Source organism: Procambarus clarkii, chromosome 67, assembly GCF_040958095.1.
Source record: "Procambarus clarkii isolate CNS0578487 chromosome 67, FALCON_Pclarkii_2.0, whole genome shotgun sequence".
Classification (NCBI taxonomy): Eukaryota; Metazoa; Arthropoda; class Malacostraca; order Decapoda; family Cambaridae; genus Procambarus; species Procambarus clarkii.
Genome location: NC_091216.1, coordinates 1,082,512 through 1,135,638, shown reverse-complemented (window position 1 = coordinate 1,135,638; position 53,127 = coordinate 1,082,512). Strand labels below are relative to the sequence as shown.

The window sequence follows — 53,127 nt, the reverse complement described above, 5'->3', positions numbered from 1 at the left end:
CAAGTTTTCTTGCATTTTGTTTCGTACAAAAAATCATCGAATTTAGCAATATTTTGACGTTTATCATCTCCTTTTCCTTCATGTGATTTAAACAAAATATCATCGAATTAGGCAATATTTTGCCGTTTTCCACGTTTTTGTGAATTTTCCGTCCATGGGTATTAATTCATATATATATACGATAAAAATGATGCAAACACATAATTGATTAGATAATAACCTTGAATACTTCATTTTCAATCATCTATTTGTTTCTCGTTAAAATACTGAGTAAGATATTGAAAAGGGGAGAAGTTCGGTTTTTATTGCATATATCGACGTTTCAGCCGGATTAGAGCGGTTTTACGTGTACATCTTCCATCGTTAATATAAACGGAAAATCAAGAACATTATAGTTAATTCTAATGAAAACACATTGTTTTTTATCATTTGTATTGGAAACAACATTGTCATATGTCTTTTCTTGGATCTAAATAATACGAAACCTCGCTCTATGATTTGAAGATAAAATCCTTAAATATAGTTATATAGTGACTTTTTTCACGTTTTTCATGTAGTTTGATATTACGTAAATATATTCATTTTTACCAATATTTCGATACTATTTCATGTAGTATCACGATATGTGATTTGGCCTTCAAATCTCAGAATTTCGCATAATATTGCATTTTAAGCAAGTTTTCTTGCATTTTGTTTCGTACAAAAAATCATCGAATATAGCAATATTTTGACGTTTATCATCTTCTTTTCCTTCATGTGATTTAAACAAAATATCATCGAATTAGACAATATTTTGCCGTTTTCCACGTTTTTGTGAATTTTCGGTCCATGGGTTTTAATTCATATATATACGATAAAAATGATGCAAACACATAATTGATTAGATAATAACCTTAAATACTTCATTTTCAATCATCTATTTGTTTCTCGTTAAAATACTGAGTAAGATATTGAAAAGGGGAGAAGTTCGGTTTTTATTGCATATAACGACGTTTCAGCCGGATTAGAGCGGTTTTACGTGTGCATCTTCCCTCGTTAATATAAACGGAAAATCAAGAACATTATAGTTAATTCTAATGAAAACACATTGTTTTTTATCATTTGTATTGGAAACAACATTGTCATATGTCTTTTCTTGGAACTAAATAATACGAAACCTTGCTCTATGATTTGAAGTTAAAATCCTCAAATATGGTTATATAGTGACTTTTTTCACGTTTTTCATGTAGTTTGATATTACGTAAATAAATTCATTTTTACCAATATTTCGATACTATTTCATGTAGTATCACGATACGTGATTTGGCTTTCAAATCTCAGAATTTCGCATAATATTGCATTTTAAGTAAGTTTTCTTGCATTTTGCTTCGTACAAAAAATCATCGAATTTAGCAATATTTTAACGTTTATCATCTCCTTTTCCTTCATGTGATTTAAACAAAATATCATCGAATTAGGCAATATTTTTCCGTTTTCCACGTTTTTGTGAATTTTCCGTCCATGGGTATTAATTCATATATATATACGATAAAAATGATGCAAACACATAATTGATTAGATAATAACCTTAAATACTTCATTTTCAATCATCTATTTGTTTCTCGTTAAAATACTGAGTAAGATATTGAAAAGGGGAGAAGTTCGGTTTTTATTGCATATATCGACGTTTCAGCTGGATTAGAGCGGTTTTACGTGTACATCTTCCCTCGTTAATATAAACGGAAAATCAAGAACATTATAGTTAATTCTAATGAAAACACATTGTTTTTTATCATTTGTATTGGAAACAACATTGTCATATGTCTTTTCTTGGAACTAAATAATACGAAACCTCGCTCTATGATTTGAAGTTAAAATCCTGAAATATGGTTATATAGTGACTTTTTTCACGTTTTTCATGTAGTTTGATATTACGTAAATATATTCATTTTTACCAATATTTCGATACTATTTCATGTAGTATCACGATATGTGATTTGGCCTTCAAATCTCAGAATTTCGCATAATATTGCATTTTAAGCAAGTTTTCTTGCATTTTGTTTCGTACAAAAAATCATCGAATTTAGCAATATTTTGACGTTTATCATCTCCTTTTCCTTCATGTGATTTAAACAAAATATCATCGAATTAGGCAATATTTTGCCGTTTTCCACGTTTTTGTGAATTTTCCGTCCATGGGTATTAATTCATATATATATACGATAAAAATGATGCAAACACATAATTGATTAGATAATAACCTTGAATACTTCATTTTCAATCATCTATTTGTTTCTCGTTAAAATACTGAGTAAGATATTGAAAAGGGGAGAAGTTCGGTTTTTATTGCATATATCGACGTTTCAGCCGGATTAGAGCGGTTTTACGTGTACATCTTCCATCGTTAATATAAACGGAAAATCAAGAACATTATAGTTAATTCTAATGAAAACACATTGTTTTTTATCATTTGTATTGGAAACAACATTGTCATATGTCTTTTCTTGGATCTAAATAATACGAAACCTCGCTCTATGATTTGAAGATAAAATCCTTAAATATAGTTATATAGTGACTTTTTTCACGTTTTTCATGTAGTTTGATATTACGTAAATATATTCATTTTTACCAATATTTCGATACTATTTCATGTAGTATCACGATATGTGATTTGGCCTTCAAATCTCAGAATTTCGCATAATATTGCATTTTAAGCAAGTTTTCTTGCATTTTGTTTCGTACAAAAAATCATCGAATTTAGCAATATTTTGACGTTTATCATCTCCTTTTCCTTCATGTGATTTAAACAAAATATCATCGAATTAGGCAATATTTTGCCGTTTTCCACGTTTTTGTGAATTTTCCGTCCATGGGTATTAAATCATATATATATACGATAAAAATGATGCAAACACATAATTGATTAGATAATAACCTTGAATACTTCATTTTCAATCATCTATTTGTTTCTCGTTAAAATACTGAGTAAGATATTGAAAAGGGGAGAAGTTCGGTTTTTATTGCATATATCGACGTTTCAGCCGGATTAGAGCGGTTTTACGTGTACATCTTCCATCGTTAATATAAACGGAAAATCAAGAACATTATAGTTAATTCTAATGAAAACACATTGTTTTTTATCCTTTGTATTGGAAACAAAATTGTCATATGTCTTTTCTTGGATCTAAATAATACGAAACCTCGCTCTATGATTTGAAGATAAAATCCTTAAATATAGTTATATAGTGACTTTTTTCACGTTTTTCATGTAGTTTGATATTACGTAAATATATTCATTTTTACCAATATTTCGATACTATTTCATGTAGTATCACGATATGTGATTTGGCCTTCAAATCTCAGAATTTCGCATAATATTGCATTTTAAGCAAGTTTTCTTGCATTTTGTTTCGTACAAAAAATCATCGAATATAGCAATATTTTGACGTTTATCATCTTCTTTTCCTTCATGTGATTTAAACAAAATATCATCGAATTAGACAATATTTTGCCGTTTTCCACGTTTTTGTGAATTTTCGGTCCATGGGTTTTAATTCATATATATACGATAAAAATGATGCAAACACATAATTGATTAGATAATAACCTTAAATACTTCATTTTCAATCATCTATTTGTTTCTCGTTAAAATACTGAGTAAGATATTGAAAAGGGGAGAAGTTCGGTTTTTATTGCATATAACGACGTTTCAGCCGGATTAGAGCGGTTTTACGTGTGCATCTTCCCTCGTTAATATAAACGGAAAATCAAGAACATTATAGTTAATTCTAATGAAAACACATTGTTTTTTATCATTTGTATTGGAAACAACATTGTCATATGTCTTTTCTTGGAACTAAATAATACGAAACCTTGCTCTATGATTTGAAGTTAAAATCCTCAAATATGGTTATATAGTGACTTTTTTCACGTTTTTCATGTAGTTTGATATTACGTAAATAAATTCATTTTACCAATATTTCGATACTATTTCATGTAGTATCACGATACGTGATTTGGCCTTTCAAATCTCAGAATTTCGCATAATATTGCATTTTAAGTAAGTTTTCTTGCATTTTGCTTCGTACAAAAAATCATCGAATTTAGCAATATTTTAACGTTTATCATCTCCTTTTCCTTCATGTGATTTAAACAAAATATCATCGAATTAGGCAATATTTTGCCGTTTTCCACGTTTTTGTGAATTTTCCGTCCATGGGTATTAATTCATATATATATACGATAAAAATGATGCAAACACATAATTGATTAGATAATAACCTTAAATACTTCATTTTCAATCATCTATTTGTTTCTCGTTAAAATACTGAGTAAGATATTGAAAAGGGGAGAAGTTCGGTTTTTATTGCATATATCGACGTTTCAGCCGGATTAGAGCGGTTTTACATGTACATCTTCCCTCGTTAATATAAACGGAAAATCAAGAACATTATAGTTAATTCTAATGAAAACACATTGTTTTTTATCATTTGTATTGGAAACAACATTGTCATATGTCTTTTCTTGGAACTAAATAATACGAAACCTCGCTCTATGATTTGAAGTTAAAATCCTGAAATATGGTTATATAGTGACTTTTTTCACGTTTTTCATGTAGTTTGATATTACGTAAATATATTCATTTTTACCAATATTTCGATACTATTTCATGTAGTATCACGATATGTGATTTGGCCTTCAAATCTCAGAATTTCGCATAATATTGCATTTTAAGCAAGTTTTCTTGCATTTTGTTTCGTACAAAAAATCATCGAATTTAGCAATATTTTGACGTTTATCATCTCCTTTTCCTTCATGTGATTTAAACAAAATATCATCGAATTAGGCAATATTTTGCCGTTTTCCACGTTTTTGTGAATTTTCCGTCCATGGGTATTAATTCATATATATATACGATAAAAATGATGCAAACACATAATTGATTAGATAATAACCTTGAATACTTCATTTTCAATCATCTATTTGTTTCTCGTTAAAATACTGAGTAAGATATTGAAAAGGGGAGAAGTTCGGTTTTTATTGCATATATCGACGTTTCAGCCGGATTAGAGCGGTTTTACGTGTACATCTTCCATCGTTAATATAAACGGAAAATCAAGAACATTATAGTTAATTCTAATGAAAACACATTGTTTTTTATCATTTGTATTGGAAACAACATTGTCATATGTCTTTTCTTGGATCTAAATAATACGAAACCTCGCTCTATGATTTGAAGTTAAAATCCTTAAATATAGGTTATATAGTGACTTTTTTCACGTTTTTCATGTAGTTTGATATTACGTAAATATATTCATTTTTACCAATATTTCGATACTATTTCATGTAGTATCACGATATGTGATTTGGCCTTCAAATCTCAGAATTTCGCATAATATTGCATTTTAAGCAAGTTTTCTTGCATTTTGTTTCGTACAAAAAATCATCGAATTTAGCAATATTTTGACGTTTATCATCTCCTTTTCCTTCATGTGATTTAAACAAAATATCATCGAATTAGGCAATATTTTGCCGTTTTCCACGTTTTTGTGAATTTTCCGTCCATGGGTATTAATTCATATATATATACGATAAAAATGATGCAAACACATAATTGATTAGATAATAACCTTGAATACTTCATTTTCAATCATCTATTTGTTTCTCGTTAAAATACTGAGTAAGATATTGAAAAGGGGAGAAGTTCGGTTTTTATTGCATATATCGACGTTTCAGCCGGATTAGAGCGGTTTTACGTGTACATCTTCCATCGTTAATATAAACGGAAAATCAAGAACATTATAGTTAATTCTAATGAAAACACATTGTTTTTTATCATTTGTATTGGAAACAACATTGTCATATGTCTTTTCTTGGATCTAAATAATACGAAACCTCGCTCTATGATTTGAAGATAAAATCCTTAAATATAGTTATATAGTGACTTTTTTCACGTTTTTCATGTAGTTTGATATTACGTAAATATATTCATTTTTACCAATATTTCGATACTATTTCATGTAGTATCACGATATGTGATTTGGCCTTCAAATCTCAGAATTTCGCATAATATTGCATTTTAAGCAAGTTTTCTTGCATTTTGTTTCGTACAAAAAATCATCGAATATAGCAATATTTTGACGTTTATCATCTTCTTTTCCTTCATGTGATTTAAACAAAATATCATCGAATTAGACAATATTTTGCCGTTTTCCACGTTTTTGTGAATTTTCGGTCCATGGGTTTTAATTCATATATATACGATAAAAATGATGCAAACACATAATTGATTAGATAATAACCTTAAATACTTCATTTTCAATCATCTATTTGTTTCTCGTTAAAATACTGAGTAAGATATTGAAAAGGGGAGAAGTTCGGTTTTTATTGCATATAATCGACGTTTCAGCCGGATTAGAGCGGTTTTACGTGTAGCATCTTCCCTCGTTAATATAAACGGAAAATCAAGAACATTATAGTTAATTCTAATGAAAACACATTGTTTTTTATCATTTGTATTGGAAACAACATTGTCATATGTCTTTTCTTGGAACTAAATAATACGAAACCTTGCTCTATGATTTGAAGTTAAAATCCTCAAATATGGTTATATAGTGACTTTTTTCACGTTTTTCATGTAGTTTGATATTACGTAAATAAATTCATTTTACCAATATTTCGATACTATTTCATGTAGTATCACGATACGTGATTTGGCTTTCAAATCTCAGAATTTCGCATAATATTGCATTTTAAGTAAGTTTTCTTGCATTTTGCTTCGTACAAAAAATCATCGAATTTAGCAATATTTTAACGTTTATCATCTCCTTTTCCTTCATGTGATTTAAACAAAATATCATCGAATTAGGCAATATTTTGCCGTTTTCCACGTTTTTGTGAATTTTCCGTCCATGGGTATTAATTCATATATATATACGATAAAAATGATGCAAACACATAATTGATTAGATAATAACCTTAAATACTTCATTTTCAATCATCTATTTGTTTCTCGTTAAAATACTGAGTAAGATATTGAAAAGGGGAGAAGTTCGGTTTTTATTGCATATATCGACGTTTCAGCCGGATTAGAGCGGTTTTACATGTACATCTTCCCTCGTTAATATAAACGGAAAATCAAGAACATTATAGTTAATTCTAATGAAAACACATTGTTTTTTATCATTTGTATTGGAAACAACATTGTCATATGTCTTTTCTTGGAACTAAATAATACGAAACCTCGCTCTATGATTTGAAGTTAAAATCCTGAAATATGGTTATATAGTGACTTTTTTCACGTTTTTCATGTAGTTTGATATTACGTAAATATATTCATTTTTACCAATATTTCGATACTATTTCATGTAGTATCACGATATGTGATTTGGCCTTCAAATCTCAGAATTTCGCATAATATTGCATTTTAAGCAAGTTTTCTTGCATTTTGTTTCGTACAAAAAATCATCGAATTTAGCAATATTTTGACGTTTATCATCTCCTTTTCCTTCATGTGATTTAAACAAAATATCATCGAATTAGGCAATATTTTGCCGTTTTCCACGTTTTTGTGAATTTTCCGTCCATGGGTATTAATTCATATATATATACGATAAAAATGATGCAAACACATAATTGATTAGATAATAACCTTAAATGCTTCATTTTTAATCATCTATTTGTTTCTCGTTAAAATACTGAGTAAGATATTGAAAAGGGGAGAAGTTCGGTTTTTATTGCATATATCGACGTTTCAGCCGGATTAGAGCGGTTTACGTGTACATCTTCCCTCGTTAATATAAACGGAAAATCAAGAACATTATAGTTAATTCTAATGAAAACACATTGTTTTTTATCATTTGTATTGGAAACAACATTGTCATATGTCTTTTCTTGGAACTAAATAATACGAAACCTCGCTCTATGATTTGAAGTTAAAATCCTCAAATATGGTTCTATAGTGACTTTTTTCACGTTTTTCATGTAGTTTGATATTACGTAAATTAATTCATTTTTACCAATATTTCGATACTATTTCATGTAGTATCACGATACGTGATTTGGCCTTCGAATCTCAGAATTTCGCATAATATTGCATTTTAAGCAAGTTTTCTTGCATTTTGCTTCGTACAAAAAATCATCGAATTTAGCAAAATTTTAACGTTTATCATCTCCTTTTCCTTCATGTGATTTAAACAAAATATCATCGAATTAGGCAATATTTTGCCGTTTTCCACGTTTTTGTGAATTTTCCGTCCATGGGTATTAATTCATATATATATACGATACAAATGATGCAAACACATAATTGATTAGATAATAACCTTGAATAATTCATTTTCAATCATATATTTGTTTCTCGTTAAAATACTGAGTAAGATATTGAAATGGGGAGAAGTTCGGTTTTTATTGCATATATCGACGTTTCAGCCGGATTAGAGCGGTTTTACGTGTACATCTTCCATCGTTAATATAAACGGAAAATCAATAACATTATAGTTAATTCTAATGAAAACACATTGTTTTTTATCATTTGTATTGGAAACAACATTGTCATATGTCTTTTCTTGGATCTAAATAATACGAAACCTCGCTCTATGATTTGAAGATAAAATCCTTAAATATAGTTATATAGTGACTTTTTTCACGTTTTTCATGTAGTTTGATATTACGTAAATATATTCATTTTTACCAATATTTCGATACTATTTCATGTAGTATCACGATATGTGATTTGGCCTTCAAATCTCAGAATTTCGCATAATATTGCATTTTAAGCAAGTTTTCTTGCATTTTGTTTCGTACAAAAAATCATCGAATATAGCAATATTTTGACGTTTATCATCTTCTTTTCCTTCATGTGATTTAAACAAAATATCATCGAATTAGACAATATTTTGCCGTTTTCCACGTTTTTGTGAATTTTCGGTCCATGGGTTTTAATTCATATATATACGATAAAAATGATGCAAACACATAATTGATTAGATAATAACCTTAAATACTTCATTTTCAATCATCTATTTGTTTCTCGTTAAAATACTGAGTAAGATATTGAAAAGGGGAGAAGTTCGGTTTTTATTGCATATAACGACGTTTCAGCCGGATTAGAGCGGTTTTACGTGTGCATCTTCCCTCGTTAATATAAACGGAAAATCAAGAACATTATAGTTAATTCTAATGAAAACACATTGTTTTTTATCATTTGTATTGGAAACAACATTGTCATATGTCTTTTCTTGGAACTAAATAATACGAAACCTTGCTCTATGATTTGAAGTTAAAATCCTCAAATATGGTTATATAGTGACTTTTTTCACGTTTTTCATGTAGTTTGATATTACGTAAATAAATTTATTTTTACCAATATTTCGATACTATTTCATGTAGTATCACGATACGTGATTTGGCTTTCAAATCTCAGAATTTCGCATAATATTGCATTTTAAGTAAGTTTTCTTGCATTTTGCTTCGGACAAAAAATCATCGAATTTAGCAATATTTTAACGTTTATCATCTCCTTTTCCTTCATGTGATTTAAACAAAATATCATCGAATTAGGCAATATTTTGCCGTTTTCCACGTTTTTGTGAATTTTCCGTCCATGGGTATTAATTCATATATATATACGATAAAAATGATGCAAACACATAATTGATTAGATAATAACCTTAAATACTTCATTTTCAATCATCTATTTGTTTCTCGTTAAAATACTGAGTAAGATATTGAAAAGGGGAGAAGTTCGGTTTTTATTGCATATATCGACGTTTCAGCCGGATTAGAGCGGTTTTACGTGTACATCTTCCCTCGTTAATATAAACGGAAAATCAAGAACATTATAGTTAATTCTAATGAAAACACATTGTTTTTTATCATTTGTATTGGAAACAACATTGTCATATGTCTTTTCTTGGAACTAAATAATACGAAACCTCGCTCTATGATTTGAAGTTAAAATCCTCAAATATGGTTATATAGTGACTTTTTTCACGTTTTTCATGTAGTTTGATATTACGTAAATAAATTCATTTTTACCAATATTTCGATACTATTTCATGTAGTATCACGATACGTGATTTGGCCTTCGAATCTCAGAATTTCGCATAATATTGCATTTTAAGCAAGTTTTCTTGCATTTTGCTTCGTACAAAAAATCATCGAATTTAGCAAAATTTTAACGTTTATCATCTCCTTTTCCTTCATGTGATTTAAACAAAATATCATCGAATTAGGCAATATTTTGCCGTTTTCCACGTTTTTGTGAATTTTCCGTCCATGGGTATTAATTCATATATATATACGATAAAAATGATGCAAACACATAATTGATTAGATAATAACCTTAAATGCTTCATTTTTAATCATCTATTTGTTTCTCGTTAAAATACTGAGTAAGATATTGAAAAGGGGAGAAGTTCGGTTTTTATTGCATATATCGACGTTTCAGCCGGATTAGAGCGGTTTTACGTGTACATCTTCCCTCGTTAATATAAACGGAAAATCAAGAACATTATAGTTAATTCTAATGAAAACACATTGTTTTTTATCATTTGTATTGGAAACAACATTGTCATATGTCTTTTCTTGGAACTAAATAATACGAAACCTCGCTCTATGATTTGAAGTTAAAATCCTCAAATATGGTTATATAGTGACTTTTTTCACGTTTTTCATGTAGTTTGATATTACGTAAATTAATTCATTTTTACCAATATTTCGATACTATTTCATGTAGTATCACGATACGTGATTTGGCCTTCGAATCTCAGAATTTCGCATAATATTGCATTTTAAGCAAGTTTTCTTGCATTTTGCTTCGTACAAAAAATCATCGAATTTAGCAAATATTTTAACGTTTATCATCTCCTTTTCCTTCATGTGATTTAAACAAAATATCATCGAATTAGGCAATATTTTGCCGTTTTCCACGTTTTTGTGAATTTTCCGTCCATGGGTATTAATTCATATATATATACGATACAAATGATGCAAACACATAATTGATTAGATAATAACCTTGAATAATTCATTTTCAATCATCTATTTGTTTCTCGTTAAAATACTGAGTAAGATATTGAAAAGGGGAGAAGTTCGGTTTTTATTGCATATATCGACGTTTCAGCCGGATTAGAGCGGTTTTACGTGTACATCTTCCATCGTTAATATAAACGGAAAATCAAGAACATTATAGTTAATTCTAATGAAAACACATTGTTTTTTATCATTTGTATTGGAAACAACATTGTCATATGTCTTTTCTTGGATCTAAATAATACGAAACCTCGCTCTATGATTTGAAGTTAAAATCCTCAAATATGGTTATATAGTGACTTTTTTCACGTTTTTCACGTAGTTTGATATTACGTAAATATATTCATTTTTACAAATATTTCGATACTATTTCATGTAGTATCACGATATGTGATTTGGCCTTCAAATCTCAGAATTTCGCATAATATTGCATTTTAAGCAATTTTCTTGCATTTTGTTTCGTACAAAAAATCATCGAATATAGCAATAATTTGACGTTTATCATCTTCTTTTCCTTCATGTGATTTAAACAAAATATCATCGAATTAGACAATATTTTGCCGTTTTCCACGTTTTTGTGAATTTTCGGTCCATGGGTTTTAATTCATATATATACGATAAAAATGATGCAAACACATAATTGATTAGATAATAACCTTAAATACTTCATTTTCAATCATCTATTTGTTTCTCGTTAAAATACTGAGTAAGATATTGAAAAGGGGAGAAGTTCGGTTTTTATTGCATATAACGACGTTTCAGCCGGATTAGAGCGGTTTTACGTGTGCATCTTCCCTCGTTAATATAAACGGAAAATCAAGAACATTATAGTTAATTCTAATGAAAACACATTGTTTTTTATCATTTGTATTGGAAACAACATTGTCATATGTCTTTTCTTGGAACTAAATAATACGAAACCTTGCTCTATGATTTGAAGTTAAAATCCTCAAATATGGTTATATAGTGACTTTTTTCACGTTTTTCATGTAGTTTGATATTACGTAAATAAATTCATTTTTACCAATATTTCGATACTATTTCATGTAGTATCACGATACGTGATTTGGCTTTCAAATCTCAGAATTTCGCATAATATTGCATTTTAAGTAAGTTTTCTTGCATTTTGCTTCGTACAAAAAATCATCGAATTTAGCAATATTTTAACGTTTATCATCTCCTTTTCCTTCATGTGATTTAAACAAAATATCATCGAATTAGGCAATATTTTGCCGTTTTCCACGTTTTTGTGAATTTTCCGTCCATGGGTATTAATTCATATATATATACGATAAAAATGATGCAAACACATAATTGATTAGATAATAACCTTAAATACTTCATTTTCAATCATCTATTTGTTTCTCGTTAAAATACTGAGTAAGATATTGAAAAGGGGAGAAGTTCGGTTTTTATTGCATATATCGACGTTTCAGCCGGATTAGAGCGGTTTTACGTGTACATCTTCCCTCGTTAATATAAACGGAAAATCAAGAACATTATAGTTAATTCTAATGAAAACACATTGTTTTTTATCATTTGTATTGGAAACAACATTGTCATATGTCTTTTCTTGGAACTAAATAATACGAAACCTCGCTCTATGATTTGAAGTTAAAATCCTCAAATATGGTTATATAGTGACTTTTTTCACGTTTTTCATGTAGTTTGATATTACGTAAATAAATTCATTTTTACCAATATTTCGATACTATTTCATGTAGTATCACGATACGTGATTTGGCCTTCGAATCTCAGAATTTCGCATAATATTGCATTTTAAGCAAGTTTTCTTGCATTTTGCTTCGTACAAAAAATCATCGAATTTACAAATATTTTAACGTTTATCATCTCCTTTTCCTTCATGTGATTTAAACAAAATATCATCGAATTAGGCAATATTTTGCCGTTTTCCACGTTTTTGTGAATTTTCCGTCCATGGGTATTAATTCATATATATATACGATAAAAATGATGCAAACACATAATTGATTAGATAATAACCTTAAATGCTTCATTTTTAATCATCTATTTGTTTCTCGTTAAAATACTGAGTAAGATATTGAAAAGGGGAGAAGTTCGGTTTTTATTGCATATATCGACGTTTCAGCCGGATTAGAGCGGTTTTACGTGTACATCTTCCCTCGTTAATATAAACGGAAAATCAAGAACATTATAGTTAATTCTAATGAAAACACATTGTTTTTTATCATTTGTATTGGAAACAACATTGTCATATGTCTTTTCTTGGAACTAAATAATACGAAACCTCGCTCTATGATTTGAAGTTAAAATCCTCAAATATGGTTATATAGTGACTTTTTTCACGTTTTTCATGTAGTTTGATATTACGCAAATTAATTCATTTTTACCAATATTTCGATACTATTTCATGTAGTATCACGATACGTGATTTGGCCTTCGAATCTCAGAATTTCGCATAATATTGCATTTTAAGCAAGTTTTCTTGCATTTTGCTTCGTACAAAAAATCATCGAATTTAGCAAAATTTTAACGTTTATCATCTCCTTTTCCTTCATGTGATTTAAACAAAATATCATCGAATTAGGCAATATTTTGCCGTTTTCCACGTTTTTGTGAATTTTCCGTCCATGGGTATTAATTCATATATATATACGATAAAAATGATGCAAACACATAATTGATTAGATAATAACCTTAAATACTTCATTTTCAATCATCTATTTGTTTCTCGTTAAAATACTGAGTAAGATATTGAAAAGGGGAGAAGTTCGGTTTTTATTGCATATATCGACGTTTCAGCCGGATTAGAGCGGTTTTACGTGTACATCTTCCCTCGTTAATATAAACGGAAAATCAAGAACATTATAGTTAATTCTAATGAAAACACATTGTTTTTTATCATTTGTATTGGAAACAACATTGTCATATGTCTTTTCTTGGAACTAAATAATACGAAACCTCGCTCTATGATTTGAAGTTAAAATCCTCAAATATGGTTATATAGTGACTTTTTTCACGTTTTTCATGTAGTTTGATATTACGTAAATATATTCATTTTTACCAATATTTCGATACTATTTCATGTAGTATCACGATATGTGATTTGGCCTTCAAATCTCAGAATTTCGCATAATATTGCATTTTAAGCAAGTTTTCTTGCATTTTGTTTCGTACAAAAAATCATCAAATATAGCAATATTTTGACGTTTATCATCTCCTTTTCCTTCATGTGATTTAAACAAAATATCATCGAATTAGACAATATTTTGCCGTTTTCCACGTTTTTGTGAATTTTCAGTCCATGGGTTTTAATTCATATATATATACGATAAAAATGATGCAAACACATAATTGATTAGATAATAACCTTAAATACTTCATTTTCAATCATCTATTTGTTTCTCGTTAAAATACTGAGTAAGATATTGAAAAGGGGAGAAGTTCGGTTTTTATTGCATATATCGACGTTTCAGCCGGATTAGAGCGGTTTTACGTGTACATCTTCCCTCGTTAATATAAACGGAAAATCGAGAACATTATAGTTAATTCTAATGAAAACACATTGTTTTTTATCATTTGTATTGGAAACAACATTGTCATATGTCTTTTCTTGGAACTAAATAATACGAAACCTCGCTCTATGATTTGAAGTTAAAATCCTCAAATATGGTTATACAACCCGTTCTCACACAAGACAGTACATATATGACTAGTGCTTAAAGTCAATATGTGGAATGTGATTTAGTACATATGTGATATATTCCCAGTTAACTTTTTTACCAAGGCTCAAACTCTTCCTCACGTACCAATTTACGTCTCACAGTACTCGTCCATCAACGTAGATAGCTGAATAGTCGTGATTGGTTCAATTATAACGAAAATTGTAGTTTTCAGGTCCCACATGGGTTGTGAAATTCACCTACTATTGTCCATGCTCTTATAATATTACAGATCAGCTACATCCTATTGAAGGCTCGTAGTTTTGTTTTGAGAAATATTAGTTGTTCTTAGTAAATTATAATAAGCACAATAAATTATTACATAGAATAAGTGCTTCACCAATCAATATTATATACTATAGTTTGTGCTTTAGAAATCTTTAAAGAATGTTTTGTAGGAACGCTAACAGAAAACGATGTTATGTTGGAATGTATATAGGGTAAACTACTGCAAACAGGATGGTATGGTGTGGATTATTGGAAACTATAGGATTAGTATAGGGTCCACTACCACCTGTTAGGTGGGTAAGGGGTCCAATAACACCCGCAGGATGAGTATGGGGGTCACATCCACCCACAGGAATGGTATGGGGATCACTTCCACCCACAGGAAGGGTATGGGATCCAATACCATCCACTGGATGTGTATTGCGTCCACTACCACCGACAGGATGGGTATGGGCTCACAACCACCCACAGGATAGGTATGGGGTCCAATACCACCCACAGGATGAGTATGGGGTCCACTATAACCCACAGGATGGGTATGGGGCTCCAACCACCCACAGAATAAGTATGGGGTACAATAACACCCACTGGATATGTATGGCATCCATTGCCCCCACAGGATGACTATAGGGTACAGTATCGCCCACAGGATTAGTATATAGGGTTCACTGCCGCCCACAGAGTCGGTATGGAGTCCACCGCCACCCACAGGGTCGGTATGGGGTCCACTACCGCCCACTGGGTCGCTATGAAGTCAACTACCGTCCACAGGGTCGGTAGGGGTCCACTACCGCCCACAGGGTCGGCAGGGGGTCCACTGCCACCCACTGGGTCGGTAGGGGGTCCACTGCCGCCCACAGGATCGATAGGGGGTCCACTGCCGCCCACAGGGTCGATATGGGGGGGGTCCACTACCGCCCACAGGATCGATAGGGGGTCCACTGCCGCCCACAGGGTCGGTAGGGGGTCCACTGCCGCCCACACGTTCGGTAGGGGTCCACTGCCGCCCACAGGGTCGGTAGGGGGTCCACTGCCGCCCACAGGATCGATAGGGGGTCCACTGCCGCCCACAGGGTCGATAGGGGGTCCCTTACCGCCCACAGGGTCTCTATGAAGTCAACTACCGCCCATAGTGTTTGTATAGTGTCCACTATCGCCCATAGTGTTATTATGGGGTCCACTACCCCTCATAGGGTCGGTATGGGGGTCCATTACTACCCACAGGGTGTGTCTGGGGTCTATTTTGGCAATACTGCTTTTCCAATCTCATTTGTTGTTCAATGTAAAATATTTGTTGCTCGACTTGCAACAATTTATATATATATATATATATAGTATAGTGCCTTTGCAATAATGTACCAATGTGTGTATTTTCATAACTCGTTTTAAATTGTTGAAAAATAAATAACTACATTGTGAATGCAAGTCAATGTTTACATGCTAAATCAGAGTTGCCAGATTCCGCTTAAAATAGCAAATTGTGCTTATTTTCAAAGCTTGAGAATTTAGCTTTAAAGTAGTTAAAAAACTACGAATTTCGCAATTTGCTATGTACTTTAGTGTACTATTTTAAAATAAGGTTGGTTTTTAAGCTGCAAGTCATATGAATCTCAAAAAAAGTATATTATTAACAATCTTATCTCCATAGTTCACTAGTTTCTGTAAATCAGATCTGGTAACTGTAGGCCAAGTACTGGTAGACTCAAGACACAATGTGTGTTGAAGCTATTCTCTTTGAAGAAGTCATCTCGACACGATCTTCCAGCTCCAGCTATAAAACTTCACCAAACATGGATCTACCTAGTACATCAAATGGTAAGAAATTACTAAACTGTAGTAAACTGAATCTGACACTGTCATATATATATATATATATATATGTATGTGTGTATGTATGTATGTATGTATGTATGTATGTATGTATGTATGTATGTATGTATGTATGTATGTATATATATATATATATATATGTTGTACCTAGTAGCCAGAACGTCGTACTCGGCTTACTATGCAAGGCCCGATTTGCATAATAAGCCAAGTTTTCCTGACAGTATATTTTCTCTAATTTGTTTTCTGATGAAATGATAAAGCTACCCATTTCATTATGTATGAGGTCAATTTTTTTTATTGGAGTTAAAATTAACGTAGATATATGGCCGAACCTAACCAACCCTACCTAACCTAACCTAACCTATATTTATAGGTTAGGTTAGGTTAGGTAGCCGAAAAAGTTAGGTTAGGTTAGCTTAGGTAGGTTAGGTAGTCGAAAAACAATTAATTCATAAAAACTTGGCTTATTAGGCAAATCGGGCCTTGCATAGTAGGCTGAGAAGTGCGTTCGGGCTACTAGGTACGACATATATATATATATATATATATATATATATATATATATATATATGAGGGGTACCACCTCTGGTGCAAGTGTAGGGACCCATAGCCTCGGAGAAGAAAATAAAGAGTACTCAGAGAAGACCTTGTGGATCCTCACTGAACACTTTCATATTTTCTTCTCCTACCACCCTTATTCTTTTGGTATGTGTGTATATTTATCTAACTTTATTTGAAAACGTCATTACACAAAAAAAGTTACAATATTGATTATATATATATATATATATATATATATATATATATATATATATATATATATATATATATATATATATATATATATATATATATAATCAATATTGTAACTTTTTTTGTGTAATGACGTTTTCAAATAAAGTTAGATAAATATACACACATACCAAAAGAATAAGGGTGGTAGGAGAAGAAAATATGAAAGTGTTCAGTGAGGATCCACAAGGTCTTCTCTGAGTACTCTTTATTTTCTTCTCCGAGGCTATGGGTCCCTACACTTGCACCAGAGGTGGTACCCCTCATATATATATATATATATATATATATATATATATATATATATATATATATATATATATATATATATATATATATATATATATATATATGTCGTACCTAGTAGCCCGAACGCACTTCTCAGCCTACTATGCAAGGCCCGATTTGCCTAATGAGCCAAGTTTTCCTGAATTAATATATTTTCTCTAATTTTTTTCTTATGAAATGATAAAGCTACCCACTTCATTATGTATGAGGTCATTTTTTTTTTATTGGAGTTAAAATTAACGTAGATATATGACAGAACCTAACCAACCCTACCTAACCTAACCTAGCCTATCTTTATAGGTTAGGTTAGGTTAGGTAGCCGAAAAAGTTAGGTTAGGTTAGGTTAGGTAGGTTAGGTCGTCGAAAAACAATTAGTTCATGAAAACTTGGCGTATTAGGCAAATCGGGCCTTGCATAGTAGGCTGAGAAGTGCGTTCTGGCTATTAGGTACGACATATATATATATATATATATATATATATATATATATATATATATATATATATATATATATATATATATATATATATATATATATATATATATATATATATATATATATATAATTTTTTTTTCTTCCAATAATATAGTATTCGCTTGAAATTAACAGCCTGGTCAATCAGGCTGTTGGATTCAACTCCTCTCAGTTTTGTTATACGAGTTACAGCATGGTTAATCACATCCAAAATTAAAGTTATTTCCAGATGCAGTCCTAAAATTTTTAACATTGCTCTCACTAGTGTTAATGTAGATTATTTCATAATTTAAATAATATATTTAATTACTGTAGTACATTTTAACAACAATTTAACTTATAATTTTTGCAGCATAGGTCATTTGAATATAAGTATTTTATTAGAAACTATTTCCTTCAGGTCTTCAGGGAAAATTCTTGAGGAGATGCACAAACTGCAAACAATGTGTGCATGTCCGAAGCAATGTTTGCAAGTTCTGCCAGTGTGACTTCCGAAACAGTAGAGAATTAATGAAGAAAGAAGAGGAAGCCCGTTTTCTACTTAAAGGCAAGAAGGCTTTAGAACGAAATACAGCAAGCCGGGTTCTACGAAGGATTGAAAATCAGGTATTGAAGTTTGTCTACATCTGTTGTATTCATTTGTATTCTTCTTATGCTGAACTTGCTTGATAAGGTATAGAATCAACATGAATAATGCTGTACAGTACTTACATACTATTTGTTTATTTATTTATATACAAGATAGCACACTGGGATTATGAGAGTACATAGAATTGATGTTTTTACATTCTTGTAAAGCCACTAGCACACATAGTGTTTTGGGCAGGTCCTTAATCTAACAGATAATTTTAAATAGGCAATTTAAAGCTTAAATGGAAAAAATTGGCTGGTACATTGTAAGAAAGTATCACAAAGATTACTATGTACATTAAAGTAAAATTTGAGGGTTATCAACATATAAATTGTAGCATAATTTGAGGAATATTTCAAGGTATAATATAGTAAGATATGCATTCAATATAACAATCATGATATAAGGTGATAGCAATGATTACAATGGAAAAGTTGTATGGTTTAGGCACATATATTCTGGCATTGGATTTCATAAGATACAGTGCGAGTTTAATACACTAGTTAGGAAACTATCAAGAAAAAATTTAGGTACTTTTTGGTTTTATTTTTTAAAATGGCAGAAGTTGGACAGTTTTTAAATTTGTTAGCAAGTTAGTTCCATAGACAAGGTCCCTTTATTTGCATAGAGTATTTACACAGAATAACTTTGACTCTGGGGATATCAAAGATATTTATTTCTGGTATTGTGATTCTATTATGGGTTCTATTGCACATGCCCAGCTATGCTTCAAACATTTATTTTGTTGCATTTTCCCAGATAGTGTTATTGTTTAAATATTATTTGCTTTTCAGCTAACATATCTGCGTGGCTGTGGGTATGAATCAATCGTTATCTATTACAAGAAAGGACCAGCACGGGTGACACATGGTATCCTACCAAACAACGTAATACAAGAAGAGGACAAGAAGATCTTCACCACTAACTTCTTTTTGTGTAAGTAGTTCACATAATATATAAATATATCACCACCTATTATTTTCTCTCATATATATATATATATATACATATGTATATATATATATATATACATATGTATATATATATATATATGTCGTACCTAATAGCCAGAACGCACTTCTCAGCCTACTATTCAAGGCCCGATTTGCCTAATAAGCCAAGTTTTCCTGAATTAATATATTTTTTCTAATTTTTTTCCTATGAAATGATAAAGCTACCCAATTCATTACGTATGAGGTCAATTTTTTTTATTGGAGTTAAAATTAACGTAGATATATGACCGAACCTAACCAACCCTACCTAACCTAACCTAACCTATCTCTATCGGTTAGGTTAGGTTAGGTAGCAGAAAAAGTTAGGTTAGGTTAGGTTAGGTAGGTTAGGTAGTCGAAAAAACATTAATTCATGAAAACTTGGCTTATTATGCAAATTGGGCCATGCATAGTTGGCTGAGAAGTGCGTTCTGGCTATTAGGTACGACATATATATATATATATATATATATATATATATGTATATATATATATATATATATATATATATATATATATATATATATATATATATATATATATATATATATATAAATATATAATTTCAATTCAATCATCTCTGTCGTTGATGTATATGGCAAAAAGTGTGTGGCCCAATACAGCACTATGTCTTAACGTAATGGGTCCAAGGGCCCATAAGGTCTCGACAGCATTAAGGGCCCTTTAGCAAACCAGTGTGCTGGTGCCCCTATGACACCCATGACGTTTTTGTATCATTTCAAGTTTGTACATGTACTTCTTAAGATATGGGCACCATACAACTGCTGCATATTCTAGCTTTTGTCTAAAAAAATCATGAACAATTTATTTATTATTTATCCATGAATGCCAGAACTAAACCCTGTGGTACTCCACTCGTGACATTTCTCCAGTCCAATACATTGCCTCTGATTACTGCCCTCATTTTTCTATCAGTTTGAAATTTTTTAATCCATGTTAGAAGCTTACCTGTCACCCCTCCAATATGTTCCAGTTTCCAGAACAAACTCTTATGTGGAATTCTATTGAATGCCTCTTTTAGGTCCAGATAGATGCAGTCAACCCAACCATATCTTTCCTGTAAAATTTCTGCGGCTCGATCATAGTAACTGATTAAATTTGTTACACAGGATCTTCCATTTCAAAATTTTTTATTTTTTATTTTTATTTTTTATTCCAGCACGCACAAGGAAGCTTGATGCAGATAAACTTACATTAGGATCAGAAGGTGATAGCGATAATGCCCTGGAAAAAAATCCTGACGAGCTACAAGTGCAGCAGGTGCATAAAGTCCAAAAAGTACCGCAGGTGCAAGAAATTCAACAATTACAAAAAGTTCCGCAGGTGGAACATTTACAAAAAGTTCCGCCGGTGCAACAAGGGCTACCATTAGCAATCCTTCAGAAACAGCAAGAAGTACAAGTAGTAAAATTTGAACCACAGGGAACTACACCAGGAAAACAGTGTAGTAACAACGGAATGGGAATTTTAAAATACCTGAGGAAACAGGTAAAAAAGGACAAACAATAGAAATGGTTCCTTACACATTATTTGGTAGTTTATAGGTATTTTACTTATAATACTTTATATTATGTCTACAGTTTATAATTTAGTTTACAGTTAATTTACTTTTCAACTTCCATATCTTACATGAAGGATTTTTACTGTTTTTCATTTTTAAAACCTTATTAGTATCATTTATAGTTTAGTGTCAATTCACTTATAATACAATATATGGAATAATTTACTAAATTCATTTAACTATAATAAATTTAAATAAACATTTTTACCCCAGGATGAGTTTCAGTCACCCTACCCAAAAAATTAATGTTTCTTTATTACTAATCTTGTGAGAGGTAGCTTATTGTGCAGCCCATACTCATTCTGTGAGTGTTAGTTTATTGTGCACCCCATAGTCATCATGTCACCCAAGCCTGCTGCAGCTGCACCTGAGGGGTGGTGTAGGGAACCATTAGTGTACTATTATGATTTGAGAGAGAGAATGCTCTGTGGACAGAGCATCAATATGGCTTAAGGCATTGAGCTTTGCCTCAAGATGAAGCTTGGGCTGATCTCTGATTTGCTTCTTGGGAGTCTTCATTTATGTGCACCCCATACTCAACCACTTTGTAGTAATTAATTGTGCAACCCATACTCATCCTGTTACCAGTAGTTTGTGCAACCCATACTTATCCTGTGATCCCTATCCCTCTACTTCAAGTCCCTCAAGGGGCGCACGAATTCAGTTTGGCATACTGCATCCTGCCTTCCCATCCCTAGCTACTGACCCATCACAATATTTTATTTTATTTTATTTATATATATACAAGTAGGTACATTGGGGTTGTGAGAATACATTGAATAGTACAGTATTTACAATCTTGTAAAGCCACTAGTATGCGCAGCGTTTCAGGCAGGTCCTTAATCTAACAGATAATTTTAAGTAGGTAATTTCTATCAGAATTGATAAATGATAATAAATACATTGTTTACATACATACATTACAAATACATACATATAAGCTCAAAAGCTTCATTGAAGGTTGTAACAGAACCCATGAGCACCACACCAGAAAAAAATACAGTTTTGATATTCCAAGAATACGACTTAATCAAACTAGAAATGCTCTACAAATCAAGGGACCCAGAATGTGGAATGATCTTCCCAACCATGTTAAAGACTGTACCTCTCTCAACCAGTTTAAGATAAAAACTAAACACTACCTAATAAATTCACTAACCTACCTTACCCCTCTATTGTCAACCCATGTCTGTTATTTTTTTTTTTTTTTAATCAACACTGTTTGTCAACCTATTGTATTTGTGCTGCTTTTTCAGTCATGTTCCCTCTTTTTTTTATCTTTATTTGTATTTGTTCTCAACACATTTTATTCTTTATGCTCAATTAGTATTAAGTTCTAGATATTAATGTTTTTCCTGCCCGAAACGCGTTGCGTAATAGTGGCTTTAGGCATTGTATGTACTAGCTCTATCTATATATCGATCCATTAATGTAACATTACTTGTATGTATGTACCTTACCTGAATAAACATATTTATTTATTTATTTATTTATTTATACAAGTTTAACTCTGGGGATATCAAAGAGATATTTATTTCTGGTGTGGTGATAATGGGTCCTATTACATCTGTCCAGGAAGAGTTTCAGAGCAGGATTTGCATTTAAGAACAGGGTTTTGTAAATGTAGTTGACACAAGAGAATTTATGGAGTGAGATTATGTTTAGCATGTTTAGGGAGTTAAACAAGGGGGCTGTGTGTTGTCTGAAAGCAGAATTTGATATTATTCTGATAGCAGATTTTTGCTGGGTGATGATGGACTTGAGGTGGTTTGCAGTGGTTTGCAGTGGTTGAACCCCATGCACAGATACCATAGTTGAGATAGGGATAGATTAGTGTATAATATAGAGAGATGAGAGCAGGGTTAGGTACATAGTATCTGATTTTGGAGAGTATACCAACTGTTTTAGAGACTTTCTTAGTTATGTATTGTATGTGGGTACTGAAGTTGAGTCTCTTGTCTAAGAATAGACCAAGAAACTTTCCATCATTGTTATTGCTAATGTTTACATTGTCATCTGAAGCTGAATTGCATTTGTAGATTTGCTTCCAAATAAGATGTAGTAGGTCTTTTCTATGTTAAGTGTTAGTTTGTTGGTTGACATCCATAAGTGGACTTTTTTTAGTTCATTATTAACAACATTACAGTATTTAGTGTATGTGGGTTGGGGTTGGAGTAGATGAGTGTAGTATCATCAGCAAACAATATAGGTTTCAGAATGTTAAGAACATATACATCCTGCCTTCCCATCCCTAGCTACTGACCCATCACAATATACATCCTGCCTTCCCATCCCTAGCTACTGACCCATCACAATATACATGTAGTAGAGTGTTTTCTGTAGGCAATTTTCTAATTATACAATTATATGTTGCCCTCAGCTCTCCTATTTCATACATACTTTTTTTCTTTTGCAAGGGAGTAATTACTACATCTACATTACAATCCTCCCATGGTGGTGTAAATTTTCTCTTGGGCACAGCAATACACTCTGAAATAACATCATACTTAATAACATTAGAACATAAGGTATTCATATATGCTCTTTTCTTCATCATACATTGTTCAGTACTTCCCACCTTTTGAACTGAGAGGACCAATTCATTAGCTCCCCCACCTCTCATTAATCTAATGGCAGAAGCTACATTTATCTCTGCAATTCTATCCCCAATACTCTGCAGATTCAACTCCATCCTGATTTTCTCAATCATAGCATTTCTTGGGCATCCTAAGATAATTCTCATGGCTTCATTTTGTACCTGTGGGAGGTTGGTGCTGGGGTTACTGTGGGAGGTGTACTGTGTGAGGTTGGTGTTGGGGTTACCTGTAGGAGGTGTACTGTGGGAGGTTGGTGCTGGGGTTACCTGTGGGAGGTGTACTGTGGGAGGTTGGTGTTGTGTACTGTGGGAGGTTGGTGCTGGGGTTACCTGTGGGATGTGTACTGTGGGAGGTTGGTGTTGTGTACTGTGGGAGGTTGGTGCTGGGGTTACCTGTGGGAGGTGTACTGTGGGAGGTTGGTGTTGTGTACTGTGGGAGGTTGGTGTTGGGGTTACCTGTGGGAGGTGTACTGTGGGAGGTTGGTGCTGGGGTTACCTGTGGGATGTGTACTGTGGGAGGTTGGTGTTGTGTACTGTGGGAGGTTGGTGTTGGGGTTACTGTGGGAGGTTGGTGCTGGGGTTACTGTGGGAGGTGTACTGTGTGAGGTTGGTGTTGGGGTTACCTGTAGGAGGTGTACTGTGGGAGGTTGGTGTTGTGTACTGTGGGAGGTTGGTGTTGGGGTTACCTGTGGGAGGTGTACTGTGGGAGGTTGGTGCTGGGGTTACCTGTGGGATGTGTACTGTGGGAGGTTGGTGTTGTGTACTGTGGGAGGTTGGTGTTGGGGTTACTGTGGGAGGTTGGTGCTGGGGTTACCTGTGGGAGGTGTACTGTGGGAGGTTGGTGTTGGGGTTACCTGTGGGAGGTTGGTGTTGTGTACTGTGGGAGGTTGGTGTTGTGTACTGTGGGAGGTTGGTGCTGGGGTTACCTGTGGGATGTGTACTGTGGGAGGTTGGTGTTGTGTACTGTGGGAGGTTGGTGCTGGGGTTACCTGTGGGAGGTGTACTGTGGGAGGTTGGTGTTGTGTACTGTGGGAGGTTGGTGTTGGGGTTACCTGTGGGAGGTGTACTGTGGGAGGTTGGTGCTGGGGTTACCTGTGGGATGTGTACTGTGGGAGGTTGGTGTTGTGTACTGTGGGAGGTTGGTGTTGGGGTTACTGTGGGAGGTTGGTGCTGGGGTTACTGTGGGAGGTGTACTGTGTGAGGTTGGTGTTGGGGTTACCTGTAGGAGGTGTACTGTGGGAGGTTGGTGTTGTGTACTGTGGGAGGTTGGTGTTGGGGTTACCTGTGGGAGGTGTACTGTGGGAGGTTGGTGCTGGGGTTACCTGTGGGATGTGTACTGTGGGAGGTTGGTGTTGTGTACTGTGGGAGGTTGGTGTTGGGGTTACTGTGGGAGGTTGGTGCTGGGGTTACCTGTGGGAGGTGTACTGTGGGAGGTTGGTGTTGGGGTTACCTGTGGGAGGTTGGTGTTGTGTACTGTGGGAGGTTGGTGTTGTGTACTGTGGGAGGTTGGTGCTGGGGTTACCTGTGGGATGTGTACTGTGGGAGGTTGGTGTTGTGTACTGTGGGAGGTTGGTGCTGGGGTTACCTGTGGGAGGTGTACTGTGGGAGGTTGGTGTTGTGTACTGTGGGAGGTTGGTGTTGGGGTTACCTGTGGGAGGTGTACTGTGGGAGGTTGGTGCTGGGGTTACCTGTGGGATGTGTACTGTGGGAGGTTGGTGTTGTGTACTGTGGGAGGTTGGTGCTGGGGTTACCTGTGGGAGGTGTACTGTGGGAGGTTGGTGTTGTGTACTGTAGGAGGTTGGTGTTAGGGTATTCACCTAGTATATCTTGTTTCTGGGTGTACTAACCTAGTATATGTTGCGTGTGTGTGTGTATACTCACCTAGTCTCACCTAGAATATCTTGTGTGTAGGTTCTCAACTAGTACTCACCTAGTATACCTTGTATGTGTGTATTCACCTAGTATATCTTGTTTCTGGGTGTACTAACCTAGTATATGTTGCGTGTGTGTGTGTATACTCACCTAGTCTCACCTAGAATATCTTGTGTGTAAGTTCTCAACTAGTACTCACCTAGTATACCTTGTATGTGTGTATTCACCTAGTATATCTTGTTTCTGGGTGTACTAACCTAGTATATGTTGCGTGTGTGTGTGTATACTCACCTAGTCTCACCTAGAATATCTTGTGTGTAAGTTCTCAACTAGTACTCACCTAGTATACCTTGTATGTGTGTATTCACCTAGTATATCTTGTTTCTGGGTGTACTAACCTAGTATATGTTGCGTGTGTGTGTGTATACTCACCTAGTCTCACCTAGAATATCTTGTGTGTAAGTTCTCAACTAGTACTCACCTAGTATACCTTGTATGTGTGTATTCACCTAGTATATCTTGTTTCTGGGTGTACTAACCTAGTATATGTTGCGTGTGTGTGTGTATACTCACCTAGTCTCACCTAGAATATCTTGTGTGTAAGTTCTCAACTAGTACTCACCTAGTATACCTTGTATGTGTGTATTCACCTAGTATATCTTGTTTCTGGGTGTACTAACTTAGTATATGTTGCGTGTGTGTGTGTATACTCACCTAGTCTCACCTAGAATATCTTGTGTGTAAGTTCTCAACTAGTACTCACCTAGTATACCTTGTATGTGTGTATTCACCTAGTATATCTTGTTTCTGGGTGTACTAACTTAGTATATGTTGCGTGTGTGTGTATACTCACCTAGTCTCACCTAGAATATCTTGTGTGTAAGTACTCAACTAGTACTCACCTAGTATACCTTGTCAGACCTTGCCTATACCCTATACAGACCTAGTGTGTGTGTACGATCATATGTGGCATTCTTCCAAGAAAAGGAGTTAGAAATGAAACGGTATAATCAGATCCTTTTATACAACACATTGAGAAAGAATAAAGGTTAAGTGTGGTATCAGTAAGATTTACACACTAGTCCACACTTGCGTGGTGTACAATGTAAGTGGAGGCAGAGTTGGAGGGAGGGAAATGTAGTTGGTGGACCTGTGGTCAGGGTGGCTCCAGAGGTAGGGTGTCAAATTTCAGTGTTTATGGCAGGGTAAGGGAATGGTCGTCGTTGGTCTTGTGATTCAATATTTTCTTGTTGTCGCTAAGTTACACTTTTTCAGGTCTATATAGTACAATGGCCAGTCCTCATGTACCTAGTAATTATGTACCTTAAATTATGTACGTAAATTATGTAATTATGTTCATGTACCTAGTAGCTAGTAGTTATAGTGTCAGTTGGGGGTTAATGGGCCAGGCCGAGTGTGCCTGTGCCCCACAAATATCACCCTTATTGCTGACTAGTTGGTATAACGGCTTTTCCCAAACCTCTCTCTCGCCAGAATTATACTGACATGTGAATATCTTTGGCAGTTGATGAATCCTAAATATAAATAATAAATAAATAAATGTTTATTTAGGTAAGGTACATCCATACAAGAAATTTTTACAAAGATTGGTGGACTTATAGATAGATTCATACATTGCATAACTGCATGGCATAACTGGCAATCCCCTCATAGTGTTCAAGTGAGAACTGGATAAGCACCTCCAAAGGATACCCAAGTATGCCAAGTATGCTGCCCTGAGGAACACCAATGTTGATGGGTAGGGTGGGAGAAATTGAATTATTCACAGAAACATACTGGAGCCTGTCAGTGAGGTACGTAGGATTTGAGGTATTGCAGGGAATACAAGACACTGATCACTGGTCTCCCATTTGGTCCTCATTGCTTTATCTTACTATTATTGAATGTCAATAACCGTATTATGCAATTTCAATTTCTTCTATTGCTTTCTTTATTATGCACCCCATACCCATCCCGTGGGCCGTGGTGTAAAGGATTACAGAGGCACATAATCGGTTCAGGACCGGAACCCTCTAGTTCGTTTAGCTAAGCAAATAACAATGTTTGACGCTAGTTACAAAATTATTAATGTTGTATACACATGTACACACACACTCATACATACATACATATATATATATATATATATATATATATATATATATATATATATATATATATATATATATATATATATATATATATATATATAATTATACCAGTATAATCTAATAATATATACTGGTCTAATAAAATAATTATACCAGTTAATACTCTCACTCGTTGTGTTAGGATATGTTAGCTTGATAAAACTGACTGTTCATTGTTGAGAAATGTGTTAACAAACAATATATCTGACTTATCAAGACTGTAGCTTGCTTAGCAAGGAACTTTTTTTAAATTTGGGTTCAGTTTAACTACCGCTCAAGGGATGAGTAATTGGGGCATAATAAAGGAACTAAGCTGATAAAATGAAAGATGGGGGATCAGCCATTACACGTGTTAATGACTCTTGTATAGTTGTGTAGTTAAGGACATCAGGGTAAAGGGGTAATGGGCATTGTGGTTGATTGTTCTACCTGGGAATCCTCCACTGTTTTATATCTTATGTATGTATGTATGTACTAACCTAGTTGTGGTTGCAAGGGTTGAACTTTGGCTCTTTGGTCCCGCCACTTGAATACATACACTTGAATACATACACTTTCCATACACTTGAAACTGTGTATGGAATCAGCCTCCACCACCTGTGTCCCCTTGTGCGTGTACCACATGTGTTAAATAAATGTATGTATGTATGTATGTATGTATGTACGTATGTATGTATGTATGTATGTATGTATGTATGTATGTATGTATGTATGTATGTATGTATGTATGTATGTATGTATGTATGTATGTATGTATGTATGTATGTATGTATGTAAGGAGAGAGAGAGAGAGAGAGAGAGAGAGAGAGAGAGAGAGAGAGAGAGAGAGAGAGAGAGAGAGAGAGAGAGAGAGAGAGAGAGAGAGAGAGAGAGAAGAGAGAGAGAGAGAGAGAGAGAGAGAGAGAGAGAGAGAGAGAGAGAGAGAGAGAGAGAGAGAGAGAGAGAGAGAGAGAGAGAGAGAGAGAGAGAGAGAGAGAGAGAGAGAGAGAGAGAGAGAGAGAGAGAGAGAAAGAGATGAAGATCGAGACAGAGAAATAGATATAGACAGAGTCAGGGAGAGAATGTTAGACACAGAGACGTATAGATAAGGATATGCAAAGTCAGTGAGAGAATGACAGAGATAGAGCGAGGAAAGAGACAGAGAGATAGGCTGACACAGAGAATGTCAGAAACGAGGAGAGGCAGAGACAGAGGGACAGGGACAGACGGACAGGGCCAGAGGAGGGACGGGGGAACAGAGGGGGAGCAGTGGGACAGGGAGGGAGACAGGGACAGAGAGGGGGACATGGACAGAGACAGAGACAGAGGGACAGGGTCAGAGAGGGGGACCGGGGGACAGAGGGAGGAGAGGGGGGCAGGAGACCAAGAGAGAGGGGACAGAGGAGAGACAGGGACAAGGGGACAGAGATGGATAGGGGGACTGGAGGAAAGGGAGGGGGACAGATGATGGACAGCGGACAGAAAGAGTGGGCAGGGGGACAGAGAGGTACAGGGGACAGAGAGATGGACAGGGGGACATAGAGGAACAGGGGGACAGAGAGTGACAGGGGGACAGAGAGAGGAACAGGAGGACAGAGAAGAACAGGGGGACAGAGAGAGACAGGGGGGACAGAGACAGGGACAATGGGATAGAGAGGGACAGGGGGACAGAGAGATGGAAAGGGGGGACAGGGGGACAGAGAGGGGGAAAGGGATCTGGGACAGAGGACAGAAAATGTGGGCAAGGGGACAAAGTGAGGGACAGGGGACAAAGATGGACAGGGGGACAAAGATGGACAAGGGGGACAGGAGGAAAGGGGGGAGATGTATGAGGGGAAATGTTTGCGGAAGATGGAGAAGGGGTATTTAGAACGGTAAGTTAGAGAGGGGGCAACTAAGGCCCATCATTGAAAAACAAATGAGCATCATTGCAATAGCAGGAGCCACGCACATCTTTAGCCTGCGTTGTTGAGACATTGTCAATTAAGCGGTGTCCAATAGCAGTATCTTCGGTATTTAAGCGTTACCTTAAAAAATACTGGAAATATTGAAAGCTATTAATCCAGATATTAATCCCCTTGTGCAACGCACACAAGAGGCAACAGCTTCTAGCTCTACAAGCCGCAATATAAAATAGAGAATAGGCGATTGTTTTCACTCACAGTGTAATAAACCCACGGACCCACCCACCCGCTGAAGCCGTAAATGCCAAGACATTACTTCCGTTTAAAATTAAGCCGGAATAATCCTCAGGTATGTGGAGGATGTGGGAGGCCTTTGATCAACCACCGACTTCCTGCCCCGTCGACGGGGCCATCAGCCCTCAGTGTGCCCTCAGCCAAAATAATGTGAAACATGTATGTGGGTGTATTAAATATTTTAATTTATTATTTCCAAGATTTAGCTGTTAGCTCTTGGACCCCGCCTTTCTAAGCGTCGGTTGTCTAATGTACCGACTCTCGGCCTCTTTTCCTCCATCATATCTAAACAACATATATTTTTATCTAACACACTCACACATCCCCAAGATGCAGCCTTTAGCAGCTTCCTGACTTTCAGGTTCCTATTTACTGCAAGGTGAATAGAGGCATTAGTGTGTGTATGTTTGTGTCTGTGTCTGTGTGTGTGTGTGTATACGTGTGTGTGTGTGTGTGTATACTCACCTAGTTGTGGTTGCGGGGGGTTGAGCTCTGGCTCTTTGGTCCCACCTCTCAACTGGCAATCAACTGATGTACAGATTCCTGAGCCTACTGGGCTCTATCATATCTGCATTTGAAACTGTGTATGGAGTCAGCCTCCACCACATCACTGCCTACACCACATCTTTACACCACTACATACATACATACACCAAGGACTGGGCTACACACATCTCTAAATGTGATGTGTGTCTATTATTATCCATCTATTAACTACTCTGACACTGAAAAAGTTCTTTCTAACATCCTAGTGGTTCATTTGGGTACTAAGTTTCCACCTGTGTCCCCTTGTTCGCCTACCACCCGTGTTAAACAGTTTATCTTTATGTACCCTATCAATTGCATTTCTCGCAGCCTGTCCTCGTAACTCATGCCTCTTAGTCCTGGGACTAGCCTATTTGCATACCACTAAACTTTTTCAAGCTTCGTCTTGTGCTTTTTTTTTTTTTTTTTTTTTTTTTTTGAGATATATACAAGAGTTGTTATATTCTTGTACAGCCTAGTACTAAGTATATGGTGTTTGGCTAGATAAGAGTAAAACTGCTTGTAGATTAGTTTTTCAAAAAATGTTGACAAGTTAGGCAGGATTGATATAGGTCTGTAATTGTTAACATCTGTGAGATCACCACATTTGTGTACAGGGGTAACTCGCTTTTTTTAGGATAACTGGAAAGGTTTGGAGTTCAAGTGACCTGTTGAAGAGCATGAGAATTCTTTGGAGACAATTCCTAACCTATACTTCTTCTCAAGGTCATGTTTTTTATTAATGGGTTTAAGTATTCCCTTTGTAAGCAAGGGATTGTTAAGCCTTTTGGTTATGCTTACAAAAAAGTCACAGGACAGACATTATCAGCAGCAGTTATAAAATTGTCAATAGCAGTTTCATTGTGCAGCCTAAAACTTAACTCCCTTGACTCTAGAGGTATATATATTAGGTTTAGGTTAGGTTTTTTTAATTAAACCAGCCAGGATGAGTGAAGCCATGAAGGGCGTTTTTATTAATTAAAACACCCAAATGTTGGGTGCTTCAGGTGTTGTTCCTCTTGGATGATCTTGTACCTCTCTGTCTCACACCTGTAAGAATGAGTGATATGGTTAAGGGGGAAACAAAGTGCAGGCAAGGCAATGGAGGCCAGTAGTAATCTTAGGGCTAGGATAATTAGAAATTAGAGAAATTAAGTAAGAGAAATTAGCAAGAGAAATCAGGTAAAATTTATTATACTTAACTTTTGTATCATGAGTTTAGTAGTAAATCTTCATCTTCATCATCATCATCTTCACTGTCACAAAGCTCCAGGTAGGGCTCGGAAACATCAACATCCTCTTCCTGGTATCCAAATAAACGCTTTGCATCACTCAGCTTGTCAGAACACATCTTTTGCCCTTGCTTCAAAAGAGCCAAGATTCCACTCTTATTTTTGGTTGATAGGTGCTTCTCTTCAATAGTGTACTTGTTAGGATCCTGTAATATATAGACTATTTAATGGGGTTTAAGACATTTACAAATTTCCCTGAAAATACTAAAGAAATTAGAATAAATAAATAAAGTTTTCGGTAAAAGTTCAAATATATGTAAAACACACCAGTACAGTATATGAAAACCATGGAATTGTCTACCTGTCAAAGTTGTAAATAGCAAGACAAGTATAAAATTCTGCTGGATAAATGTTTATGAAGAACTGAATTGCAACACACATTTAGGCTGTTAGCTTACCTTGCTTAGATATGAAGGAAAAATTCCACATAACAACTCTTCAGTATGTTCGGTTAAAATCTCTCTCTTATTCTTGTAATATGCGAGATAATGCAGCATTTCTTGAACAGTGTGTTGTTGCTCTTCTCTGGATCTCTTCTGAAGCTCCACATCTTCTACTGCCTTCTTTTTTTGAGCAAGGGACACTAATAAAAGAGGAAATTTATATTTACTGCAAGTAAACTACAACTCAATTTAATGTAATTACAGTTTAGGTACTTGCATTATACATACTATACATAGTTTATTGTGCAGTATCAACCTGATAAAAACCTACGGATTATGATACTGCACCTATTTTACAAACAGTAGTGATGATATTTTACTTCAAAAATAAGTAAAGCTTATCCATTATGCATGCTAAATGTTAGTTATCTTGATAAGGCCGAATTGTAACCCCTGATAAAATGAGATGTAGTTACATACCATTTTGGCTATGATGAGGCAATAAATTGTGCCATGGCAGGATACCTTCTATTGCATCCTTTTCACTGAGAATTTCAGAGTTTTCACTATTGTAGATTTTTATGAAGCCTTGAAGCTTTTTCCTATCACACTCATTTCTGTGCCGGAGGGAAGAGCGCATTTTACTGGATGCTGCAAATAAAGTTTTTTGGCTGAAAGTTTTAAAGTTGTTAAAAAAATTTCCTCATCATTTACCTACATAGAAATTATAGACAAGAGCTAAATAGAAATTGCTTCAGAGTTAACAAAGAAATAGTAAGCCTACCTGCATCAGTGGCAATCAGATTTTTGCGATGCCTGATAGAGTCTGCAACTGCCTCGATAGAATATTTTATGTTCTTCGAGGTTGTTCCAGTGTTTAACTCTAACTCATTACAAATCATTTGTAGGTCAGATCGCCATTCTTGAATCAATGACTTTTGAACATCAAGTTTGTCGATCTCATTTGAAACTGTTATTTCCGTCTCTCTGGCCTATTTGAAAATATAATAAATTTAATGAACAAATCACATTAACCATGATGAGTGGTTCGAACCTATGGGCTTGGCATTCCCAGATGCTTGCTGTAGTTGAATGCGCCACAACATGGTCAAAAGAATTGCAACCTAGGGTACTAATGAACCCACAATTCAATTTTTGTTAATTATGCACCCCCATACCCATTCCATGGGCGGTTGTGCATGCAGTTTCCCATGTACTTGGTCTGTGTCCTCCAGTAGTTTTACCTCTGATGGCCCTTTCAATACACATAGAATTCATATTATTGTGATATATCAATACATGGAGAAAGACATTGAAATGGGGGCATCAAAGGCAGAACTACTGAATGACAGAGACCGAGTTCATGGGGGAATTGTGTGAAACCTGGTTTGGCTTCAGTGGAAGCCTTGGGATCCTTGTGGGTGCAGTAGTACTCCAAGTTGCAATTCATCTGACCATGTTGTGGCGTAGTGAACTAGAGCATGCATCTGAGAGCACTCAGTGCATGGGGTTCAAACCCTCATCACAGTTCCCGTGATATATCACGATACTGTGATTTCTCTGTGAACACATTTGATATATCTCGGAATCATACATTTAGGTTAATTAAATACTATATACTTTATACAAATTAACCTTATTGATATATTGAAAAAGTTCAAGCAGTTAATTCAAGGAAATGGTCGCTAATTTATAATGGAAAATATATGTAGTACATGATCTGAACACATAACTAACCTATAAATGCATTATAATACCTTTCACATATAAATGCATTATAATAAGTTTCAAAATAAATACAAATAAATAAAATAAATATATATTATTTTTAGTACCTTTCTGAGTCGAGTAACTAATGCACGAGCCAGTCCATCAATTTTTCGATGGTTCCAAAAGACTGCACCCTCTGTGAGTTCTTCTGTTCTTTCTGAGAAAAATATTTATAGCAATGAACATCTTGAAGAGCATAGATTAATAACAGTTTCATAACATACCTTTACTCACCAAGACCAACTCAAGTTTGACCAATATGTTTTCATTCTTTTATTGATTATTTGAGGGAGTTGATACTTATTGAATACTGAATACAAATCGCATTATACTGATTACAGGGCAGGTAAAATAATAAAAAACTTGATCAGATGAACCATATAAACAAATACCAGCTTTCAGCATGTTTTTAGTTGTAGAGTTGTATCGTGAGAGGTATGCAAACACTTGCTCTGCCTCTTCCCCTAAAGTCATGCCACTTCCTTCTTGCCACCGCCCTCCATATAATACCTTTAACATAAAAGTATACAGTAAAAAAAATTCAAATTATTGTACAAAAATTAAAAGCCTCCTACTATATTAAATGATACGTATATCATTAATCTTAAACAATCAGAAATCTTAAATTTTTTTACACAAACTGTACTTATTATATTTAATGTAATGTATACATTACATTAAATTTAATTAGTATACATAAATGTAATGTTATATTTTTATTTACCTGACAATACCAAGCATGTCCTTTTGCATGTAGGACTCCTAAAAATGGCTTTGCTTGACCAATGTGAAAATGTGATTGTTTCTGAGCCACAGTTAAGGCCCATGGCCAATATTTGCAAATTATGTCTTGACAAATAAACTTTACGTATTTGAAATACATAATTTGCAAATAGTGGGCATAACTGTACAGCTCTCCTTGATACATATTCAAGGTGTGGAGGATAATACCATGTCGACAGGAGGCCATGCTGATTCCTGTTTCATCCAAACTTTGGAATGAAAGAGGCTTATTTTGAGCAGCTTTCCATGTAGACACTCCACACGTGTGCTTACTCTGTTAAACAAAAATATTTATAGTAACTAAATACCCAGTTGGTGAGCATGATTATAATTATGTAGGACGGGTAGAAGGTAGAGATTATTTTGCGCGATAGGCATTGTTGTTGCACATAAGAATTTCTATGGGTTATATTTCCTTATTCAATATATATAAACTATAATGAAAAAATACAAAAATGGCCACCATATGTTATAGTCGCCAAACAGTTATTAGGTAAAATTGAAGGTTTCTCAATATATAATAAAACTCACCTTAGTTTTCAAGCTCTGAATAGTGCCAACATGAGCTTGAACATCTTCATCTTTGCTGAAGATACTATCAGAATAATAGGGGTTTCTGATACCTCTGCAATGATAATTCAGAAATAATTATTTATTGTCTGTAACCACTATAATATTAAACAATGGGTAATGGGGTATCAAAAAATGTTTTATATGAAGAATTCTGATGCACTGCTAAATTTTACATAAAACAAAAATTTACATGGTGTTAGATAAATAAAATGATGATATGGATGCAATTGAAAGGCAAACTATAAAGACATACTCAGTTAAAAAATATGTCATATGACAATGTATATTTATATGTGCATACTTTATTTATAAGAACATTAATTTGAAGACAATATAATTCATTATAATATAGTGTGTGTAGAGAACAAAAGAATACTATACATTAAGTATCTGTAAAGCACATTTTATTACCTCCCAACTTTGTTGTAACGATACAGCTTCTTGTTGCCATCAATATGTACTGCTAAAGGGGTTTTATCACAAGCAGGACACTCATTGTCAGCTTCTCCTCTAATTTTTCTCAGCTCATATTGCTGGAATCGCCATTCGAAGAACACTCTCTTCGAAGTTATATAATTAATGGGTCCAATCTAGGAATAGAATTTTTTAGATGGTGACATTTAAAATGCATATTATGACATAAGATAAATAAACAAAAAAAACATTCCATTTTGTGTTTGAACAAAATTAAAAACTAATTATTAATAAATGAATATACATTACTACAAAATTTTGATAATTTTTGTATTGAAATATAAAACTGAAAATATTAAGAATAACGGTATCAAAACATACACGCCCACGAGAAGCACCAAAGGATTCCAGTGCAGTGACTAATGCCCGAAATGATGTTCCAGGACAATTTCTTTTTATATGGTGCCATGATTCAAGCAGACTGGTGCTGTAGAATGTGCTGCTCTTTCCTAATGATGAATAGAAACCAGACTTGTGCATGGTCTTGCCTAGTTGTTGATGCTCATATCCACAGTGGCATGTATAGATTGGAGTATAGAGGTCATACCTTCCTGTAGTTTAAAATACAGTGCATTGAGTGGTGTGGCGACTTGCTAAAATAGTGATGTAAAAATTAACATTTATAGCAACAAAAATTTCAAAATGTATTGTGATTCAGGAATATCCGGTAATGGAAATAAAAGGGTAAATTTTAAAGTTTATTTACCCATTATAGTGATGAAGATGCAGAGATTGCTGGAGCTTGAAATTTTAAACTTGCAATCTGTGCAGTTGGGGCAAGAATTTGGTGGTTGGGCTGGTACAACAGGTTCTGGTAACAAAGAAAAGGAAGACAGTTTGACAAAATGAGTTTTATGGAAAAGAATTTCAGACTGAATATTTCATTGTTTCTTGATTGTACAAAATATTGACATTATTCTCCAGATAATGACTGAGAAATTCACAGAAAAGAAACAATCAGACGATTAAATCAATCTATAAAACCAAGTGTCAGGTTTAAACTTTAAGACTTCTCCAAATGTTGTAATGACTGAAATGAAACATTTATTCATTTTATTTTGTTATACCAAGATAATCGTAGCTCTAGACTGGGATTGGGAAGTAGAAGTAATCTCGGAACAAAGTACGGATTTTATACAGGTATCGTATACTTACTCCAGTGAAAGATATTTCCTTCAGGGCACACAGTTTGTGTCGGGTCTAATGGCTCATAAAAGCCATTTTTCCAATATAATCTGTGGTGGAAAGGCATGAGAAAATGTTGCATTTGGTCACAAATGTGACACAAAAATGCAAAACAGTCTTCACATTTGATGCTTGCCTCACAATTTGTACATTGTACACAAACTTTACCTGATGAAAAAAGGGGTAATTATTTATACTAATTTTAAATACTGTATACCTAACATTTTAAACAATCTGAAGTCTAAATGTATTAATAGAGTGTCATTAACATGCATATGATGCTTATTATACAGTATAACCTTAATGAACACAGCAATATTTAATTTACCTTTATCTTGAACACCCAACTCAGACAATGTCCAATCGAACAGCATTGCCCTGCTTTCTCCCCAATTAATCTCTGCATTTTTTCTTCTTTTTTGCCAGTCAGAAACACTTGGCTGAGAATCTTTAATTTGTTCAAGTTCTGCAGCAAGTACTTTGAAATATGGGATTACAAATTAGTAAGAAAAATTTGTAAGTGAAAGGAATGATTAGTATAATATGTTAAACAAAATTTCATAGGCATTAAGCACAATTTTGGTACATAATATTTATGACGTGTGTCCATTAAATAAACCCTCATTTAAATACCAACAAATGATGTTGGGACATACCAACATCAAATGATTCCAAAGTTTCTTCACCAGCTGCCAAATAACTTTGAGTGTACGTTCTGCCACTAGTAGAATAGCCCGCATTTTGAATGTGTGGTGGTGAAAGTATAGCAGGCAGAATGTCTGGGTGGCACATTTGAAGATTTAAGCATGGTACATAATTGCAAATTGTATACAAGTATTAATATTTTCAGACAAATCTCAAGATATTACTATAACTAACTTTATGCTACCAAGTTGTTCAGTGTTATAGTAATTTAATCTCCATAATTGTCTAGCATACACTTAAAAATAGGCAACAAATATTATTGGAAAGTACACAAATAACAGCTGTAGAAATATTGTTAAGAAAATAATAGAAGATTACCATCAGATTGGGGTGCAGCTGGTCTTTGTTTTGAATTAATGTGTGATACATCCTGTATGTTATCTTTTTTCTGTTTCTTGTTTGTCACCTTTATTGAGTTTGGTTCCTCCACGTTTAAGAGTCTCTTCAAGTACTCATTTCTTTGTATCATTGCAGCACGTGCTTTCTGGTACTCACGTTCAAGATGTTCTCTAGTCATCACTGCTATTCTCCGGTGAAATTCTGAAGAGAAAATAATACTGTTCGAAGGAAAAGTACAAGAACAAAACAAGAAAATTATGCTTATGCAAAATTATGCTACAATGTACCTATTAATAATCTTAAAATTTGCTACAAATTTCCTACTTATAATTATGTGTTAAATTATGGACTTTCCCATAATGATATGCATGTTAGTGGCATTACCTATACTGCCTACCTGGAGCCCCCTAGAGAGATAGTGACACAAGTTAAGGTAATCCCTTTAGTAAGGTGCTGGGTCAACATAAATAAGCTATAACTAATAAGGACACAAATCAATATGTTCATTTAACAGTGGTATTAACATTTATATAAATATAGCTAAGAATAAGTTTTTACAAGTGTAACAAAGTGAAAGAAATGTATGAAAATTTTGATGATATATTAAAATGCTCATTGATTGAACTTGTCTTCCTATATATAAAGTATAAAAATAGTAAACACAGTACCATTATTGTTGTCTGTAGTTATTTTTGGAACATCTGGTATGTACAGCATACTGTCAAAATCCGATGATCTATCTGAAAAATTGATTGGTAGCGTAAATATTTGAATTCATTGCATAGCCTTTTATACAAACAAAAAAGAAAAATTGTACAGAAAAGCTAACACAACATTATAACACCTTTCTGTGGTACTTTCTATGGTACAAAAGAAAACAAACCTTAATTATAAAGGAAAATAAACTGACAGAAGAACTATGAATACTGCTGAAAATACTTTCCACAAAATATCTGAACCAAGGGATAGTACCCCGAGATTTGAAATATGAAAATTTCACCCTTACAGTATTTAAAAAAAAAGCAGAAAGAGTTAAGCACAAAACTAATGTCCAATCAGCTAGGTATAACACATCTGCAAGCTCATGGCGAAAATCCTAAGGGAGGGAATCATTTACCATCTTTCAGTGAACAATCTTATTCAATCGACACACCATGGTCTTCTTAAAAACAGATGCTACCTTATAAACCTCCTCACTTTTGGGACATGGTAACATGGTACTCAGATAAAGGGTTTCCGGTGGATGTAGTATACATGGATTATGCTAAAGACTTTAATAAGGTACCACATGGAAGACTAGCAAGGAAATTACAGGTTCATGAAAAAAATTGTAAAGTGCACAAAACAATAGTTAAAACAAAGAGAGCAAAAGGTCATACTAAATGGGAATGAATATGAAGAAATGTGTTAAGTTGAGTACCTCAGGGGTCCATTTTTAAGTCTAAAATATTTTTCATATATTGAACATCTATGATATAGAAAAGAATATAATCTAATCAACCACATCCTCATATTTGCAAATGCCTGGCATTTCACGAGCACTTTGTCCGGGGTTTATATTCTAGCCGGGGAGGATTTACTGGGTTAGGCTAACCTAACCTAACTTAACCAAACCAAACCAAGTATCTCAAGTTACAAATATCTCTGGGAATTCATATTATCTGCTGTTGTAGAATTGACAAAATGGACAGTGTCAACAAAATTATTCCCACATACTCCGTCACTATGTGATGGAGTACACATAGAATAGGGACTGAATTGTCCCTGACAGGGACAATTCTGTAACAAATGTTCTAGCATAAAACTTTGTACAGTTTAGTAATTCCTTACCATTTGATGTACTAGGTAGATCCATGTTTGGTGAAGTTTTATAGCTGGAGCTGGAAGATCCTGTCGAGATGACTTCTTCAAAGAGAATAGCTTCAACACATTGTGTCTTGAGTCTTCCAGTACTTGGCCTACAGTTACCAGATCTGATTTACAGAAACTAGTGAACTATGGAGATAAGATTGTTAATAATATACTTTTTTTGAGATTCATATGACTTGCAGCTTAAAAACCAATCTTATTTTAAAATAGTACACTAAAGTACATAGCAAATTGCGAAATTCGTAGTTTTTTAACTACTTTAAAGCTAAATTCTCAAGCTTTGAAAATAAGCACAATTTGCTATTTTAAGCGGAATCTGGCAACTCTGATTTAGCATGTAAACATTGACTTGCATTCACAATGTAGTTATTTATTTTTCAACAATTTAAAACGAGTTATGAAAATACACACATTGGTACATTATTGCAAAGGCACTATACTATATATATATATATATATATATATATATATATATATATATATATATATATATATATATATATATATATATATATATATATATATATATATATATATAAAAATTGTTGCAAGTCGAGCAACAAATATTTTACATTGAACAACAAATGAGATTGGAAAAGCAGTATTGCCAAAATAGACCCCAGACACACCCTGTGGGTAGTAATGGACCCCCATACCGACCCTATGAGGGGTAGTGGACCCCATAATAACACTATGGGCGATAGTGGACACTATACAAACACTATGGGCGGTAGTTGACTTCATAGAGACCCTGTGGGCGGTAAGGGACCCCCTATCGACCCTGTGGGCGGCAGTGGACCCCCTATCGATCCTGTGGGCGGCAGTGGACCCCCTACCGACCCTGTGGGCGGCAGTGGACCCCTACCGAACGTGTGGGCGGCAGTGGACCCCCTACCGACCCTGTGGGCGGCAGTGGACCCCCTATCGATCCTGTGGGCGGTAGTGGACCCCCCCCCCCCCATATCGACCCTGTGGGCGGCAGTGGACCCCCTATCGATCCTGTGGGCGGCAGTGGACCCCCTACCGACCCAGTGGGTGGCAGTGGACCCCCTGCCGACCCTGTGGGCGGTAGTGGACCCCTACCGACCCTGTGGACGGTAGTTGACTTCATAGCGACCCTGTGGGCGGTAGTGGACCCCATACCGACCCTGTCGGTAAGCACAAAACTAATGTCCAATCAGCTAGGTATAACACATCTGCAAGCTCATGGCGAAAATCCTAAGGGAGGGAATCATTTACCATCTTTCAGTGAACAATCTTATTCAATCGACACACCATGGTCTTCTTAAAAACAGATGCTACCTTATAAACCTCCTCACTTTTGGGACATGGTAACATGGTACTCAGATAAAGGGTTTCCGGTGGATGTAGTATACATGGATTATGCTAAAGACTTTAATAAGGTACCACATGGAAGACTAGCAAGGAAATTACAGGTTCATGAAAAAAATTGTAAAGTGCACAAAACAATAGTTAAAACAAAGAGAGCAAAAGGTCATACTAAATGGGAATGAATATGAAGAAATGTGTTAAGTTGAGTACCTCAGGGGTCCATTTTTAAGTCTAAAATATTTTTCATATATTGAACATCTATGATATAGAAAAGAATATAATCTAATCAACCACATCCTCATATTTGCAAATGCCTGGCATTTCACGAGCACTTTGTCCGGGGTTTATATTCTAGCCGGGGAGGATTTACTGGGTTAGGCTAACCTAACCTAACTTAACCAAACCAAACCAAGTATCTCAAGTTACAAATATCTCTGGGAATTCATATTATCTGCTGTTGTAGAATTGACAAAATGGACAGTGTCAACAAAATTATTCCCACATACTCCGTCACTATGTGATGGAGTACACATAGAATAGGGACTGAATTGTCCCTGACAGGGACAATTCTGTAACAAATGTTCTAGCATAAAACTTTGTACAGTTTAGTAATTCCTTACCATTTGATGTACTAGGTAGATCCATGTTTGGTGAAGTTTTATAGCTGGAGCTGGAAGATCCTGTCGAGATGACTTCTTCAAAGAGAATAGCTTCAACACATTGTGTCTTGAGTCTTCCAGTACTTGGCCTACAGTTACCAGATCTGATTTACAGAAACTAGTGAACTATGGAGATAAGATTGTTAATAATATACTTTTTTTGAGATTCATATGACTTGCAGCTTAAAAACCAATCTTATTTTAAAATAGTACACTAAAGTACATAGCAAATTGCGAAATTCGTAGTTTTTTAACTACTTTAAAGCTAAATTCTCAAGCTTTGAAAATAAGCACAATTTGCTATTTTAAGCGGAATCTGGCAACTCTGATTTAGCATGTAAACATTGACTTGCATTCACAATGTAGTTATTTATTTTTCAACAATTTAAAACGAGTTATGAAAATACACACATTGGTACATTATTGCAAAGGCACTATACTATATATATATATATATATATATATATATATATATATATATATATATATATATATATATATATATATATATATATATATATATATATATATATAAATTGTTGCAAGTCGAGCAACAAATATTTTACATTGAACAACAAATGAGATTGGAAAAGCAGTATTGCCAAAATAGACCCCAGACACACCCTGTGGGTAGTAATGGACCCCCATACCGACCCTATGAGGGGTAGTGGACCCCATAATAACACTATGGGCGATAGTGGACACTATACAAACACTATGGGCGGTAGTTGACTTCATAGAGACCCTGTGGGCGGTAAGGGACCCCCTATCGACCCTGTGGGCGGCAGTGGACCCCCTATCGATCCTGTGGGCGGCAGTGGACCCCCTACCGACCCTGTGGGCGGCAGTGGACCCCTACCGAACGTGTGGGCGGCAGTGGACCCCCTACCGACCCTGTGGGCGGCAGTGGACCCCCTATCGATCCTGTGGGCGGTAGTGGACCCCCCCCCCCCATATCGACCCTGTGGGCGGCAGTGGACCCCCTATCGATCCTGTGGGCGGCAGTGGACCCCCTACCGACCCAGTGGGTGGCAGTGGACCCCCTGCCGACCCTGTGGGCGGTAGTGGACCCCTACCGACCCTGTGGACGGTAGTTGACTTCATAGCGACCCTGTGGGCGGTAGTGGACCCCATACCGACCCTGTGGGTGGCGGTGGACCCCATACCGACTCTGTGGGCGGCAGTGAACCCTATATACTAATCCTGTGGGCGATACTGTACCCTATAGTCATCCTGTGGGGGCAATGGATGCCATACATATCCAGTGGGTGTTATTGTACCCCATACTTATTCTGTGGGTGGTTGGAGCCCCATACCCATCCTGTGGGTTATAGTGGACCCCATACTCATCCTGTGGGTGGTATTGGACCCCATACCTATCCTGTGGGTGGTTGTGAGCCCATACCCATCCTGTCGGTGGTAGTGGACGCAATACACATCCAGTGGATGGTATTGGATCCCATACCCTTCCTGTGGGTGGAAGTGATCCCCATACCATTCCTGTGGGTGGATGTGACCCCCATACTCATCCTGCGGGTGTTATTGGACCCCTTACCCACCTAACAGGTGGTAGTGGACCCTATACTAATCCTATAGTTTCCAATAATCCACACCATACCATCCTGTTTGCAGTAGTTTGCCCTATATACATTCCAACATAACATCGTTTTCTGTTAGCGTTCCTACAAAACATTCTTTAAAGATTTCTAAAGCACAAACTATGGTATATAATATTGATTGGTGAAGCACTTATTCTATGTAATAATTTATTGTGCTTATTATAATTTACTAAGAACAACTAATATTTCTCAAAACAAAACTACGAGCCTTCAATAGGATGTAGCTGATCTGTAATATTATAAGAGCATGGACAATAGTAGGTGAATTTCACAACCCATGTGGGACCTGAAAACTACAATTTTCGTTATAATTGAACCAATCACGACTATTCAGCTATCTACGTTGATGGACGAGTACTGTGAGACGTAAATTGGTACGTGAGGAAGAGTTTGAGCCTTGGTAAAAAAGTTAACTGGGAATATATCACATATGTACTAAATCACATTCCACATATTGACTTTAAGCACTAGTCATATATGTACTGTCTTGTGTGAGAACGGGTTGGGTTATATAGTGACTTTTTTCACGTTTTTCATGTAGTTTGATATTACGTAAATAAATTCATTTTTACCAATATTTCGATACTATTTCATGTAGTATCACGATACGTGATTTGGCCTTCGAATCTCAGAATTTCGCATAATATTGCATTTTAAGCAAGTTTTCTTGCATTTTGCTTCGTACAAAAAATCATCGAATTTAGCAAAATTTGAACGTTTATCATCTCCTTTTCCTTCATGTGATTTAAACAAAATATCATCGAATTAGGCAATATTTTGCCGTTTTCCACGTTTTTGTGAATTTTCCGTCCATGGGTATTAATTCTTATATATATACGATAAAAATGATGCAAACACATAATTGATTAGATAATAACCTTAAATGCTTCATTTTTAATCATCTATTTGTTTCTCGTTAAAATACTGAGTAAGATATTGAAAAGAGGAGAAGTTCGGTTTTTATTGCATATATCGACGTTTCAGCCGGATTAGAGCGGTTTTACGTGTACATCTTCCATCGTTAATATAAACGGAAAATCAAGAACATTATAGTTAATTCTAATGAAAACACATTGTTTTTTATCATTTGTATTGGAAACAACATTGTCATATGTCTTTTCTTGGATCTAAATAATACGAAACCTCGCTCTATGATTTGAAGTTAAAATCCTCAAATATGGTTATATAGTGACTTTTTTCACGTTTTTCATGTAGTTTGATATTACGTAAATATATTCATTTTTACAAATATTTCGATACTATTTCATTTAGTATCACGATATGTGATTTGGCCTTCAAATCTCAGAATTTCGCATAATATTGCATTTTAAGCAATTTTCTTGCATTTTGTTTCGTACGAAAAATCATCGAATATAGCAATATTTTGACGTTTATCATCTCCTTTTCCTTCATGTGATTTAAACAAAATATCATCGAATTAGACAATATTTTGCCGTTTTCCACGTTTTTGTGAATTTTCAGTCCATGGGTTTTAATTCATATATATACGATAAAAATGATGCAAACACATAATTGATTAGATAATAACCTTAAATACTTCATTTTCAATCATCTATTTGTTTCTCGTTAAAATACTGAGTAAGATATTGAAAAGGGGAGAAGTTCGGTTTTTATTGCATATATCGACGTTTCAGCCGAATTAGAGCGGTTTTACGTGTACATCTTCCCTCGTTAATATAAACGGAAAATCAAGAACATTATAGTTAATTCTAATGAAAACACATTGTTTTTTATCATTTGTATTGGAAACAACATTGTCATATGTCTTTTCTTGGAACTAAATAATACGAAACCTCGCTCTATGATTTGAAGTTAAAATCCTCAAATATGGTTATATAGTGACTTTTTTCACGTTTTTCATGTAGTTTGATATTACGTAAATATATTCATTTTTACCAATATTTCGATACTATTTCATGTAGTATCACGATATGTGATTTGGCCTTCAAATCTCAGAATTTCGCAAAATATTGCATTTTAAGCAATTTTCTTGCATTATGTTTCGTACGAAAAATCATCGAATATAGCAATATTTTGACGTTTATCATCTCCTTTTCCTTCATGTGATTTAAACAAAATATCATCGAATTAGACAATATTTTGCCGTTTTCCACGTTTTTGTGAATTTTCAGTCCATGGGTTTTAATTCATATATATACGATAAAAATGATGCAAACACATAATTGATTAGATAATAACCTTAAATACTTCATTTTCAATCATCTATTCGTTTCTCGTTAAAATACTGAGTAAGATATTGAAAAGGGGAGAAGTTCGGTTTTTATTGCATATATCGACGTTTCAGCCGGATTAGAGCGGTTTTACGTGTACATCTTCCCTCGTTAATATAAACGGAAAATCAAGAACATTATAGTTAATTCTAATGAAAACACATTGTTTTTTATCATTTGTATTGGAAACAACATTGTCATATGTCTTTTCTTGGAACTAAATAATACGAAACCTCGCTCTATGATTTGAAGGTAAAATCCTCAAATATGGTTATATAGTGACTTTTTTCACGTTTTTCATGTAGTTAGATATTACGTAAATATATTCATTTTTACCAATATTTCGATACTATTTCATGTAGTATCACGATATGTGATTTGGCCTTCAAATCTCAGAATTTCGCATAATATTGCATTTTAAGCAAGTTTTCTTGCATTTTGCTTCGTACGAAAAATCATCGAATTTAGCAATATTTTAACGTTTATCATCTCCTTTTCCTTCATGTGATTTAAACAAAATATCATCGAATTAGGCAATATTTTGCCGTTTTCCACGTTTTTATGAATTTTCCGTCCATGGGTATTAATTCATATATATATACGATAAAAATGATGCAAACACATAATTGATTAGATAATAACCTTGAATACTTCATTTTCAATCATCTATTTGTTTCTCGTTAAAATACTGAGTAAGATATTGAAAAGGGGAGAAGTTCGGTTTTTATTGCATATATCGACGTTTCAGCCGGATTAAAGCGGTTTTACGTGTACATCTTCCAACGTTAATATAAACGGAAAATCAAGAACATTATAGTTAATTCTAATGAAAACACATTGTTTTTTATCATTTGTATTGGAAACAACATTGTCATATGTCTTTTCTTGGAACTAAATAATACGAAACCTCGCTCTATGATTTGAAGTTAAAATCCTCAAATATGGTTATATAGTGACTTTTTTCACGTTTTTCATGTAGTTTGATATTACGTAAATATATTCATTTTTACCAATATTTCGATACTATTTCATGTAGTATCACGATATGTGATTTGGCCTTCAAATCTCAGAATTTCGCAAAATATTGCATTTTAAGCAATTTTCTTGCATTATGTTTCGTACGAAAAATCATCGAATATAGCAATATTTTGACGTTTATCATCTCCTTTTCCTTCATGTGATTTAAACAAAATATCATCGAATTAGACAATATTTTGCCGTTTTCCACGTTTTTGTGAATTTTCAGTCCATGGGTTTTAATTCATATATATACGATAAAAATGATGCAAACACATAATTGATTAGATAATAACCTTAAATACTTCATTTTCAATCATCTATTCGTTTCTCGTTAAAATACTGAGTAAGATATTGAAAAGGGGAGAAGTTCGGTTTTTATTGCATATATCGACGTTTCAGCCGGATTAGAGCGGTTTTACGTGTACATCTTCCCTCGTTAATATAAACGGAAAATCAAGAACATTATAGTTAATTCTAATGAAAACACATTGTTTTTTATCATTTGTATTGGAAACAACATTGTCATATGTCTTTTCTTGGAACTAAATAATACGAAACCTCGCTCTATGATTTGAAGGTAAAATCCTCAAATATGGTTATATAGTGACTTTTTTCACGTTTTTCATGTAGTTAGATATTACGTAAATATATTCATTTTTACCAATATTTCGATACTATTTCATGTAGTATCACGATATGTGATTTGGCCTTCAAATCTCAGAATTTCGCATAATATTGCATTTTAAGCAAGTTTTCTTGCATTTTGCTTCGTACGAAAAATCATCGAATTTAGCAATATTTTAACGTTTATCATCTCCTTTTCCTTCATGTGATTTAAACAAAATATCATCGAATTAGGCAATATTTTGCCGTTTTCCACGTTTTTATGAATTTTCCGTCCATGGGTATTAATTCATATATATATACGATAAAAATGATGCAAACACATAATTGATTAGATAATAACCTTGAATACTTCATTTTCAATCATCTATTTGTTTCTCGTTAAAATACTGAGTAAGATATTGAAAAGGGGAGAAGTTCGGTTTTTATTGCATATATCGACGTTTCAGCCGGATTAAAGCGGTTTTACGTGTACATCTTCCAACGTTAATATAAACGGAAAATCAAGAACATTATAGTTAATTCTAATGAAAACACATTGTTTTTTATCATTTGTATTGGAAACAACATTGTCATATGTCTTTTCTTGGAACTAAATAATACGAAACCTCGCTCTATGATTTGAAGTTAAAATCCTCAAATATGGTTATATAGTGACTTTTTTCACGTTTTTCATGTAGTTTGATATTACGTAAATATATTCATTTTTACCAATATTTCGATACTATTTCATGTAGTATCACGATATGTGATTTGGCCTTCAAATCTCAGAATTTCGCATAATATTGCATTTTAAGCAAGTTTTCTTGCATTTTGCTTCGTAAGAAAAATCATCGAATTTAGCAATATTTTAACGTTTATCATCTCCTTTTCCTTCATGTGATTTAAACAAAATATCATCGAATTAGGCAATATTTTGCCGTTTTCCACGTTTTTGTGAATTTTCCGTCCATGTGTATTAATTCATATATATATACGATACAAATGATGCAAACACATAATTGATTAGATAATAACCTTGAATAATTCATTTTCAATCATCTATTTGTTTCTCGTTAAAATACTGAGTAAGATATTGAAAAGGGGAGAAGTTCGGTTTTTATTGCATATATCGACGTTTCAGCCGGATTAGAGCGGTTTTACGTGTACATCTTCCATCGTTAATATAAACGGAACATCAAGAACATTATAGTTAATTCTAATGAAAACACATTGTTTTTTATCATTTGTATTGGAAACAACATTGTCATATGTCTTTTCTTGGATCTAAATAATACGAAACCTCGCTCTATGATTTGAAGTTAAAATCCTCAAATATGGTTATATAGTGACTTTTTTCACGTTTTTCATGTAGTTTGATATTACGTAAATATATTCATTTTTACAAATATTTCGATACTATTTCATGTAGTATCACGATATGTGATTTGGCCTTCAAATCTCAGAATTTCGCATAATATTGCATTTTAAGCAATTTTCTTGCATTTTGTTTCGTACGAAAAATCATCGAATATAGCAATATTTTGACGTTTATCATCTCCTTTTCCTTCATGTGATTTAAACAAAATATCATCGAATTAGACAATATTTTGCCGTTTTCCACGTTTTTGTGAATTTTCAGTCCATGGGTTTTAATTCATATATATACGATAAAAATGATGCAAACACATAATTGATTAGATAATAACCTTAAATACTTCATTTTCAATCATCTATTTGTTTCTCGTTAAAATACTGAGTAAGATATTGAAAAGGGGAGAAGTTCGGTTTTTATTGCATATATCGACGTTTCAGCCGGATTAGAGCGGTTTTACGTGTACATCTTCCCTCGTTAATATAAACGGAAAATCAAGAACATTATAGTTAATTCTAATGAAAACACATTGTTTTTTATCATTTGTATTGGAAACAACATTGTCATATGTCTTTTCTTGGAACTAAATAATACGAAACCTCGCTCTATGATTTGAAGGTAAAATCCTCAAATATGGTTATATAGTGACTTTTTTCACGTTTTTCATGTAGTTAGATATTACGTAAATATATTCATTTTTACCAATATTTCGATACTATTTCATGTAGTATCACGATATGTGATTTGGCCTTCAAATCTCAGAATTTCGCATAATATTGCATTTTAAGCAAGTTTTCTTGCATTTTGCTTCGTACGAAAAATCATCGAATTTAGCAATATTTTAACGTTTATCATCTCCTTTTCCTTCATGTGATTTAAACAAAATATCATCGAATTAGGCAATATTTTGCCGTTTTCCACGTTTTTATGAATTTTCCGTCCATGGGTATTAATTCATATATATATACGATAAAAATGATGCAAACACATAATTGATTAGATAATAACCTTGAATACTTCATTTTCAATCATCTATTTGTTTCTCGTTAAAATACTGAGTAAGATATTGAAAAGGGGAGAAGTTCGGTTTTTATTGCATATATCGACGTTTCAGCCGGATTAAAGCGGTTTTACGTGTACATCTTCCAACGTTAATATAAACGGAAAATCAAGAACATTATAGTTAATTCTAATGAAAACACATTGTTTTTTATCATTTGTATTGGAAACATTGTCATATGTCTTTTCTTGGATCTAAATAATACGAAACCTCGCTCTATGATTTGAAGATAAAATCCTTAAATATGGTTATATAGTGAATTTTCACGTTTTTCATGTAGTTTGATATTACGTAAATAAATTCATTTTTACCAATATTTCGATACTATTTCATGTAGTATCACGATACGTGATTTGACCTTCAAATCTCAGAATTTCGCATAATATTGCATTTTAAGCAAGTTTTCTTGCATTTTGCTTCGTACAAAAAATCATCGAATTTAGCAATATTTTAACGTTTATCATCTCCGTTTCCTTCATGTGATTTAAACAAAATATCATCGAATTAGGCAATATTTTGCCGTTTTCCATGTTTTTCTGAATTTTCCGTCCATGGGTATTAATTCATATATATATACGATAAAAATGATGCAAACACATAATTGATTAGATAATAACCTTAAATACTTCATTTTCAATCATCTATTTGTTTCTCGTTAAAATACTGAGTAAGATATTGAAAAGGGGAGAAGTTCGGTTTTTATTGCATATATCGACGTTTCAGCCGGATTAGAGCGGTTTTACGTGTACATCTTCCCTCGTTAATATAAACGGAAAATCAAGAACATTATAGTTAATTCTAATGAAAACACAATGTTTTTTATCATTTGTATTGGAAACAACATTGTCATATGTCTTTTCTTGGAACTAAATAATACGAAACCTCTCTCTATGATTTGAAGTTAAAATCCTCAAATATGGTTATATAGTGACTTTTTTCACGTTTTTCATGTAGTTTGATATTACGTAAATATATTCATTTTTACCAATATTTCGATACTATTTCATGTAGTATCACGATACGTGATTTGGCCTTCAAATCTCAGAATTTCGCATAATATTGCATTTTAAGCAAGTTTTCTTGCATTTTGCTTCGTACGAAAAATCATCGAATTTAGCAATATTTTAACGTTTATCATCTCCTTTTCCTTCATGTGATTTAAACAAAATATCATCGAATTAGGCAATATTTTGCCGTTTTCCACGTTTTTGTGAATTTTCCGTCCATGGGTATTAATTCATATATATATACGATAAAAATGATGCAAACACATAATTGATTAGATAATAACCTTAAATACTTCATTTTCAATCATCTATTTGTTTCTCGTTAAAATACTGAGTAAGATATTGAAAAGGGGAGAAGTTCGGTTTTTATTGCATATATCGACGTTTCAGCCGGATTAGAGCGGTTTTACGTGTACATCTTCCATCGTTAATATAAACGGAACATCAAGAACATTATAGTTAATTCTAATGAAAACACATTGTTTTTTATCATTTGTATTGGAAACAACATTGTCATATGTCTTTTCTTGGAACTAAATAATACGAAACCTCTCTCTATGATTTGAAGTTAAAATCCTCAAATATGGTTATATAGTGACTTTTTTCACGTTTTTCATGTAGTTTGATATTACGTAAATATATTCATTTTTACCAATATTTCGATACTATTTCATGTAGTATCACGATATGTGATTTGGCCTTCAAATCTCAGAATTTCGCATAATATTGCATTTTAAGCAAGTTTTCTTGCATTTTGCTTCGTACGAAAAATCATCGAATTTAGCAATATTTTAACGTTTATCATCTCCTTTTCCTTCATGTGATTTAAACAAAATATCATCGAATTAGGCAATATTTTGCCGTTTTCCACGTTTTTGTGAATTTTCCGTCCATGGGTATTAATTCATATATATATACGATAAAAATGATGCAAACACATAATTGATGAGATAATAACCTTAAATACTTCATTTTCAATCATCTATTTGTTTCTCGTTAAAATACTGAGTAAGATATTGAAAAGGGGAGAAGTTCGGTTTTTATTGCCTATATCGACGTTTCAGCCGGATTAGAGCGGTTTTACGTGTACATCTTCCATCGTTAATATAAACGGAACATCAAGAACATTATAGTTAATTCTAATGAAAACACATTGTTTTTTATCATTTGTATTGGAAACAACATTGTCATATGTCTTTTCTTGGATCTAAATAATACGAAACCTCGCTCTATGATTTGAAGTTAAAATCCTCAAATATGGTTATATAGTGACTTTTTTCACGTTTTTCATGTAGTTTGATATTACGTAAATATATTCATTTTTACAAATATTTCGATACTATTTCATGTAGTATCACGATATGTGATTTGGCCTTCAAATCTCAGAATTTCGCATAATATTGCATTTTAAGCAATTTTCTTGCATTTTGTTTCGTACGAAAAATCATCGAATATAGCAATATTTTGACGTTTATCATCTCCTTTTCCTTCATGTGATTTAAACAAAATATCATCGAATTAGACAATATTTTGCCGTTTTCCACGTTTTTGTGAATTTTCAGTCCATGGGTTTTAATTCATATATATACGATAAAAATGATGCAAACACATAATTGATTAGATAATAACCTTAAATACTTCATTTTCAATCATCTATTTGTTTCTCGTTAAAATACTGAGTAAGATATTGAAAAGGGGAGAAGTTCGGTTTTTATTGCATATATCGACGTTTCAGCCGGATTAGAGCGGTTTTACGTGTACATCTTCCCTCGTTAATATAAACGGAAAATCAAGAACATTATAGTTAATTCTAATGAAAACACATTGTTTTTTATCATTTGTATTGGAAACAACATTGTCATATGTCTTTTCTTGGAACTAAATAATACGAAACCTCGCTCTATGATTTGAAGGTAAAATCCTCAAATATGGTTATATAGTGACTTTTTTCACGTTTTTCATGTAGTTAGAT

At 34.0% G+C, this 53,127-nt stretch overlaps 3 protein-coding genes across 3 annotated transcripts; 1 reads left to right on the top strand and 2 right to left on the bottom strand.

Annotated features, from left to right (window-relative positions):
• The first annotated feature begins 16,619 nt into the window (after positions 1–16,619).
• LOC138355497 (uncharacterized) lies at positions 16,620–19,905 on the top strand. Its single transcript, XM_069310694.1, has 3 exons — positions 16,620–16,760; positions 18,731–18,936; positions 19,756–19,905. Exons 1-3 carry the CDS (start codon positions 16,658–16,660, stop codon positions 19,903–19,905), a joined length of 459 nt encoding a protein of 152 aa, XP_069166795.1. The 5' UTR covers positions 16,620–16,657.
• Positions 19,906–31,801: 11,896 nt separating this feature from the next.
• On the bottom strand, positions 31,802–37,455 carry LOC138355433 (uncharacterized). The gene is made up of 13 exons (XM_069310325.1): positions 37,286–37,455; positions 36,837–36,941; positions 36,452–36,681; positions 36,068–36,246; positions 35,615–35,708; positions 35,025–35,357; positions 34,693–34,810; positions 34,366–34,457; positions 33,315–33,522; positions 33,011–33,181; positions 32,546–32,730; positions 32,060–32,293; positions 31,802–31,907 (listed from the first exon to the last, which is right to left on the bottom strand). Exons 1-12 carry the CDS (start codon positions 37,395–37,397, stop codon positions 32,066–32,068), a joined length of 2,055 nt encoding a protein of 684 aa, XP_069166426.1. The 5' UTR covers positions 37,398–37,455; the 3' UTR covers positions 31,802–31,907; positions 32,060–32,065.
• A 390-nt stretch (positions 37,456–37,845) lies between these two features.
• Positions 37,846–40,303, bottom strand: LOC138355531 (uncharacterized). Its single transcript, XM_069310730.1, has 3 exons — positions 40,190–40,303; positions 39,028–39,099; positions 37,846–38,560 (listed from the first exon to the last, which is right to left on the bottom strand). Exons 1-3 carry the CDS (start codon positions 40,212–40,214, stop codon positions 38,316–38,318), a joined length of 342 nt encoding a protein of 113 aa, XP_069166831.1. The 5' UTR covers positions 40,215–40,303; the 3' UTR covers positions 37,846–38,315.
• Positions 40,304–53,127: the final 12,824 nt, after the last annotated feature.

Bases quoted from the DNA above. Each gene is read 5' to 3' on its own strand.
- LOC138355433 (XM_069310325.1), bottom strand. From the start codon at position 37,397: ATGCAACATTTTCTCATGCCTTTCCACCACAGATTATATTGGAAAAAT. The intron at 36,942-37,285 runs GTAAGTATACGA...CTTTGTTACCAG, and splicing joins AGGAAATATCTTTCACTGGA to AACCTGTTGTACCAGCCCAA. The intron at 35,358-35,614 runs GTGAGTTTTATT...TTTGTTTAACAG, and splicing joins TTCAGAGCTTGAAAACTAAG to AGTAAGCACACGTGTGGAGT.
- LOC138355531 (XM_069310730.1), bottom strand. From the start codon at position 40,214: ATGGATCTACCTAGTACATCAAATG. The intron at 39,100-40,189 runs GTAAGGAATTAC...TCAATTTTTCAG, and splicing joins TCTACCTAGTACATCAAATG to ATAGATCATCGGATTTTGAC. The intron at 38,561-39,027 runs GTACTGTGTTTA...TTTTCTCTTCAG, and splicing joins AACTACAGACAACAATAATG to AATTTCACCGGAGAATAGCA.
- LOC138355497 (XM_069310694.1), top strand. From the start codon at position 16,658: ATGTGTGTTGAAGCTATTCTCTTTGAAGAAGTCATCTCGACACGATCT. The intron at 16,761-18,730 runs GTAAGAAATTAC...TATTTCCTTCAG, and splicing joins TCTACCTAGTACATCAAATG to GTCTTCAGGGAAAATTCTTG. The intron at 18,937-19,755 runs GTATTGAAGTTT...TTTGCTTTTCAG, and splicing joins TACGAAGGATTGAAAATCAG to CTAACATATCTGCGTGGCTG.